Source organism: Python bivittatus, unplaced genomic scaffold, assembly GCF_059951505.1.
Source record: "Python bivittatus isolate LINGU-HERP-01145 unplaced genomic scaffold, Pbiv_v1 ctg000160_np1212, whole genome shotgun sequence".
NCBI lineage: Eukaryota > Metazoa > Chordata > Lepidosauria > Squamata > Pythonidae > Python > Python bivittatus.
The window spans coordinates 6,941,116-6,998,600 of NW_028277076.1; the positions used below are offsets into that span (position 1 = coordinate 6,941,116).

At 44.0% G+C, this 57,485-nt stretch overlaps 2 protein-coding genes across 3 annotated transcripts; one reads left to right on the plus strand and one right to left on the minus strand.

Annotated features, from left to right (window-relative positions):
* Nucleotides 1–258: 258 nt before the first annotated feature.
* On the minus strand, nt 259–13,182 carry TTF1 (transcription termination factor 1). 2 transcript variants are annotated; one of them, XM_007425200.3, is made up of 11 exons: nt 12,782–13,181; nt 11,581–12,392; nt 9,095–9,339; nt 8,225–8,410; nt 7,976–8,054; nt 6,959–7,089; nt 5,000–5,222; nt 3,971–4,057; nt 3,581–3,646; nt 2,962–3,047; nt 259–1,765 (listed from the first exon to the last, which is right to left on the minus strand). In XM_007425200.3, the coding sequence occupies exons 2-11, from the start codon at nt 12,384–12,386 to the stop codon at nt 1,551–1,553; spliced, it is 2,124 nt and encodes a 707-aa protein (XP_007425262.2). In that variant the 5' UTR covers nt 12,387–12,392; nt 12,782–13,181; the 3' UTR covers nt 259–1,550. The 2 variants fall into 2 exon arrangements, 1 of the variants encoding a protein (XP_007425262.2); XR_003084379.2 differs by having other exon boundaries at nt 1,731–1,765; nt 3,394–3,646; nt 12,782–13,182.
* A 114-nt stretch (nt 13,183–13,296) lies between these two features.
* On the plus strand, nt 13,297–56,545 carry SETX (senataxin). Its single transcript, XM_088147062.1, has 25 exons — nt 13,297–13,455; nt 20,401–20,581; nt 22,933–23,140; nt 24,610–24,719; nt 26,163–26,382; nt 26,672–26,788; nt 27,194–27,365; nt 27,976–28,066; nt 29,423–33,403; nt 34,323–34,425; nt 35,039–35,212; nt 37,151–37,377; nt 37,601–37,768; nt 38,266–38,416; nt 39,588–39,689; nt 40,721–40,827; nt 41,800–41,871; nt 43,467–43,616; nt 45,639–45,746; nt 46,626–46,813; nt 48,151–48,243; nt 48,909–49,073; nt 49,560–49,658; nt 54,412–54,499; nt 55,678–56,545. The coding sequence occupies exons 2-25, from the start codon at nt 20,402–20,404 to the stop codon at nt 56,407–56,409; spliced, it is 7,806 nt and encodes a 2,601-aa protein (XP_088003188.1). The 5' UTR covers nt 13,297–13,455; nt 20,401; the 3' UTR covers nt 56,410–56,545.
* Nucleotides 56,546–57,485: the final 940 nt, after the last annotated feature.

The window sequence follows — 57,485 nt, forward strand, 5'->3', positions numbered from 1 at the left end:
TTTTTAAAGAAAAAAGAAAAAAAGGGAAAAGAGGAATGAACCTATGAAAAAAAACCCCTCAATAATCAGAAAATCTCAGGGCTGTTCATTTCACATTATTCCTTTGACCTGCAAGAGCAGTTTTGGGCTATCAAAAGGGTACCTGATGCTTGAGGTCCAGAAACATCCATCAAGAAAGCCAGAAAGGGTCAAAGATGAGACTCTGAACGTGCAGCACAGCCTTCTAATTTTTTTTAAAGAATTTTATTGAAAACCAGTACAAATATTATTTTGCATCCAAAAGAACCCATCCCACCAGAAAACCCTTTTAGAAAAATAAAATCCTTATGCGACCACGCCCTTTGTACGCCTGAAAGACAAAGATCATTTGAACTCTGCTGTTTGGAGGGACCCCATAGCCTCGTGTAATTCAGCACCTTTTCTCTACAACTGTACAATGTGAGCATGAACTGAACTGAACTGAACTAGGATCGCTTGTGCTTTTAAACACCTCAACTTCAGGACCTTTTCCATCCATGAATGCAACGTTGTTTGAATACTGAGATTTTTTTTAGAGCATTGCCACCTTCTTGAAACTTCTCAAGAAGAAGAAAACAGCCGCTTTTCCTTTGCAAGGATTACAACGGCTCTGGAAAGAGAATTTAAGCGAGGCGAGACAGGATGGTCAAAAGATGGAATGCGTTGTGTGCTCTGGTCTTGAAAAATCTCTTATTCCCAGCTAAAATGGGGCGAGTTATCTTGTTCATCGGTCCTCCGCTGGTTGGGAAACGTCTCATCTGACTTGAAAGCGTTTTGGTCCGTGCCAAGCTGAAAATATATATTTCACTATTAAATGGTTCAAATCCCATGAAAATTTGGGGGGAGGGAAGGGTTCAAATCCCCCTGAGATTTGGCAATTGGAAATGTGGCAGTTTTAAAAAGATTGGGGAGTTTGGCACCCGGGGAAAAAGATGGCTGGCTCTTTGTGAAGTGGAGACTAGATGGCAAGATCTTGAGATTTTCCTCTAAGGGAGAGTAAGGATCAACAGACACCGCAAAAGGTGGAACTTGTCCCATAACTTCAGCTTGGAAATGCTGTCACTGGCATGGCCAGGAAGAATGGCAGTTGGCATCTTTCTGGACCAGGAGAAGCTACCCACGTCATCTTGAGGTTCCAGACATCTCCCTTTTCCAACAATCCAGTATTGATTAGGAGACCATCAACACTGAAAGCGTCAGCACCATCCTAACTGCTCCAATGGCCTTTTGGGGTTCCAGAACACACACCTGCTTAAGATACATCACGTGTAGCCCAAAACTTTGCAGGGTATTTCTTAGCAGCAGAGAATCATCCATGAGCCGAGATAGGCTTTCCCTTCTCTAGAACCCAACGTTCTCCTCAACGTCTGAAGCAGCATCAATAAAAAGTTAAATATTTATATATTCTTTAAAAATAAAAGCAGGGAAGCAAATGAGAGCAACCATCATCTTTTCCCTGCGATATCCAGAATGCTCCCTTCCTGCTTCTTACTGATGGAATTTGTTAGGAACTCACAGCATTGGGTAGCGTCTCAGCCATCAACGTGACTGGGTTCTCCCATCTCTTCATCGCTGTCGTCTTCTGAGATTAACTCGTCATCCTCCAGCTCATCCTGGAAGATGTCATTGAACTGGAAGGACTTTTTCCAGCTCCTGTCCTTGTTTCTGGTCGTACGTCTTTTGGACAGTCTCTCCATGCTTTCCTTCAACATGGGCAATGTCTCTTCAAAAAGGTAGTCAATAATTTCTAGGGGAAGAAAAGGACATTTCAATCAAAGGGGGTGGAAGATCACCAAGGAGGACATGAATTCTGGAAAGAGGACCACATGGGACCTGAGTGTGATGGTATGTGGGAAAGACCTTGGGAGACTGGAAGAGACGCTGCCAAGGGAATGGTCAGATAAGAGGGAGCATAGCCCTCAGGAGCATAATGGGTGGAGAAAGGCTCAGAAGGGACCCTCTCTAGTTTCTCAGGTAGTAAAAGAGACAGAGGGAGAACTCTGTGCAAATTTTCAGATTTGTAAGATTCTGTTAATTCTAAGTAGAATTAGCTCATCTGGTCATGTTTCCTGTCTGGTCCACCTGGTAAAGCTGACACTGACAGGCCCTGATATTTTAGCGGGAGGCTAAATTTCTGACTTTGTGCTACTGTTTTCTTTCTTTGGGTTGTAGTGTATTTTTGGAAGAATATACAAAACGGGTGATACAAGTTGAAAAGAGGCTAGTTTTCACTCGCTTTCTGCCTCAAAGGGGCAAGAGACGAGAATGTCCATTTTTAGAAGATGCGGATGACGACGGAGCCACAAACCCCTTCTGGGGCCTTCGTGTTAAAGGGCATTCTGTAATCATTCTGAAGAATGATGACGACAATGATAATAATAGTAATTCTATTATTAGCCCGAGGTGGAAAGATGTTGAAAATTCCAGGAGTCAAATTCAATTCCTGGTGACTATCCTCTAGCTTCCTTGATAATAATCTGGAAGTGGCCATCACTGCTTTTTTCCAGAGTTGGTTTTTTTTTTTAACTTCCCTATCTGACTTTCAGCTCTGGAACTTCTTAGTAGTCTCCCACCCAAGTATTCACTAGACCTGACCCCATTTATTATCTTTTTCAAGGTCAGATACTTGCCAGTTCCCCCGTGATACGATTCCCCCAAACCACCCGTTTTTCGTCCCTAATACCGATAACTTCCAAGATGTTTCCATAAAGTTCCAGATAAGAGAACGAAACAAGGATTTGAAATGTGTCATCTCAAACCTCTCAGCCACATTTTTAGCAATTGTGCCTTTAAGCCTTGGGCACGTGCGTCTGCAAACCATCCCGTAGCACAACTGCCAGCCAGCAGAAGCTAGCCAGAGGAAATTTTTGCTCACTAATGGAAAAGGCCTTTCTTTTTTGCACTGCCACCAGAAAAAAAAGGGCCGGGTGCAAAGAAACTTACCTGGGAAATTTTTTTCATTCCAAAAAGGAACGTACGCTGTCTTTAGTCTGTAATATCTCTGTTGGACATAATCTGGAGGAGCGTTTCTGGGGGGAGAATGAGAAAGCCAAGGAAAATGATGCCTACATCGTGCTGTGATCAACAGACAAAACAGCTTGCAGTATTCCCATTCCCTTTAAGTTCTCACGCACAGAATTCCTAATTGCTCCCCCTTCAGGAATCAGGGATCCATTTTTTGGAGATGTCTGGAACGCAAGGTGATCCTGTGCTTGCCCCGCACTTAATTTCAGCCTCAAATCTCCATGGTCCTTTGAAGTAGACCACTGCCACCCCCCCTAGATCAGGGGTCGGCAACCTACAGCCTGTGAGCCGGAGGTGGCCCGCTGCCCAAAATCATCCAGCCCTTGGTCCCAAAAAGAAATATATATTCACCTGGCCCATACAATGCCATTTTGGTGACAGCTTCACCAGCTGCATCAGCATGGGCAGAGCGAAAGTCCCTTGGAAGTGGTGCCACATGGCCTCTGGACCCTGCGTAGAAGGTTGTGACCCCTGATCTAAATGCTATAGCCAAACTCTGCACTAAGGTTGCAGATTCCCTGAGACTGTAGCTTTTTACCCAATAGCGTTAGCGATGAGCTCCCAATCGATTTCATTGGTGTCTGTGACGTTCTGCTCATACAATCTGAAATCCCCAAAAGAAATCTTCATTAAAACTTCAAATTAACAGGTTATTCAAGACAGATTAAGCTAAAAAAATTATACTTCTTCTCTGTATCATGAAAACAACTCAACGTACTTTGCTTGGTATTTATTTATCAAATTCATGTTGCCACCCATCTCATAAATATGACTCTTGGTTTATCTTTTATTAATGTTACATTGAGCATTAATTGTATAACTTCAGTCATTATCTGTCCATTTATAGACATTATCTTTTTTTGGAAAATATACCTTTGTTTTAAATAAAAATACTAAGAAAAAAATACAGCACTAACTCTCATACCACCTTTCAATGAGGTCGATCTTAAACTGCAAGTTGTTCAATCCATGGAAACGCTCTTTTCCCATCATCTTCTTTGTTACAATTGATGTCCTTTAAAAAGAAAGAAAAAACTGGAGTATTACAAGTGGTAGAAACATGCGGATTCTGCTTCAAAATCTAGAGATATTCTAACGTATTCTGCTCCATGATTTGAGCAGAAACCCACATAATTTGGTTAGCATTGTTGCAGACCCAGTATTTGCTATTTATCATCGTGTATTCCTGTTCTAAGCTGTTCAAAGTTGTGACAGATTGCACTGGCCTGTAAGTTTCATAAATAAATTCTAAAAATAAAGACATCAAGAACTATGGACTTTCACACCTGGGGAATGGCCAAAATAAAAGGCTACATTTATACCTGCTTTGCAGCAATGGATTCTTGAGATATTTGTGTTTTTTTCCTCCTGGAAGCTATGGAACATGGTTAACAGAAACGTGTGAAACTTCGACTCAGAGGGCTGGTCAAATCTCCAAATCGAATCAAGTTTCTGAACCAGATCAAATCAGCAAAATGGAAGGGTTCAAATCATTTCAGGAAACCCCTAGTTTGAAACAGATTGGAATTGGACTGATCCAGTGATCCAAATCAAATCCATGTTTGGAACTTGGGTGGATCTGTACTTTCCTAAGAACTGGTGACCACGATTACTTTGTGCTTGTCCCAAGTCCTGATGTCAAACTTGGGTCCGGTATTTCTTTTGTGGAAAGTCTGGCCCATTTGCTCTATGCAGAATCTGAATGGGCACTGTCAGCAAATGATGATATAGTTCATCAAAGCTTATGCCTTCTAATAAAATTTGTTATAAAGGTGCTACCAGACCTCTCCTGATTTTGAGCTACCAGACAGACATGTCCTCCCGCAAAGCATCTTTGAGAAAGCGTGTTCTCAAGTAATGTTCACGCACATTACGGGAAAAAGGGATGATTTTCCTTCACTACCCCATGTTCACTCCAAACAGCGCACGAAGCCCGTACCACCACCGTGATCCTCACCACTTTTTTTTACACTGTCTCCAACCTCTGGTCTCCACTTTGGCTGCCACCTTCATCCAGCCGATATCCTTGTAGAGATTTTCCCGCAGAAGGATGAGCGCTTCATCGGCGTCCCCTTTCTCCAAAGCAGAATCCAAGCCTTTCACTTTAGTTCTCAGAATATCTTTGAGAGTTTGAATGAGTCTCCGAGTCTCTTCTTTACTCCAAGGACCCAAATTAGAGTCTGCACATATACATATACGTATGAGAAAACAAGATGGATAAGGCCTGCATTTAGCTCCAGACATTTTGCAGAATGAGCCTGATCTTCCCATCAGTGGAAATAGAACAGTGCGCTAGCTGGCATGCTAAATTAAAGGATCATTTTTTTCTGCAGTTTTTTTCCACTGTGGTTTATCAAATACACCAAGTTGGCTGGAAATAATTTGTTAAATCATAAAACAGGATTTATCAACCAGATGGACAGGATCCATGCTCCACATTAAGCCAAAAAAACAAACCACATTATGTTTTTCAAACTGGGAAGCAACCGTTTTTCCCAGTCTAGCCAATACTGGTGGGGCTTAAACAACACCATAAATCATAATGCTGGCTTGTTTTTAGCTTTGTCTGTTGACTGAATACAAGCAAACTGGGAAATAATTGGGTGAATGTAAAAACAAGAAAAGATATGACCCAACAAGAGAAACTTCTATTCCTCTTCCCTTTTTTAATCAAGTCTGAAGAGGCAGTTTGAAGGAAATTCACACTAATTTCTAGTTTAGCAAACCTTGGACCATTGCTATTCAAGAAAGCATTTTATTACACCGTTTCTTTTTTTTACAAGTAGCATAAAGCAATTTCTCTCGCTCAGTGTAATATGCAGTTGGAAGAACTGCATGGGATACCCTGCTCAAAACTTAACAATAGTATAGATGGGGAATTATCGGAAATGGCAACTAAATCCAACTTATCCTGTGTCGGCTCAGAAAAAGATTAGAATGGGCTCCGGGTTATCCAGTTATTGATTCTGGATTAACCGAAGTCATTTCTTTTCCTTCCTCAAAGAAAAATGCCCTGGTTGAAATGTAGAAGAAAGTTATATTTTTCTAGATGATTTAGGTTTAATTTCTTTAATGACACAGTTAGTGCTTATTTATCAATCTGCACCTAATCTGTATGGCAAAGGTGTTGAGAACCATGACAAGTTTACAACATTTCAAATTCTCCAAGCCACTAATTAGGCCTACAAAAAAAGACGTTGCTGTAAAAACCATATATCTGTTCCTTGGAACACCTGGATCAGGGTATGCATATACAATAAAAGTATGATTGCTTTCCTATGCATACTAAAAAGCTAAACTGGAGTTTCTGGACAGATCCAAAAACAGGGATTCCCGTCTCCAATTTTCCTCGAAGTTTTCCAAACAGCAAATATAAATAATACCTATTCAGAAGCATAAACTTGGTCACCATGAGATATAATGAAATCTTCTATTAAACAGACTAACGGGGCAGCTATTTAGCATGCCTCCTGTTTGGTAATTTATGCGATGATGTAAATTGAGGCAAAGGACGGAATTTTCACCCGTTGTGTAATGATGCTGTTATGTTAAAAAAAAAACAGTCACGTTGAGCATACCTATAAAAACATAATAAAGGTACGACCGATTTGCTAAGATAAATCACAATGGAAATGAAAAGATCAAGGTGTTACTATATGAACTGACACACATCTAGAACAGACAAGAACAACCCTGTCTGCTATTCAGACCGAGGGACTCAAGAGAAATATCCAGCGTGGTACCTTCCCTTGCCAACACCAAAGAAATCAATTCTGCTGCCGTGTAGGGTGCTTCTCTTAGGGTGGGAGAGAAACCATGCCAAGCTGTTGATGGAGAATTGCTCATCTGCACACACAGAGTCTGGGGTTTAGAAGAGGGGTTGGAGGAAGTGGGGGGAACCGAGACATCAACCTACCTTCTATCATCTGCGTATATTTCAAGGCAATCGAGTGACTGCTTCGGTTCATATGCTCAGAAATCTTTTTCCAGTTGTTTCCATACATGGCGTGATATTTATGCAGCTGTTTCTTTTCTTTCTTTGAATACCTAAAAAGAGGTTGGGAGAATTAAGCCAACTATGTTGCTTTAAGTTGGCCTTGATTTTTTTTAAAAAAAGTCCTTGGTGATTTCTCATTTTTGGATCCAACACAATCCAACTTACAAGACAATGGCTATAGTTTTTTTTATTTGTTATCTTTCCCTTTTTCGTTTAGTCTTTTACATTTCCTTCTCTCCTCTACTTTTCCTTTTACGTTTCTGCAGTTTTTTAAGCTTATGTAAAATCTCTTTCAATAAAAATTACTTTAAAAAAAACGGAGACCACAGCTACAAACATTCATTCCTTTCCATTTCTTCTTAAACTTGGCAACCTTTTCATTTCATCTTTCCTATTGCTTATCAGTCTTAGCCTGGTGATGTATTTGCTAAAAAGTTGATTGAGAATAATAGATGGCATTTGCACCAAAGAAGTCAAGGCGATGAACACCGTTGTTCCATCTCAACCTTGCTTCTAAATACCCTGCAAGGTCGAACAGACACAGCGAAATGGGAAGCTGAACTTCTTCCTACTCACAGACTCCAAAGAGATATCCTGAAGTTCATGCATTTTAACTCACGGCTGATAATATGGGAAATTTATGGATAATACATTTGTCATTAATGGTAGTTCAGCTTCTGCTTAAACATGTCCTCATATGGAGGACAATCTACAATCATCCAGTGGTGCCTTTTTCCACAAACAGTATACATCTTTAAGAAGCTCCTTATGTTTACTCAAAAGTCCCTTGCGTATAATTAGAAATCTTTAGGTTTGCACCCATCACCTTGAGTCAAGCTAGACTGTTTCATCATTCATATAAAACATCTGAAGGTAGAGGTCCTACAGGAAATTTCTATGATGGCTTCTGCTAAAGAATAAGGTGGTTTTTCTTACCGTCCGTTGTAATTCTGAGGATCAAACATTTTCCTAGCCCGATAATAAACAAGTCTCCAGGGTCGGGGAATACCCCGAGCTGTGGACGAGATGATGGAAGAATTAAGAGCCATCTTAGAACGAATGCAAATGATATTAAAAGAACAGAGCAAGCAAGACTTATAATTATGTCTTCATAATTATTGTGAATGGGCACATCTAAGTGGGATTTCATTCTGGCTATCGAGTGCAAAGCGGGCAAACGCTCACCAATGCCTTCACAAAATAAGTACTGGCATTTCCGTCTCTTGATTTCGGCCTGCTCTTCTGGAAATCTGTGGGAGAACAGGAGTTTTTCAGCCGTCTCAATCCCGCTTTCTTCCAAGAAGGCCTCAACATTTTCTTTTAATAAGTCATTTTCTGCTTTGGAAAACGTGCCGAACTTGACAGCGACGCCTACAAGGCAGCAAGATGGAAATGGGAGAATGAAACAATGTCAAAAAGGAAAAAATTTAGGCTATGAAATTGGCTCTTACTTTTATTATATTATTATAAGGCGTAATACATTATGTTATTTCGAAGCATTGGACTATATACAGCCTTGTCGAGAGATTATTAACCCTCTAATGTTGAGATTACTTAAACTTTTAAAGATAGAGAAAAACAAGTTCATATCAGTGTTAACTATGATTTGAAATATTGATGTTAATAAGTGTAAGGTTTTTTACATATTACATCCTCAGCTAAATATAGCATTAATGCACAAGTGCAAATTACATCAAAACATGTCATCTGTGACAATTTGCACTGTTTCGGTAATGGCGTCATCCTTTATATGACACAATGGAATTGCATTGCTAGGATCATTATGTCATTCTTCAAATGGCATAAATTTAAATTTGCACTTTGAATGCAACGGACTGTCCGCTGTTTCAGAGGGATGTCCAGACAGATATCAGATCCGTCATATCCGAAGTCTGTTAAATGGGAGACTGTTAAATCAGAGTTTCACTGTCATAACATTTTATATAGCATTTTGGAGATGGAATATCCTGTTTCCTCTCTTTTCTTATTAAGTTTGCTTCTTCCCTTTCCTAACCTGGTTATGCTTATTGCTGCATTCACAACCAAAATGCGCACCTTTTTTTTTAAAATCCCTAAACCTGGCCAGATCTCGTTTAGCCAGCTGCTTGATCGCTAACTCCGACAGAGTCCTCACGTGAGGTATGAATTCCTCTAGCTCTTTGGTGACAGCCTCCAGTTGTTCCATATCCGACAACTCCAGGGACTCATCTTCATCTAGAGAGCCTATTTCCGAAGGGGGATGTTCGCTGGAAGGTGGGTGTTTTGTACCCGCAGAGGCAGATGTTACGGACTGATTCAGTCTGTGGGGAGATCGAAATGGAGATTATTTATTTAAATTTATTATAACTGCCCAGCTCTAAGACATAAGTAACACAGCTGAACACCACCTTTTCTTTGTCTCCAAACAGGCCAGCTGAATGTTATACAAGAACTGTAATTTAAGAATTAGAATCCAAATCTGCTTTCTCCCCCTTCATTTCTCCTCCATCCCTTTTCCCTTTAGTGTAAACCTGCAGGGAGGAACTCCCGCTACCAAATTTGTGGCTGAAAGAAACACAACTCAAAAAGGGCAAATAAAGCATTCCCAAAACAAAGAAAGGGGGGGGGAAAGGCAAAAATGTGAGTATGATAAACAAAGCGGGGTGCCCAGCTAGGTGGTAACATTTAGACAAACTTCATTATTGCATTACTGTTACTGTATTAATTTATTTTTATGTAATCCCCAATGTGGGGAGATGGGCAGATGAGACAAGTCTATTAAATAAATAAATAAATCTCATTGTATTTTATATCTACTTTTTAGCTCTATTAATAATTATTTAATTGTTGTACACAGCCCAGAGTTGCTTTGTGTGAGATGGGCGGCTCTATAAATGTGACATATAAATAAATCAAATTATAGTTTTATGTATTTTTATTGTAGTGTTCTCTGGCCTAAAGGCTATAAAAAAGGCCTGATTTGATTTGATTTGAGAAACTAGGCTGATCTTGGAAAGCTAAGCAGGGTTGGATCTGGTCCGAACGCTTGAGGACATTAGAGTTGCTTTGTGAGATGGGCGGCTATATCAATGTGATGTATGTGTGTATGTATAAATAAAGCAAGCTTGGATGGAGCCCAGTAGGAAATTCTAGGGTGGTTGGTTAGACTAGGAAGTTTTAAAAAAAAAATCCAGGCGGCTACGGCAAATCATCTTTGAACTGCTACCGAGGCAAATAACGCCAGGACTGAAGTATGATTTGAAGGAAGCCTGAACTTTAAGAGGCAAAACTGCAACTTCACAAAGAACAGTCCCAGAAATCAGGACAGAGAGCTCTCAGGCATGCTCCACTTGAAGTTCAGCAATGAAGAATGCAACCCACCCCTTCATCCCACTATTTCAGCCTAAGATAACCTGTTGCGTTCAAAGACCAACCCTCTCTAACATTAGTAGTCTTTCAGGACCAGAATCATTCAGAGTTTTGAAGTAAAGCACCGTGGTCAAAGCAATCTTCAGTAAGCCATGATGCTCCCAGCTTCAGCCCCTTCCACCCATCTGCAATACAAGGTTAATACAACAAGGACTAGTGTAATGAATTTAACTTTTAGTATATAATCATATAGCCATAGAATAGCCATGTTCATCCTATTCATGAACTTTACTAGGAAACTCATATTGCTGGAATGTTGGAATGTAAGCTAGATACCTTGTACGGATGAGTTCTCCACACTGATAAGGCTGGAACGTTGGTGGGTGTAAGGAATGCAGTGAATATCATAAATTTATAAGATAACGGAATGAGAGGTACCATCGTAACAAGTTACCCAACTATTCCTAATGTGAACTGTTCCTGACATGCACTGTTATTGAGATGACCTGGATGGAGTTGACCTGGATGAAGCGTTCACCAGGATTCTAAGTCAACAAGTTGGGTATAAAAGAAAGGATGGAAACCATGCCCACCTCGAAGTGCGAGACGACTCTTGTTGGAGCAGGGGACGCCCTGAGTCTGATTCCCAGCCCGCTCTAGCACAGCCTGATCAACTGTGTTGAGAGTGTATGTAAGTATTCTGTGCGAATGTGTAGCCTAGTTGGGCAAGAATATTAACAGCAACCTGGGTAGCCTAGTAGGGCAGTTGCTTATTGATACACTGTTGTTTGCCTAGTTGGGCACGTACATTTATTGCTAGCCTTGTTGGGCATATATTTTATTGTAATAAATATTACAAGAAAACAGAGAAATTATATGTATTAATCAACACTGATTAAACACTTGCTTTGCTTTCTGTCCAAATAACACAAGAATAAAAGAACTAATTTTGAACTCTATTTTAAGTGAGTTGGATTCAGTCATTTTGTATCACTAGAGGTAGGTGAAAGAGCCAAAGTTCCATGCCGCTGTCTTGAACGTGACTGGGGAAGATGAGGTTGAAGGGCACCAACCTTCTTTATTGCGCCAGAACCTCCCAAAACACAACATTTCAAATCCCGAAGTTCTAGCATCTCTCGCTTGTCCCCATCCCATCTAGACAAGGACCAGCAGGAGACACTAGAAGAGCTCACCTGGTCTTAACTTTTGAGGTAGGCAATTTCGGTGGTGGTGATCCAGGTGGCGTCTGCTCATGGTCTCCAGCGGACGTCCCTTCCATCACCAGGTCCACCTCCGTAACATCTGAATCATCAGCCGCGGGAGAGCAGTTCCCCTCTTGAGCATCTCCTTCCTCCTGCAGAAGGTCGTCTTGTGGTATCTCTGCCAAGGATAGAGGCGAGGAGGCAAAGAGATCCATCTGCGTATCTATCGAATCGCTGACCTCCATTGGATCTTCTCTATTTGAACTTGTGGCCTCGGTCTGCTCTTTCACAGGCTCATCAGGGACACAGACCTCCTCCATTCGTTTCCTCTTCTTTTTCTTATGAGATGGCACGTGATCGTGAACACCACCCCCGTTTTCCAAGTCCTCTTTCTGGCACAGTTTATTGGGGCTTTTTGGAGCTGGTTGGCTCCAGAGCTCATCATCGCTACCATGTTTATTAAGTTTGTGTTTCTTCTTCTTCTTCTTCTTTTTCTTCTTCTTGTGCCCAGAATTACTAATTTCAGTCTCACAATTCAGCTCAGGCTCTGCTGTGACCCAGGAATAATCCACCTGGGATTCAGACGTTTCCCGCCTGGCTTTCTTCTTCTTAGATTTTTTTCTGCCAACCTCACTGTCTTCTGCATCCTGGCAGGAAAGGGGTGGCTGATCGGGAGACTCAGGAGGCTCCGTCGGCTGCTGGAATTTCTCTCGATCTCGCTTCCTAGACTTCTTTTTCTTCTTCGCAAAGCCAGACTGCAGAGCATCCTCTGCAAGCGACACGTCTGCTCCGTCCATTGTTCTCTTTAAAAAGCAAGGAGAGATGGAGGTTAAAACTTACACAAAAGTTTGAGTGCAAAAAAATTTTTAAAAAATAAAATAAAATTAGTATCAAGGAACTGCATTGCTCAGCTTGCAAGCGTGAACTGCAGCGCTCAATTTGCATGAATTGCAACGCTCAATTTGCAAGCATGAACTTTTGTTGTTGTTCAGTGCAACGCTCAATTTGCATGCATGGAAACGCCCAGTTTGCATGAAATGCAACGCCCAATTTGCAAGCATGAACTGCAACGCTCAACTTGCAAACATGACTGTAAACAATTATAAATACTGCGATTTACACGATGCCGGTCCTTAGTAGCGCCCCCTCACTCAAAATCGACCCCCCCCCAGTTCCACACGAGAAGACTCACCGCTTTCCCCCTCGGCAAAAACGTGAAGCTCCCTGAACTTCCGGATCTTTTATGTCACTTCCTCCTCCCAGCTGAGGAACCATAGAGCGGGAAGGCAAGAGCGCCCGCTCCTTTCTTTCCCTCCTCATCTAAACAGCTGCTAGATTTTTGGCTTAGCCCTTTCCAATGGTTCTCCCTCCAGGTGTGTGTGGGGAAGGAGCGATCCTTCACGAGCCCGGCGTCAAGGGATGGGCATGTATCCCATATTGTGTATAGATCTCAAATTTGAAGAGGGCTACTCTATACTAATTCTAGATTTAGGAACATCATGGTCTCGGGAGTCCCGGAAGTCATTCGGCATCTGCTACCTCTTAATTTTCTAACTCTACCTCCTTGTCGCTCCCGCTCCAACCCAGCCGATAAAAGGGATCCGGGGGGCGTTCGTTTTCTCCCTGGCCGTTTCTATAGCGCCCGCAGGGGCGGGGCTAGCGCGCGGCGGCGGCCAATAGCGCGCCGGGGCGGGGCCTGCCGCGGCGGAAGGGATGCCGGGGGCGCGGCCTGCCGCACCGGAAGGAGGGTTGAAGAGGGGACGGCTCCTCGCGCCGGCGGGAGGGAAGCGGCGGCGGAGCCTGCAGGCGGGCCCATGGCAGCGGTGTGGTCCCGGCGGCTGCCCACCCGAGCCCCCGGAGGAAGAGGTGAGGGGCCGCCGAAGGGCGGGGGGCTGTGGGATTGCTTCCTCCCCTCCTCCCCTCCGCGCGGCCTGGGCGGTGGGGCGCGGCCTCCCCGTCCCCTCAGATAGCCCGGGGCGGCGTCTGGGCCCCCTGGACGTCAGTTCTTCCCCGGCACCGGGATGCACGTGCGGAGGTCGAGAGTTGGGTCTGCGCCTCCCCGCTTGACAAGGCGGGGAGGGTGGGGCAAGTGCCGGTGACGTCAGCAAGCCCCCCCCAGCTCAGTCTGCCCCTCCGGGTGCAGCGGGAAGGGCCCGTATGGCGGAGCGCGGCCCCCCCGCCCAGGACTGGCCCCCTAGAGTTGAGCTCTCGCTCGGGGCGAGCGTGGCCCCCCATGGAGGCCAGTCTGCCCCCTCGCCCCTTGCAGGAGAGCGAAGAAGGGGTCAGGTGCACGGAGAGTAGCCTCTAAATACAACGCTGGCCCCATAGAGTTGAATCGGTGCTTTTCCTCTGCAGGAAAGGGAGGTGGGGTTCAGATGCTTGGGCGTTAGCCCCTAAAGGTAACTTGACCCCATAGAGTTGAATCTGTGTTTTCTCCCTTTGCAAGAGGGGGAGAGGAGATCAAGGGCATGGAAATTAGCCCCTAAAGAGGCATTGCCTTTATAGTAAAGTGCAGCCCTCCCACCAGGACTGGCCCTATAGAGTGATCATTCTCATCACATGCACACGGGGGGGGGGGGGGAGAGGCCAATCTGCCCCCTCCCCTTGGCAAGAAAGGAAGGAGGGGCTTTAGTGTATGGAAAATATTTTGTAAACCTAGCATTGCCTTTATAGTAAAGTGCACCCCCCCCAGGGCTGACCTTAGAGTTGGGCGTCCTGATCACATGCACAGGAGGAGCATTGCACCCCATAGAATTCAATCTACCTCCTCCCCCTTTGCAGGAAAGGGAGGAGGGACTCAAATGCATGGAAAATAGCCCCTGAAGACAACATTGACCATTAGAGTTAAATTTCTTCCCTCTCTCAGATGCACTGGGAAAGTATTAGTAGAGCCCTCCGGGCCCCCCCCCCATAGAATCGAAAATTCTCAGAGGCGGAGTATGTCCCCCATAGAGCTGAATGTTTCCCCAACATAGTGCTAAAATAGAGAGCAGAGGCAGGACAAAAAAGGTGGTAGTAATTGATTACTGTTTGATATTAATAGCAAGTTGCATTCATAACATTAAATGCTCACCTATCTGTATATGTCCAGTCTCTTGTAGAGAAAAGCACACACTAAACTCTTACTTACTCCCACTCCCTTTCCACCAGAGAGGGCAAAGAGAATAAAAGCAAGTTGGGCATTACGTAATATGCAAACAAGGGAGGAAACGAAAGAGAAATGCCTCTTGGATGAATAAAAGTGAAAACTTATGAAAGTTTTGATTTGGGCAGGTAATTTTAAGATGTTCTTCAACCCAAAAGGCACAGTGTTCAAGAAGAATGAACAGGAGGGACTAAGTAACAAATGTAAGGATTGGATTTTTCAACCCAAATTGAAAATGTGATTTGTTTAACTGAACTTGTTTAACTTAGTGTGAGATGTCTTAGTTTGTGAATTAGTTCATGGCTTGGTGTGACATATGAACTCGGATATTGTTGCTTGTTTAAGAAAGGAATCTGCAAGGAATAGATGAAATACATTGCTAATAAAACAAGGTAAAATAAGGCAGCTGTCCAGCAGTTGTAATGGATTTAAAAATGTCCGGTTTGCGCAGAGTTTTCTGCCAATTTGCCGAGGGGGGGGGAATACAAAGGCCCTTTGTCCTTTCTGGTTCTTCCTTGTCTTCTGTGCTGTTGAAGGAGACACACATGACCATGTTGGGGAATTTCTGGAGTATTAGAAACTTGTAATCTGGAAATCCATTTTGATCCCAAACAGAACTCCCATTCTCAAGCCTTGGTTTTTATTCTCAAATATAGGATCTGTTCGCTGACTTTCTGAGTTGCTGTTTTTAAACTGTAGCTTTCTCATTCAGCTTCCTCTAATATTCAATTCAGTTCTGTTTGGCTGGTCATTGTACACTGTGAATTTCATCCATGCTAGAGATAGGACACATTGAATGGGAGGCAAAGCTTCTTCTGTTCTGTAGCCACCAGCAGAAGTCGCTCTGCCGGCTGATTGTCCTTAGTCTTAGTGTTGTCCTGGAAAGCTCGGGTCTTGTACCTGGCGTGCAGGCCCAACAAACCACACCAGATAAGTGGAAAGAATTAAAGCTTTTATTTGCAAATAAAAGATTGACCAGGAGCAAGTTTGCTGCTCTGAACCATTGGCCTCCTGGACTCTTTCTTTTTTAGTAATTGTACAGGTTTTTAGGTTTGATGTAATTGTATATTTATTTATTGTTTTAATGAGCTGTGAGCCGCCCAGAGTCCCCCATTAGGGGGAGATGGGTGGGGATAAATTTAATAAATAAATAAATTAGTTCCAAAATAGGCACTCCCCTGCTTGGAGTGAACCTTCTTTTATACAATTCTGAGCAGCATACATAATTATAAACCAATTAAAACATACATCCCTAAAGCCGATCATGTAGAACAATGTCATACGTACATTCTTAGTAGTCATAGTAACATAATTCAATTAAAGGTAAAGAGGTACACTAAGGCTTTTATCCTACCAATAACATTCCTGAGCTAGCAAGAATTCCCAAGTAACATGGAACCAGGGTCTTGCCTAGCACCTCAAGGAACAAGCATTTCTAAAAGAAGGCAGATGGTCTGGTTTTTATTTGTTGCTGACATCTCTGCCTAACAAACAGGTCAGCCGTTGGTCAGAGCACCTCTAATAGGTAAAAACCTCATGGCTGTTTCTATATATTGAATAATAAGTAAAAGTATTCATTGAATAAAAATAGTTTATCAATGCAATACGTGAATTAAACTAGGTTAAAATAGGCTGTCTCATCATTGGGGATTTCTGTTTGTCCTTGTAATAAATTCCTTCCCCTGAATATTTCCCCTCCGGGTATGGCTGTGTGCTGGATTGTCATCAAATCTCTGTTTTTCTCTCAGTGCTGTACCTTTTATTCCTTCAAGGAACAGAAATTGAGACTCCCTTAGGGAATCTCCTTTTTTTCTGTGCGAGCGCTGAATCAAATGCACGTTGCCTGCAAATCTTGTCAACATTCATGAAGGATTCTGCATCATCAGGGAAAACACTGCATCATTCCAGGCTAGTCTGGACTGCTGGTGGTTGATTCCCTGCAGGTATCAGAATACAGGAGACTTCCATGTCATGTACTGGTATGAACTGAAACGAGCTGTAATGCATTATGAACCCAAAGACTTGCTTATTCTGTCTGCAGTGTTTTTATGAGCTGGCATCTGGGTATTTTGTGCATTCTGCAAAAATCACGTGCCAAGGTGCGGCTTTTGTGCTAACACCCCACCGGCCTCTATTACAAAATGCCTCAAATTTAGCAGTGTCTAATTGTACCAGTATAAAGATCAAACCAACCAGTGAGTTATCTTTAAAGAAAAAGGAACAGCTAAAGTTAAAAGGGAAAGAGAAGCAGAAGATAGATTTGGTGGTGTTTTGGCGGAAGCGGTTCTCAGCAACTGGCAGGAAATAATTTGCAGGTGGTAACACAGAAGGGGAAATCTGTTTTATTAGTCTGTTTCTAACTAGAATTTTATATGACTTAGAAACGTATGTTAAGCAGGTAATGCTAGCCAAAATGCCATTCTTCTGTATGCACCCTTGCTGAAGCATTACCTAATTAATAGGTATTTATAAGTCCTAGAAGAGTTCAGTTAGAAGCAGTGGCAATCTATTGTAGTTAAAGTCTGGAATTTTGTCCTAGAGCAGTGTTTCTCAACCTTAGCAACTTTAAAATGTGTGGACTTCAACTCCCAGAACTCCCCAGCCAGCCATGCTGGGTGGGTTCTGGGAGTTGAAGTCCACACATTTTAAAGTTGCTAAGGTTGAGAAACACTGTCCTAGAGATTCCTCTGTTAATTAAGGAAAGAAATATCCCTTGATTTGTATAGGGGAATATGGAGGAAGGAAGTTTTCAGTCTTCAACCCAGCTCAGTTTTCTTGTGGGGGGGACAGTGTTGATTCCTGCAGCATCAAGAAGCAAGTTTAACTCTGCTTAAACGGGCAAGTATTTTATTAAGCAGCCTTCCCCAATCTTGTGCTATGGCTGTTTCAGGTATGGAAGTTGTGATCCCAACCACGTTTGGAGTGACACCACATTTCTCTGCAAGCTCTATTGATTTATAGGTGGACGTGTTTTATGGACCTGTTTCAAATAGAAGTGTGAGTGGAAGTGAAGCCATGAATAGCTGGGTCTTTTGTGAATGTTCCCCTAAGATAATTTAAAGCAGGCATTTTCCTACCTATGTATGTTAAGGATGGATGGATTTCAGACTCGTAGGAACAATATTCCTTTTGTTTCTTAAACCCCAAGATTGTATTTATTTACATATGACGAATTTCCTGCTCTTCCTTATCAAGGTAACTAACAGTTAAAATGAGAAGGCAGGAAGCTCCAAAGTTTGGCTTTTGTCACCACCAAGGTCTTTTTCTCAAAACAATGTCTTTTTGCTTCTCATCCTAGAAACAAGCTTTGGGCTGTTTCAGGCAAAAACCCACTTCTGTTTTTCTTTGGGCTAATTGATGGTGACATAGCAACCTTGTAATTATCCCTCATGTGAAACAGTGGAAAATCCCTCTGTCCCTTGATCATTTGCCACAAAGGCTCCCTCAGTTTGTGGTGTCTTCTCTGCCTTAGCACAAAATAGTTGCCATGGTCAGTTGTAAAGCACCCATTTATCAGAATGTTTCCTATTTTCTCAAGGACCATCTCTATCCTACTGGAATGTTTCTCAACCCCCAAAGGCAGAGAAATAGGAGGAAGAAGGCTGGATTTTCTTGGTAGCAAACACATTCCTATTTATGTTTTGCTAAAATCCTCTTAAGATATCAGGCAGTGGAAGAGTCTGGTAGGCCCAAGAATGTCCACCATTGTACTAAGACAGTGGTTGGGTTGCCCACAACATGGTTTAGAAGCACCATGCTGATGTTTCTGCATAGAAACCTGGCTTTCTGGGAAGTTAAAAAAAATGTTATATACCTTGAAATTGAGTAGCTGCTACTGAACCAAGTTGTCTTAATATCTTTGAATAAAAAGGCATATTGGGAATGTCCTTACGTAATCAACAAGACACCAATGTTTATTTTTCATATTAAGTATATGTTCCGTCAACGTAAGTCTTGAGGGATGATCTATTTTCAAAGGTTTGTGCCTTCTCCCACCAGGCAGTGGGACAAACTAGATTCTTTGGATCTAAAAAGGGCTCACTTGGGATCTCTCTGTCCCATTGTGAACTGTTGGAACGGTGTTTGGTGTAGAGAAAAATCACCGGAAGACTATTGTCGAGGAGCGTGCCACAATTGTTCCTTCTATTCCCAAGTCTCCTGGACCAAGTTAACTACTGAGCTTCTTTAAAGGCCAGTTAAGGTCCTCTGGCATGAAATGTGTTTTTCAAGGCTGGGTGTTGTTTGGGAAGGTACGACCTCGGAATGCGGGAGGATACCATAAACAGTGGAATTGGCTGCTGTCCACTCGCTTCAACTTATCTGGTAGGAAGAACTTGAATCATCATAAAACCTGAAAACAACAGGTGTGATTGATTAAGGTGCTGCCCTTAGAGGCACGTCGCATTCTTCTAAAATTTAGGATAAAAAGCCTCGAAGTTCTGCTCAAGAAGAGCTTCGATGCAGACCTAACCAGGAAGGGGCTGCATGCCGGCCAGAGATTGGGGTTTCTTTGTTGTTGTCCACTGGGGCTCCCAACAACTGATTGAGGAAAGCTTGCTTGGTATTGTATATTCTGCTTACTACTGTGCCTGCTTTAGAATAAAGACGCTTTAACTTCAAATCACCTGTGCGCTTATTGCTTCCGGATCCTTAAAAGAATCATTGCTTTTGGCAAAGCATTTGGAGATGTAGAAGCCAAAGATTGGTTGGCTGAACCAAAGAGAACCCACATTTGAACAAAGCATGACCTCTTTGTAGGCTTGTCCAACAAATGGCCTCATCCAGGGATCATGACGGACAACCAGCTTAATGACCTATGTGATGGACAATCAGTTTAATGGAATACTTGCAGTCCCATCTGGAAGCATGGATAAAAGGGAGCAAATGCCTTACCATGCTAGAATGAACGAAAACAATGCATACTGAAGGCCTTGTATAAAGAGAAAGAGATTGAATTATGACTGATGGATCAAAGTACCAAGAGTCAGGACGTGAACTTCCAGGATCAAGAACTGCCCAAGAACAGCTGGAACTCTCCCCGAGCCTTCTTCTCAATTGTTATAATATTCCATGACGGGATTGGTGGAAACCAGCTGGTCAGAGTTATTGGGTGCCTTTGGGTTATAAAATAGAGAAAAAAGAGGAACTCTGTGCGTGACATGCATCTGTGTGGGTGTGCTTAGTGGCTGAGAGCACGGCTGTTCGTTACAATAGCTTGCTACCTCGCTGGTGGATTTCCGTGGCTATCTTTCCCCACCATTTTTTCCCACACTGGCAAATTTTTGCAGAACGAAGATGCCACAAAACAACTTTTGGTGACTACATTTGATTGCTGCTTCAGGTAGCCTCTCTGCTTACGTTCATAGAGAGCATCATGTTGATCAGCAAGGGGTACCTCTAATTAGTTGTGCCAGAACCAAGAAACGTGTTAAAGGGGCAGCTGTTCTGAAGCTTTGAGTCAATCAAACTGTTCGGTTATCTTCTGTGGTGATTGTGCCCACCGTGGGAGGGGAAGAAATATGTTCTCTCTATTTTCTCCTCCCCTACACGCACACACAACATAGACATGTAATGCCTGTGGCCATTTTCACCAAGCTAATGTGCCAAATTGGGGCGAAATGTTTCAGTGCCATCCAGTAATCTTCTTTTTCTTCCCTGCCTTGTAGAATGAGTACATGCTGTTGGTGTACACCAGGTGGTCCTGCCACCGTAAAGGTGTTGAAGAGCTATGTTTCTGATGCCCTGTCTCCGAAGGATGTTGCTGCAGCCAACGATGACCTCTGTTACTGTCTGGAATGTGTGGAAGAGTACCATAAAGCAAGAGATGAGGTCCCATCCTTGCACAAGGTAATTTGGTTCTGGCAGATGGTCCCTTTGGGAGAGGTTGGTGGGGGGGGGCAAAAGCTCTCAAAGATGAACAGAAGTTCAAGGGTGAATGTGAGGCTTAGGCACAGACAAATAGAGACAAGGGGTGGTAGGGGTTTGCATATATATATATATATATACATACACATACATACATATATATATTTTGCATTTTCCTTCCCTCCTCTTTTACATCTTCATATCTTCTTGTTCCTACTCTTTCTCTAAAACACTTAATTAAAAAGTTTATAAAGTTTTCTGACAGCAGCTTCATCTTGGTTAATGGATGAGTTATACACTGCAGGTAAGATGTTAGACCGGCTTAGACTGATCCTAACTTGGTCCAAAAAGGGATTTCTTGACGTTCAGATGACCCCGGTGCATTATTTTGCTGATTCTTATAATTGTTGTGCTAATACTCCTTTGCTGGAGTTCAACTCAGAAACAAGTCAGTTGTTTTTTTCCTTTAAACATACTTAAAAAAAAACATACTGTGGTTTTTTTTAATGAACTTATCTTAATCTTGCTACATTGTATCTTGGCAGGGCTCAGACATTGATTGCTTTCACTTTTATACTTCCGTTTATTTGTTTATCCTTGGTTTAAGTTTTGGGTGGATTTTTTTTAACGTGTCAATTTCAAGAGCATCCATGAAGTCTTTTTTATTTGTTTTTTCCCTCCTTAATCTCTCTGCCAAACCATGGAGAAACTTGTGTCAAGAACTTCAACCCCTGGGTGGGTTAGGTATTGTGATGGAGTAGAATTATGAAGGCCAGGTTCAGGGATATAAACATTTTCTTAGCTCTCCAGAAGAGTGTGGGAGGAACAAGAGGATGAGGCTGGCACCTCCCTGAGGAATTCACACTGTTCTGACTGGCTGACTTTGGGAACTGGGGTTTTCAGTCTGGGAAGATTCTTGCTAGAGGTTGTAGCTAATAAACATAGCTGAACTGAATTTACATGGTCTCTTGGAGTTCCTTGGGCTAGGCCTGACAGATATGTAGCAAATGGTATTGCAGAAGATAATAAATAATAATTGTACTTATTTAGCAAGATGATGTGAAGTTGAGCGTTATAGGGAGAGAAATATATAATGCTTCAATTCTGGCTACCGGACCTGGAAATAGTGTGGCTTTTGCTTTAGTTCATATTTAAGCCACTTTTCTGCAAAGGCTTTGTGTTGGATAGCCTTTAGCTTACACATTCTCTGTGTGTTCTGCTTCCCTCTTCCATATGTGAGCGTGTGGATTGGGCCTGTTCTGCTCACTGTGGCTGTGAAAGTGTCAGCCTGTTCACTTTTCACACGGAGTATATGCATCTTTACCCTCACAATTGTTATTATCCAGCCATTTCCACCAATTGCCAAAAATGGGGCACAAAACCGTAGGTGGTTTTCGGTTTGATTTTTGATTAACGGGGAAGTAAGACAACTGAGAGGTGACCATGGGTCCTAAAACAAACACCGTGATCCGACGTACGAGTGGAGATGACACAATCTGCTTGAGCTCAATTTGTTGAAACTCCGCAGGGGACAGAATACAGAGTTCTGCCCGCTAACGGGGGCAAGGCGAAAAGTTATATAGTGATCTCGTTTACAACCGAACTCACTTTCCTAGCAACTTTTTATTCTCACCCTTGACTCCATTTATTTAGCAAGCTTTGAGTAATATTTGGCGGTCAACTTCCTAGTTTCAGCAGGGGTTCCCTAGGGTTTCACACTTGGATTTTGTGCTCTTAAGCTTTTTTTTTTTTTTAAGAATGAAAGCATTGCGTTTATCCAAAGCCATTTTGCTAGGCCAAGCTAATTCTTTGGTTAATTTTCCCTTTTACCTGCAAGGCTGGAGCAGACAATGCTTTCTGCGAAGGCATCAGGCCACACAATGTGGTCCAACACATTCCCATCAAATGCTAAACCATGGTCATGAACTGCTTCGTATTTTTTAAAAATGTTGTAGCTTACTTTGATCTTGAGAGATTATTCCAGTTTCCCAGTAGAAGGTTAACCTGGTTTTAACTATGGCCAAGTTGGCCAGGGTGCTCTTCTGTTTTTTTTTAATTTATTGAGAATTTTCATATAATAAAAGGCAAACCCAAAGGGAAAAAAAAGGAAAGAAAAGCTAAAGTTAAGAAGTATATAGATGACTTCCCCCCTTTTTTTCCAAGAGATGATTACATTCTTATTGTCCCTCCTCCCTCTTAAGTATTTTACAAATCCCTTCACCCCCTCATTTAATCCCCATCTTTCTTAGTCTTCAAATCCATAATTCATCAATTGTTTTCTTCTTTTGGGAAAAAGTGTGCTCTTCTAGAATTCTTTTTATTTTCAACTGCAGATTCTGTGGGAGAGGGAAGTTACCCGTCTCACTAACCACTTTGAGAAATCCATGAAAGAGGGTGATGAAGATGACCTCTACTTGGTGGAAGAAGACAGAGTTACCCCGTTGACCTCCTGTTACACCGGTCCTAATTTTGAGAAACGTCTCCGGGTGCCGCTGCTAGAAGTTCTAAAGTATCCCTACCTGCTACTTCATGAACGTCTCAGTGAGTTTTGAAAGGGAGAACCTCCCTGTGACCCCACTGATGAGTGGAGACCGCACAATCTGTTTGAGCCAAGTTAATTGAGCTGTGCAGGGGACAGAATGCAAGATTCTGTCCACTGAGAGCATGGAGACAAAGCTTTTTCCTTGTTGATAGGAAAAAGGATGACGGTATGACCCCTTCGTGACAGAGCCCACCTGAACCCCTATCTGTAGCAAACTAGCATTTTTAGCTTTTGATTTGTTTAGTCAGCAAGCCTTGAGTAACAGTCAAGGTTCGACCTCCTCTTCTCCGGCACATAGGCCCAGTTTCATCCCCTTAGTAAGGTATTTGTGTTTTATATCCTCAAGCATTAGGCTAAACATCGAAGCCTCTCTGAAGCTGTTTTTGTTAGGCCAAACTGTTTTATTAGTTAACTTTTCTCCTTCGTTATTTAGTTGATATCCAGCACAGGCAGGCAAAGCAGTTCCTGAAAACCTATTACAATGCAGCCTTGTGGAATGAAACCAGGGAATGGCAAATCTTCATATATTTTTTTTCCAAAGCACTTTAGGGTCTAAAGATTCTGCGTATCATTTCCTGAACATTATTTGTCTCCATCCTCGAACCTGTCTAATTGATATCTTGACAGCTTATATCTGTTGTCAAACTGCCCTCCAGACCCCTGTTCCATCTAGGCAAAAGGGTTAGAAACATAGGAATATAGTTGTCTAAGAATTTTCTTCTTAGTCTTCCAAATCCATGGATTCATGGTCTTTCTTTCCCCAGCCTTGAAGATTGATGTCTGCCCCTGGGTGCTGTGGGTTCCTACTTTGCCAGCTTCTACTCTTATCTCTGTGGTCTTATTTAATCTTTTCAACATTCCTCCTCCAGAACATTCCTCCAGCATTCTAGTCATTCCTGCCTTTCTGGATGAGTTCAGCTTGGGTTGCTTCACAGTTGGCATAAAAATAGAGCATGCAAGTCTCTGAATAGCTTAATGCGACTTCCTTCAGTCAAGCAGACAGCAAGAGTGAAAAGGCAGATAATATTCCTTCTCCATTTAGCTGTACGGTGTTTTTTTTCCTGCTTAGGGCTGTCCTATCAATTGCAATGCAAACTTTGAAAAAAAATCTTTGCTTGCGGGGTGTAAAAGGAGCTTCCTGTGTTTTAAAAAAGTGAGCTTTGGCCTTGGATGTTGTAGAGGAATAGAAGCAATGGTTTATGCCAGTGTTGTCCAAACTTGGCCACTTTAAGATGAGTGGACTTTGACTCTCAGAATTCCCCAGCCAGCATGTGGCTGGCTGGGGAATTCTGGGAGTCGAAGTCCACTCATCTTAAAGTGGCCAAGTTTGGACAACACTGGTTTATGCAATAGAAATAGATAGGTTTTGGGTTTTTTTGAGTGTTACTTCGACCTCCGAAAGATGCATAACTTCTCATGGCTTTGTGGAAGGTCTCCTTGACCTTGTGGTTTCCTCCCCAACTTGCAGGTGAGCTCTGTGTTGATGCCCTTTGTAAAATGGAGGAAATGAACTACTCCTATCAAGTAGTTGGCAAACATCCTGGTATCTATTTGCTCATGGTGCACCCCAACGAAACGGTGAGTAGCTCTGGTTATTTCCTTTTGCTTTGCTGGAGTTCGCCATCTCTCTTTGTACTCGTGCAGCGAGCTCTTGTCGATCAGGCTGTGGGCCTGGTACCCAGAAAAACCTCAGTGTGGTTTAAGTATCTTCCTTCCTGATCTTATGTATTTAGTCACTCATTCATTTCTTCATTTTGTTGCCCACTTGCTATGTGACTCTAGGCAGAAGATAACCAGGAAGAAATAAAATCACATCATGCTCAAGGTGATTCACAATCCACATAATGGCTTCCCCAAATATGGGCCCACCCAGTGTCCTGGCCCATTGCTCTTCTTTCTAAGAGAAGAAACTTCCTTTGAATATAGTTCTCGGTTAAGCTTCTGTGTATGTGCAGATTTTAAATCTATTTACATTTCTTTTATCCTCCCTTTCTCCAAAGGGTTGAGGAGTGGGGGAGTTGCCTCTGCTCCTCCCCAAGTTTTCCCTCTCAATTCCTCTCTTCAATACTTCAAAATAATCTCATATTGCCCACAGATGGTGTTGTCATCTGAACCTTGAGCTTTCCTTTTCACCAATCTGTATCAGTTCATGCTGCTCCTTGGGTCCCTGGGATTGTGTTGCACAGCTGTTGCCGTCACCCATGGTCAACCTTGTCATCTGGAGCAGGATGGCTAGTCCAACATGGGATGATGTCAGAGGGGGAAAGACGTCTTTCATTTCTCTCTGGTTGTGGCTGTCCCTGCAGATACGTTGGGCAAGGTTGTCTCCTACAGTTCTGTTGAGGAATTATCAATAAGCTATCTCAGAGAAGAAACAAGTTTCTTCTGGAAAAAGAAATGGGTGGAAAGAGAAGAAGGTTTTCAGTTGGCATGGCCTTCAGATTAATATTCCTTGGGATAGATCATTACACTCCTCTGTTTCTCTTTCCTTCCTGTGTTCATTTTCAATAATTTTCTGTCTTGATTACAGTGTGCATTAGTATTTTAACTCGGGCAGCATTCACTCTGGAAAGTTACCGCAAGAGTCCTCTTCATCCTGGCTTATTGCAAACCAACTATCTGCTAGGACACCCAACTGCCACATTCCCGCTCAGCTCTTCCTTAACCTTTCCAGAATCGGAAAACTCACAATGATACTTGAACCTAGGAGGTTGACTTTTGTCCCTGAACCAATTGGGATTCCTAAGCCAATGGCAAATCTTGGTTTGTAAGCCTGGCTTCCTTGGAGTAACAGACCTAGATTCCAAGATTTCGGCATTACAGTAAACTTTTAAAGAGGGGCTTACTTTCACTGGTTGCACTTGTAGAAAGAGCCAGAAAGGAAGTGGGCAGTCTAGAGGCCCCAACACACATTGACCCTGGCTTGCAGTAGGCTAGAATTTGGGTGTACCATTCTGCGGATATGCAGCCAGTCAATGAATCCTTGTAAGAGTAATATGCAGTGGTGTTTCACATCCATAGATCCGCCGATGGGCCATCCTGACAGCTCAAAACCTGGGAAAAGTAGACAGAGACGATTATTACGATATCCAAGAAGTGCTGATGTGTTTGTTCAAAGTCATAGAACTGGGTCTCTTTGAAAATCCAGATATCTATAGCTCATCAGGGGTTGAGAAAACCAAGCTTGTCCTGTTGCCTTTGCATCTGTATGATACCACCAATTACAAAAACTATTGGCTTGGTAAGTAGAGAATGGGAAGTTTATGACAATTTGGGTCTAGCCTATTCCTAAGGGGGAACTAGCTTCTTCCTGAAGCTTTGCAAAGATTAATGGATCAGTTGTTTTCGTTCATTGGAGAGGAGGGAAATAGAACCCTTTTGTCCGTCACAATCAGTTGATCTTTTGAGTGGATGTCAAGCTCTTTCTATTGCTCCCCATCTTGAGTTTGATTTTAAAGAAGAAGCTTCTGGAATGCCAAATGGTGAATAAAATTGCAAGTTCACTATGATTTTGGATGTTTTTCACGCAGGCCTCTGTATGCTGCTCTCGGTGCTAGAAGAACAAGCAATGGATTCTTTGCTGCTTGGACCAGACAAGCAAAATTTCATGCAGTCCATCCTGAACATCATGAAGAAACAAACAGATGGTAATCGATTAAGGAACTTTGGAGGCAGTGAGGAAATGAGTTAGAGGCTGGGGTTATTCCTCTGTGCTGAGTGGTTTATTTAATAACGGGTAGAACAATGCGGCGGCATCAGCTTTGTAGAGTTGTTGGCCAAGAGTTTGGCATTTTTAGCTTTCCGTTGAGTTTTTAAGGTAGATGTAGAGAAACGTCATCCAAAAAGTTGTTGGTAATGTGTGGCTCAGGTGGTGAACTTGCACCGTAGAGTTAGGTTCTGCTCCACCCTCGATGTTGAACCTCCCTGGTTCAGCCCAGCCTGCCGTACAGGGTGGCAACACTGGGTGTGCCACCTTCAGCTCCTAGAAGGAACACGCGGCAGATGTTTAACAAAGAAATGGGGATCATTACGTTTGTATTGTGTCGTTCCAGGTGAAATCAATGACCCGTTTTGGCCCATCCTCCACTGTTTCATGGTGATCTTGGATAAGCTGGGGTCCAAAGTGTGGGGTCAGCTGGTGGACCCAATCCAGGCGTTTCACGCCATCATCAACAACGCAAGCTATAAGAAGGAAATAGAGAGCATTCGCCAAAGCTGCCACAGGTTTTTTACTCCTTTTACCCCTTTTACTCGTGTTTAATGACTGCAAATGGGTATGTGGATTGGAAAATGGGAACTCAGATTTAAGGAAGAGACCCATATCTCCCTTAGAGTTCTCTTGTTTCCTTGTCAGTTGTAAAGCAGTTCTCTCTGTTGGGAGCTCCTATTATCGTATACACGTAGCCAAATTTTATAAGCCCTGCGTAACCCAGTGGGTCTTGCTTTTGGCTCATCCGGGTGAAGGAGATCAGTAATTCACTATAAGCCGCTAGCTGTTGGCATTTCTTTCACCTTTTGGCCCCACCCAAACAATATCATTGTGTTCTGAATCCAAAACAGAACTGTGTTTCGGCCAAACACGCATTGCCCGAAGCCACCCGTTCTGCACATGGAAAGGTTTGTGCATGAACCATTTCACACACATCCCTAAATGTTATTGCTTGGATATTGACTAACCAAAGGTAAATATCAGTGTGTTTGAGTACACTTTATTCTCTTATTCCATGTTCCAAATTTCAGGAAAGTGAGTGTAGTTTTATCTTGTTCATGGTTGTCATCTGGAATGTAGAACCCACGAACGACATGCTCCTTTTTTGACTTCATCCATTTGTAGGACAAAATCCGAACCACTGTCAGACTACGGGGATCTAACAATGACTTGCAGCCAGATTGTATATAGCTACAGCCCTGAAAAACCTCACAAGGTAATTTCTGAACATCCTAAGCGGTACTATTGGGTTCAGTGTTTTTGTCTTAGTTCACTAAACCATTCGGTGAAAAATGTATTCAGTTAAATTAAATGTGATGATGACAAAGCTGGGATAAAGAATTCAAGTTACACTAGTCTTCCATTCTTTTACTATCATTACTCAATTATTACTATTGTGTGTATTTTTATTGTTAATGAGTTCAGATTGCCCCAGCTGTTTTATGCCTTTATTTTTTTTTATTTTTATCGTGAACGTGTTAAATTTTTGATTGTGTTGTGTGTTTTTGTCAATTGTATTTGATTAGCACTCTACACGGAGCTGCCCTTGAAGAGCATCCAGAAGCTTCAACTGGTGCAGAATGCAGCTGCGCCAAGAGTTACGTGTGCCCCTGGGAGGGTACATGTTACACCTCTGTTCCACGAGCTGCATTGGTTACCAGTTTGCTTCCAGGTGTGATTCAAGGTGCTGCTCTTGACCTTTAAAGCCCTACATGGCCTGGGACCGGGTTATTTGAGGGACTGCCTCTTCCCAATTACTTCTGCCCATCCCATCAGGTCAGGCAGGAGGGGTATGCTGAGGGTCTTGTCCCCAAAGGAGCTCCATCTGACAGGACCCAGGAGATGTGCCTTTTCGGCTTCAGCCCCCCTGAAGTGAGGTTAGCCCCATCTCTGTTAGCCTTCCAGAAGGCCCTTAAAACATGTTTTTTCACCAGCCTTGGGGGTCCCAGGGAGAGCCTGCCAGGTGGCTGTAGGAGATGAAGTGATGTTTGTTCTCTTCCTTTCTTGGGGTTTATCTCTTTATTTTATATGTTTATATACTTATCTTATTTATTTTTGATTGTTTTTAGATAGTTGCGGAATTTTTAGCCGTGGTTGTGTTGTACGCTGCCCAGAGTCATGTGTTTGTGATGTGGGTGGCTATATAAATATATAAATAAAATATATATACATATATACATAAATAAAAGAAGGCTGTATGCAAATGGAATAAAGAAATGTCATTCAAGCCATTCATTGCTGGAGGTTTGATCCCAGAAGCCTTTCCAGATTGGTGGCAAGTTTTTTAAAAACTTGCTCCTCTTCTGGTGACAAAATCAGATTTGCAGGAGGTGGGTAAGGCCTAATCAGGCAAGAAGTATCATCTCTTAGATCAATATTGTCCAAACTTGGCCACTTTAAGATGAGTGGACTTCAACTCCCAGAATTCCCCAGCCAGCCATGCTGGCTGGGGAATTCTGGGAGTTGAAGTCCACTCATCTTAAAGTGGCCAAGTTTGGACAACACTGTCTTAGATGATCAGAGGTTCAGGAATGAGCAGAAGCATTCATTGACTGTCTGGATTTTATTTCAGGACTCAAGATTGAGGACTGCTGCTTACTTGGACTATTGCCCAAACTTTTATGAAGACATGCAGACACTGCGGGACATGTTCCAGTATGACATTGGTCGAGACATGCGCTTGCACCATAGCACTTTTCTCTGGTTCATTCCCTTTGTCCATTCCCTTATGGATCTCAAGGACCTGGGCGTTGCCTTCAGTGTAGTTGTCATCCACCACCTGTATTCGGAAATCAAAGAGGTCCTCCACAACGCAATCCAACCTCGTGACAAAGTGTCTGGGTTTTTCATCTGGATCCTCGTGGCGGTCGTTGAGCAAAGTTTAAAAAAAAAATGCTTCACCACTTTGTGGATCACCTCGGAGCAATGGGTGGAGGTGGTGGTGAAATGCGCCATACTTCCGAGTATGGCGTTCACCTGTGGTGCGGAGAGGGGGTTGGCCAGAAACGAGCCCAAAAGTATTGCAAAAACACCATCTTGGGAACCTGATTCGATACAGTCTGCTTGCATGAATTTGATCCGGGTCCTCCTAAAGGAGGGCTACCAGATCGAAGAAAAGGCATCCCCGTTCCTCGACGAGCTAAATTTGCTTCGGCGTAGTCATGAGGACTGGAAGCTGAGCCCCCAGCAGGTGCAAGAATTACAGGCGTGTTTGACTGAGATCGTAAGAAGCCTCCGGAATAAATCATTAAATGCTTCCTCCCACGGAGAGAGTCACACAAGTTGCGTTGTGTCATCCAGTCTCTCCAGAAAACAAGATGGGAGAAGTCCAGTCCATCTTCCCCAAGAACACTCATCCTGTCAATCACCAAAAAGGCAGGATCAAGTTTTTCGAGAAAGATCATTGTCTGAGGGAAGAAATGAGGGACCAAAGGGAGCCATTTGTAGAGAACAAAGCCATCAGAGAAATTCAGAGTTCCACGTGGTCAACATTAAACAGGAACCTAAAGAGAGTTTACTACATGAAGACAGTAAGTCACACTCTCCATTAGCAGGGGGATGCATGGATGCCCAGAACAGTGGAAACTTTCACCCTACACCGGTGGACCAGAACGGTTCCCTAAACAAAAGCAGTTTTGACAAAGGCTTTCAGAAGAAAGGGGCTGAAGATATCAATGAGAAGGAAGAGAAACCCAGAATTGTCCAAGCTGATCTCAACCACTGGAACAGCAATCCTGCTTCAGGAGAAAAAATGCTTCCAAAAATTATTGCAGAAAAAAAGTCAAGCAAAGCTGAGTTGACTTCGAAATTAAAACAGCTTGTTGAGAATAAGAAGAGAGGAAATACCATGCTAGGGCCAGAGAGTGAAAAGCAGCAGTCTGTTGAGGAGAATCAGGGTCAGGAAGGAACAAAGAGAAGAATTGCAAGAGATGGCAGTTGTACATCAAATCGGGTACACTGCAAACCAGTGCTAAGTTCAGATGATTGTTTTCAAGTTGACATTCTTTCCATAAAAAAGGAACCCACTGATAATTTGGTGGAATTTACGAGAACATTGAAAGGTGGGGAAGATTCAGAAGAAAGTAGCACAGATGATGAACTTAATGTTCCCTTGTTGGAGATTAGAGAGAAGCTGCTGAAGAAGAGATCTATAGTCCCTGCCAGCCGAGTGACAGAGCCTAAAATAGAGAGAGACAGTAAATTGTCCTTAGTTGCCTGTCAAGAAAGTACCTTAAGTTACCAGAATCCTATTCAAAGGAAGGTTCAAGGGGCACTTAGATCATTGTCTGAGAGCGAAAATGGCAAGTTGTCTTCTGGAGCAGGTGAATCCTCAAACCACGTCATCATCATTTCAGACACTTCTTCAGATGAAGAAGAGAACAAAGTGAACTTTGGTCGAAAAAGCAAAGAAGAAAATGGGAGTGTGTCCCTTCCGAAGGATCTTGATGCCAAAGAACGAGATCTTGTAACAGTCTCCAGTTCTCCATTGCTGTACGGGGAATGTGAATCGCAGTGTTTTGAGTTTGAAACCGACGAAGAGATCTACTCCGCTTGGCAAGATAGCCAGCTAGACATGTCGGAGGCAGATGTCTCTCCAGTGAAGACAACTGGCAGGTCCACATCCTGTGACTTAGAGTTTACAAGGCAGCCTAGTGAACGGGATTACGATACAGACTATCTTGGGGATGATATTATTGAAAAAGCTGAGCAGGAACTGGAACAGCAGGTGAAAGATTGTAAAACCAAACCGAAGCTTCCTGTCCAGGCTGATGAAGAAGGTGTCAGCAAGGGAAGCATAGCCATTTGCTCAAAGTATTTCACAGCCATACCTGCTGATGGTAGGGAGTCTTCCAGACAGAGTGAGCCAATTACATCCAGTACACCATCAGCTGCAGCAGCAGCTGGACCTGTGGCACCATTACTGGTTGCCAAAGAATCCACTTCTGGCCCAAGGAAGAGTCTGGCAAAATCCAGTTGGATCAACACAGCTCAGCGGAGTCCTGAGAAAAGAAATATCAAGACAGAAAAGAAATCGCCACATGCAGGGCTGTCTAGATCCACTCGTCCTTTTGTGGTCCCTCCCAAGAAAGTCCACCATTTTCCTGAGCCGACATCAACTGTGGAAAAGCTGGGCCTGAAAAAAAGAGCCCGCAGAGCAGCTGACCTCTCCCAGCGGACTCAAGACAGCCTCGCCCAGTTGCGCAGCCATGGAAAAACAGCTGGGGAGCTTCCCCAGAAAAGGAGGGCCAAACTAATTGAACCTCGCAAGATGGTTGTTCGGAACAAAAAGCTGTTAGCCAGCCAGGAGTGTCAGTTCTTCAGACAGTCGAGACCTAAAAAAAGAGGGAAAGATCAGGATGTTCAGGGAGAACATCCTAGGGCTCAAGTTGGAGAAGGAGCAAAGAGAGCTGTTCCCAAGTCCTTCATGCAGTCTACCAGCAAGATGATGGTTGAAAATCTAAAAGAAAGGCCTGGCCAGGCCAGTAGTTCTTCTAACTGCGTGAAGAAATTGCTACCACAGCATTCACGAGAGGAGGTCAGGTCCCCTACTATACCTCTTTCTCCAGCAAGAGAGGCTCTTCCATCCTCAAGGCAAGACCCTATCACGCCTGACCCAAATGCTCAAGGAGGTACCACTGGTGCTCCAGGCAATGTCTGCTCTTCTGTAAGTGAAGGCAGTAGAGCCAACCCTTGTGTCTTGGCAGGTTCCTCTTCCAGTTGGTGTAACAAGAGTGTGGATTTGAATGAGAATGGGTCTACCTTAAAGGAGGATGTTAACCAGGATGAGGATGACTTATTCCTGACGCAAAGGGATCCAGTGGACATGGAGCTTTGTTCGCAAATGGAAAGTCATAGTCGCCCGGAAGACATAGAATTAGATGTTCTCCCAACCTTGCAGGATCAACACCAAGGCGCTGAGAAGTGCAGACATACAGGATGTACTAAAAGGGTGGATGAAGGAAGGCTGTTCTGCCAAAGTCATACTGTGCCTGACGCACCAGACCATGTCTTTGCCAAGCCCTGCGCGCTTTCCAGGCCTCCCACAAAGAAAGTTTTCAGCGCCAATGCTTCTTCATGTGTCGCCAGCCTCTCCAGAGACCTAGAAACCAGACCCACCCCTTTAGCAATGAAGACCAAATCCAATCCAGCCATACCTCCTGCATTGAAGGTAGATGGTTTGAGGACCAAGCTAACTCTTGCCAATATCCTTCGATCTCAGAATTTGAATAACATCTCCCAGCCACACAATGTACGAAACAGCCATGTTGTTGGTAATGCCAGTAAGATGCCTGTTCCACACTCTGGCACTGGACAGGAAGCACGCCCATCCTTTGCACAAGCCAGCAGTACTCACAGCCAGCATAGAGACCACCGATTTTTCACCAAATGCATCCTGAAGTGGAGTTATGATATGTTTGCCAACTCCAGAGAGCTTGGGCCACCAAATCACCTCTTGCAGGCAATAGTGAACCCTGTTCCAGTCAAATTTCAGAACTATGATGACTATTTTAACATTTTCTTCCCCTTGATGATCCTCAACGCCTTTGAAGAGGTAAGCGGTTTTCTTCGTCAAAGACATTTAGATGTCTACCTCACACATTTCAAGGTAGCTCCCAGCATATTAGCGAAGATTGGTTGCATGAGTGAAAACAGCAGACGTCTGTCAATTCTGCAGAAATAATGAGCCATGAGACAGAGGAAGAGCATGGTGCCTCTGTTTCGGCTCTACCTTGTGATTTTTAAATATATATATATATATATAACTTCGCATGACTTTATTGCATTTTATGGAAGTCGTGAGTTGCTTTGTGTTGAAAAAAGGAATGTAAGTCTATAAAAAAAAGGAATGTTGGGCTATAGAAGTTCTGTGAACTTAATTTTTCATTTGCAAGATTTCCTTACCTGCCTAGGTAGCTTGTTCAGTGCTACATAAGGCTGGTAGGACCCTGGAAAAACTAAGAGGAGACAGAGAGCTGCTGTGTAGAAAAAGACAAAAATGTGCTGTCTGCTATTCTTGTGATGCTGAGTTTAAGTCACCTTAAGTTAGATTTGTGTTGAAAGTTATGAATGGAAGGAGTTCAGTTGAGGTTAGACTTGGGTTGAAAGTTATGAACAGAAGGAGTTCAGCCTGTGGAACCAATTAGCAATTAAGGGCAGGAATTCTCTCTGCCTCAATCTTCAGACAGATGCTGGACAGATGAGATGGTTCAATAAGTCATGATTAAGCGAATCATGTGTGAATTCAGTCTGAGTGTGATTACTTAGTGTTTCAGGCACAAGGTTCAGTCCAGGGGCCATATTTTAGTATCAGCGTGATTGCCCTTCTGGAAGTCTCCCACCAGAGGTCTTTGGAGGTGTGAGATGAGGGAATGAGAAATGTTTCCATGTCAGAGCAGAATATGGTGTCACAGAGGTGGTGGTGTCTTATCCAGCTGGTATGTTAAACCAATATTTGCTTCCCCCCGTTCTAGGTGGCATGTGAATGGCTGGAGAATCAGAAGATGAAAGAGCAGAAGCCTTTCTACTTGAACATACTGAACTTCAACATGGATATGAACAACGCAGATTTCACAGGTGAGAAAACAGCAGTATGTAAGCGAAGAGGTAAAGACAAATATCGATATACATATAGGTAAATACGATAAAGATATTGCATAACAACATCACAGTTAGGTTTTTAATGGCAAGTCCTGCTGATGCCATAGTACCATTACTGCATTATTATAATAGGTATTTAATATTGCTATGTATTTAAACCCCAATAGACCACTTAAAGTCTACTGGAGTTGAAGCAGTATACAAATTTTATAAATGTCAGGAGTAGCCTAACTCATTTCCTTCTCTGCTGCTTTTCTGTCAGTTGATGATCCGATCGTTTCCTTGGCAGGTAATAAAGCTGTCTGCAGGTGGCTGTTTACAAAACCATCTCCTGAATCTTTCCTGGTCTGGAATTCAAACATTGTTTAATAAAAGATGTAGAAATACAGGGACTCAGCGCTGTGCAGTCATATTTTGGAGGCTGAAAACGATCTCAGATGGTTCCTATGCCTTTCAGAGAAACTTCTTTTGAATCTTTTGAAGCATTTGATATGTGTATTTTTTTTTTTTTAATGTTCACTGATTTATAACATGTGGCCTTCTGCGCAGAACTGGTTGATCATCCTGTGTTTGCTTTTTGCCCCCCCAGCCAACATTTCCCAGCATGATCTGGACAATCAGCACCACCCCAAGGAGGATGACTTGGTCTTCCTAATAGGGTCTGACAAACGGTCCTCCTATGATGAACAAGAGGGGAAGAAATGTGTAGTGCGCCATGTTGGCTTCGTGACTCGTTTTTCTCATTCTTCCGTTCATGGTACTAGTAAGTATTTCTGTTCTTTTTCCCCCCCTTTTTGCTTCAGTACCACATCAAAAGACTGTTCTAGCTGCTGTCCAAAGAACTGTAATTAGATTTCTGGGTCAGCATAGAATTTGGGCTTTCTTTACGTGGATAAGTCCAGGTTAGCTTTGCAAACCAGCAAATAAATCACAGTTTGCTGAGCCGGTTTCTAGTTTGTTTCCCCTCCTTTTGAACACCTGCTCTGGCCTCGCAATTTTGCATTGGCTAAATGTTTAGACAGGCGTAAAATCAAACCGGGAACAAGCAAGTAAATTTCACAGAAGCCGCTAAGCCTTAGTTGTAATCAGGAAATCATTGATAAATAATGATTTCAAGCTTTGCTTCAGAACAGACTACTGTACAGCTTGTACACAGATGTTATTTGTAAATCACCCTAAGCTAGAAGCAAACAAATGCATTGTGGCTTGGTATGGTGTATAATAAGATATCGTATCTTGTGCTTTTTCTCATGCCAGACTCACTTTAAGTCCAAATCACATTTAATTTTTAATAGCTGGGGCATGCAGATTGTTCCCTTCGAGTGATCCAGATCAAAACTTGTATCATAGTTAAGCATCTGGGCTGGAGTCTGTGGAGATTCTGTAGAACATCTGGAAAGTGCCTGATTGTTTGGTATAATTTAATACATATGTGCCTCTAGTGTTAAAGTGGGGTTGGGGTAGGTTAACTTGCCTTGCAGAGGTACGAGAACCATCATGGTACAGTGCTTAAGGTACTGGACTAGAAGCAAGGAGATCCAGGATCTAGTCCAACTTTAGGCAGAGAAACAAGCTGGGTGACCTTGGGCTGGTCCCTTTCTCTCAGCTTTAATCCTCTTCAGGCTCTGAAGCAAGCCAGGTCAAAAAACAAGCCCATTCTTGTGCGATATATTGATAAGTTTTGATATAAGAATTAGTGATCGTGATGCAAAACAAGGGGATCCTGCCATTAAGCAGGACAGATGGCAAGAACAACAACTTGCATTGCAATGATAGCAATCCTGCCCCTTTGAAACCACCTACGTATTCAAAGTAAAGGATCTCTGACGTCAACTTTGCTGCAAAATTGTTTGTTTTCTTCCTCCTCCTCCTCTTCTCTTCCAGAAAGGGTGATTGTTCTGATGTGATTCATTTGAGTTTGGGTAGAGTCATATTAAGGGACTATGTAACGTAGGAAACGGCAAGAGAAAAGCTTTACCAAATCTAAAGAAAAGTGCCTTTTTTATCCCCAAAGACTTAGAGGGCACTTATCTTCCTTGGGAATAAATAGCCTAACTCATAATTCCAAACCAGATGCATTGGAATTTCGAGTCCCAGAATTCCCAGGCAGAGAAGCTCCACTGGCTAAGAATTCTTGGAGTTATCATCCTGATAGATTAGAAAGACACTTCCGGAGGTTAAGTTTTCATAAAACTAATATGCATTCCCTGTGACTTTAAACACCTTTCATGGGTAGGTGATATGAACTATAAAATATTATCTTTGAAGAAGTACTAAGAAGAAACCAAAAGTTGTAGTTACTGCCACCTTGATTTTCCAAGTATTGGTGGAGGAATCCTGGCTAAACTGTTCTTCCATCTTAAGTGCAACATTTTGGTTCTGTTCAGGTTAATTCCGCAGGCTTTGGTGAAGGAAGCTTAGCGATCATTCAGCATGACATCTGTATCAACCAACCATGCTTGATAAGTCAGAAATTAGGATTAAAATACACTTTGCAAGCCCTGGTTTGGTATGATGTCAAAATTGACCTGAGATTGCTGACAGTAGGTATTTGGCTTCCTTTGAAGGACTGTTGAGCAGATAAGTAATTTAAAAAAATGCCTGCTTGGATGATCAAACCATGATTAGTGTCCTGAACATTGATGAGTTCTGACTAAGTGTGATGCAAGAATGTCTTCTTTGGTAATGTTTTTTATAACAGAAAAGAAAGAGCAACAGATTACTTGTCACCTCTCCATCCAGACTCAAGGAAATCTGTCCCGTATTGACAAAGAAGTGAAATGCATTGTGGTCAGCTCCTTGGCGACGACACAGCGAAGGTTCCAGGCCCTCTTGATGCTGAAACGAAGCCCACTAGCCATGCCAATCCTGTGTCCAAGCTCCTCCTACTTCTCTCCAAGAGATTTGAACACCGAGTCTGAGAAACCTGTAAGAATGTTGATGGTTGTTCAAATTAAGCACTGGCTTTCTCTTCTTATAACCTGTGTCTGGTGTGAAATAGACCACTCTTTCCCAATCTTGACTTCTGCCATTTGGAGAAAGGAGGGGTTCAGACCTGAGTTTGTAGAGGGAGGAGAGGACATCTACAGTAAGTCATAGAGACAATATCTTCTGATGACTGGTGCTAGTCTGTCCTCCTCTCTTTCCCTAGGTTTCTTACATGAAGGACTTCAATGAAGATCAAAGGCGAGCTATTGAAAGTGCTTATGCCATGATAACACAGCACCCAACTTTGCCCAAGGTCTGCTTAATCCATGGACCACCTGGGACAGGGAAATCAAACATGATTGTTGGGCTTCTCCACCGCATCCTTGGCGAGGTAGGTCCTTTTGTATATTCTGATTGTCAGCACGAGGTGAGCTAAGGGTAGGGAATTTAGCCTTTTGGGCCAGTGTGGATTTTGAGAGCATGTTGTGAGCCCACTCACAAAATGGCTGCTGGTTTATCTGTGCTCCTTTTCTTTTTAAGCTAGAAATACAACTCATACATTTGTCCCTGTAGGGGTAAAAACTCTTTATCACCCCAGTTTCCATGATTTTTTTCTGAGTGGTATCTGTCTTTCCAAAACAAAGTTATGGATTGCCATCAACTACTGTGGTTCTTTCTGAGGAGCATCTCTTGCATTGTGGATGGGTGGCGCTCTCCTTCTCCCCCTGTTATCAATATGGATACATCCTGAAGGTTTCTTGGCAATAGTGCTCAAGTGGTTTGCTATTGCCTTCCTCCAAAGACAAACCGGCAAACCTTAAGAATTTCATGATTTCCTAGATTTATATTCAGAAGCCCAGACCGCATTGTGTCATTTTCAATTTCCAGAGATCGGGAAACGAGAATCCCGTGCAGAGGCTGAATACCAAGATCAAGAGGAACCGTGTGTTGGTTTGTGCACCCTCTAATGCTGCCATTGATCATCTCATGAAAAAAATAATTTCGGAATTCAAAAAACTCAGTGGGAAAAATCCTTTAGGTATGATCGGGTCTCTCCTCCCTTCTTTCCCTATTTTAATTTTAATTTGTGGTAGTTGTAATTTGGAGGAAGTAATCACTGGACACAACAGGAGAAATTATACAAGTGTTAAGTCATTGAAACATATATTTTATGCCAGTTGTAATACTCCTTTAGTGGTATTGTTCTTTCAGAAGAGGGACTCAAGAACCCCTTAGCTACTGGCTTTTATCTACAGGGTTGTTGTTTATGTCATGCCCTTCACAGCTGCCTACAGGGAAAAAGTACAATTCTCACAAAGCCTTCTTTAACTAGATTTATTGAAAGAGAAGGAGGATTAGGCTATAAAAGTCTTGGCAAGTTAATGTGTTTACTTTACACCCATGTCTGCAATTTAGAGATTTCTTGATGCTCTTGCTCACCTGATGCACTGGGAAAGTGGCAACCCATTTTTCTGACAAAAGAAGAACATGCAGGTATTCTGCATTTCTCATACAGGTAGTCCTTGTTTAGCAACTGACTCGTTTAAAAACTGTTCGCAGCTACATCAGTGATGAAAAAGTAACTTTGCAACCAGTCCTCACATTTACAACCTTTGAGGTCTGAAAAGCTGAAGCAAGATCATAAGCACCGTCATGATTTCACTTAGTGACTGCTTCACTTAACGACCAAGTTGCCAGTCCCAATTGTGGTCACTAAACAAGGAGTATCTGTATTTAGCAAACCATAGTCCTCTTTCCCAAGCTCATTACATTATGTATGTAACTGCAGGGGGGGAGTTTTCTTGGTTGCAGTATTGTCCTGTTATTATATTGATAGCTGCAAGTCATCCTAGGAAAGCTGCAGATCCCAGATATATCCCTGGTGTCTCCAGTTTTTTAAAAGAATGACAACACAGCTTCTGTTATGGCCATTGGTAGGTTGTAAGACACGTGCTGAGCAACTTTCAAAGTTTCTCTGGGCCTCTGTTAACCATAAAGGTTGTGGTCCCTCCACTGATGGAAGAACGGAGCGTTCAAATCTCTGTAACTACAGGAAGAGCAACCAATCATCAAAAGGAAATTAGGGTGGGAGTTGAGCGAAGATGCGGAATGCGGTAACGGGTTGGTAGCACGGGAAACAGCAGACCTAGATTTGGGGTCTGCTGAATCCGTCTTGAAAAACAGCACAACTCTCCCTCTTTCACATCCAGGCAATTGCGGCAACATAAACCTGGTCAGGCTAGGACAGCAAAAATCGATCAACAGCAAAGTCCGGAAATTCAGCTTGAACGATCAGATTGATCACAAGATCAGTGAGTGAAAGTCTGCTGTGTTGTCTTTTTCTTAAGCACCTTTCTCTTGTTAGGAAGTGGACAGTCTAAAAGTTCTTCAGCAGCCCTGTTTATTTTTTTTACCTGTATGTGGACAGGTCCTCTCAGCTTAGGAGCAAAGGTTAGCAGAAATACTGGACCACGGCCTCAATTCCTCTTCTGTGCTTTGTGTTGTCAGAACTAGCCCATCCTGGAGAGAGAAACATAATCTGTGCTGATACGTTGGTTAGAATAAGGCAAACCTTCCTGTGATGATTTTATAGGCTCTACAGGTTTTAATAGGCAGCGTTGTTGCTCTGAAAAAAGATAATTAGGGACAGACTTCGTTATTATTTGAATGGGAGGCCATAAGAAATCCCAGCGTTGTAGACTAGGTGAGAAATTAAAAAAAATCCCCGAACAACCAAGCCACTTCTGAATTTCTGCCCCAAACCGACATGGGTATATGTCCATAAACTCATCAGGAGTCTTGAGTGAGACTTCACTTTTACTTTCTTGCACAGTGGGGAGCTGGATTATTTATTATTTCTTACAATCTAGTCCTGATGGCACCCCTGGGAATAGTATTGGTCCAATAAAGTGTTGATTTGACCAAGAGAAAAGACTTGTGTTCAGGCAGCCTGGAACACACATGGAAACTACTATCCAAAAATATCACAGCAAATCATTGCAGATCCCAAAAAACAGTCCAGCAAAGGGCTGAGGAAGATAAGGGCCTGTCAGATCCTTAAGTCCAAATCAGAATATTCCAAAGGGAACAGAAAGAATAGTAATTACTAAAGAAGAAAAGGTTGCTACTCTTAACAGGAGAATAGAAAGGAAGAGAACAAGGAATTGATAAACTTAAGGATGAAGCAGGTATCTACCATAGATGAATTGGAAACCAGCTTTGTGTATGTGTGTAACCTTTAGTTTGCAGGTTCTAATATATTTTGTCTCCAATCTGCTTCAAACAATGATTTGGAAAGCTGGATGTCCAAGGCTAAATGGAAGCATTCTGTTTGTTTCTGTAGATAAAGCAATGCTTGGCAAAGTTCAAGATCTCCAAAAGAAGAAGGAAGATTTGGATCGACGGTTGGACATGCTTTCTCGCCAACGGGCCATGGACAGAAGCGAGAAGGTAGTCACTGGATCCCAGGGATGGAAAGGGTACTCTTTTGGGTAGTTGGCAGTGGAATGGCAGGGGCTTCTGATTCCATATGGTTTGATGGTAGCAACAAACTATTGGGAGAGAAAAAAATAAACCACTGAAACCAAGTTAGGTGGTGGTTAGAATTAGGTGAGGGAATAGATTTGCACCTATAAACATTGCAGGCTCCTTCAGGTTGGTGAAAACAGTCTCCCAGGCTTTGATTTCAGAAGGACGTCAACATTTCTTCATCGTTGCCCTGATCCTGCATCATAGTAAGCCAAAGTCTACTTAACCATGGTTTATTGAATAAATCTCAGTTGGCTGGGTTTGCATAGCCTGCTATGTCAAACCCATAGCATCCATACTATGAGTTAGTATGATATGTCCATCCATCCTTTTTCACCCAGCCAACCTCTAGGTTTCTAGCCCACTCCCATAAGAAGTTTTCATAGGACCAAGCTCTGCCCATCCCTAGTTTATTGGACCTATGCCATTGCATCTTAGCCAAATCATATTACTTTCATTTTAAGTAGCTGCTCTTATTCCAATGTCTCTGAAGAATCATAGATTAATTTTGGTGACCCCTAAAAATCCCAAGTTATGCCAAATGTACAGAAAAGGTTTTCGGGGTTATCAATCTCTATAATGTATCCTTAATAAATCTCTTTAATCTGTTTGATATTTCTCCTTAACCTTGACTTATGCATTGTTCCAATAGGATTACATGTCTTTTCTGTCATCTATTATTTATTGTTTCTTGGATGAGAGTGAGTTCTGCCCATCGTAGCTTGTTTTATCTTTTGTCCTTCTGTCTGACTGCCTAATATCTAATATTTGTTAAATCACAGTTTCCTTTTTGTAGTAGAACCAGGAAACTGTGGTTTAATCTTGATAATATTGAACGAGGCAGAGTTTGTTCCTGATTTTGAAAACTGAGGGTTATTTTTTTCCCCCTTTCAGAAACAGCAGTTGGATGAGGAAATTCGCCATCTTTCCAAGGAGAGGGAGCATCTGGCTTCTCAACTGAAAGAGGTAGAAGTTGGCTTCCATTGAGTTCTTAACATCTCAGTTCGTCATTCTAACAGGAAATCCAAGTTCTTTTTGCTGTGGAAGAATTAGTAATTGGGCTGAATTTTCACTGGCACTGGTTTTTATCTTGACTGATTAGTGGTGCCTCAACCACATGGACCGGATCCGTCTTTCTGGCAATGGCGGATAGAGAGGAATCTAGGCTGCTGTTCCACCATCCTTAGATGACTTGGCAACCATATTGAATCAAGGTTGGAATTATCCTGGTTGACTCAACCCAGCACAATGAGAAACTTTGCTAGCCTGTTGAGCCATGGAGGAACCAGATTCAGTCATTTGAGGAAGCCACGATCTTCAGAGACAGGATAGCAAGGGGTTGATTTTAGTGGCGGGGATTCAGACTAACAGAAGAGTGCTCTCAAATTTTCTGGACTATGACTGCTTGGAGTCCTAGAGGTCAATTTAGCATGCTCCCTGTCTGTAACCTGCCTTCTCCATCATCATGTCCACCCGGTTCTTGTCTGCTTGTGCTGAAAATAACTCTTTTCCAAGCACAAACCTCATGCCATCTCTTTAGGGTCAGATATATTGAGTGGAAAGGAATGAGGGGACAAGAATGATAAGATGCTATTTTCCGTCTGGGATCAATAAATCCCAAACTACATTAGGACAGAAATAATTGCCTTGCCGTGATCCATCGAGATGGTGGTCCTTTCACTGAGATTAGAGAAGCTTGCAACTCTGGTTTATGTAATGGTTGTGTGAATCTTGATCAGGGTGAGAATTAACCAATACTTCCTGGTGGGAAGGCACCCGCATGTGTGCGTGATTCCTCCTGTGTTCTCCGTGAATGTGTCACGAATGTCATGAAGTTTGCAGTCTTGACACAGGGAACAGCAATGCCCTGGTTTCAGCAGTGGAAAGTGCCAGCCAGACCACACTTGCTCACCCTTCACACTGCAGATAACATCTGCTTGGATTGCCAAGAGTAGATTTCCCCCCGAGAGGATTTGGCAGAGGAAAATCAACACTTATCTGGAAGGGAGAAGTTAGAAACTAACTTTTAGTGGCTTAGTTCCAGGAATGGTTTGGTTGCAGCCAAACTAAGCCAATTAAATTGGGCCCCTGTGAAATTCATGAGATGAGCAAACCACAATTTCAGACCCATTGATTTCAGGGAAGCTGACTTAATCTGAATTCAGCCCTGTTTCAGTTGAGCTCTTCCTTATTTATTAACCACAGTGAGGAATCTCCTGGTTGCATTTGTCTGATAGGCGAAACTTGGTTGAGTTTTTGTGCAAATCTAAGCCTGTGGCTGGTTTTATGGTACAGCGTACTGTGTGAACCCAGGAAGTGAGTTGACTGAGCAGCGACCTTAAACCAGGTTGTGTGAATACAAGCAAAGTGGCCTAGCAGAATCTGAAGACAGAAAGCTCTTCCAGATTTTGCGTTTTTAGCATTTGAGCCTGCTGTTCCTCTGAAAAAAGTAGACTTGTTCAGGGTTTGAACTCCTGCCATGGAATCAGAAGTGGCCGCTGCAAAGGGATGGGGTCTAACCCCCAACCCCCAGCGGTGAAAAGTGTCCTTTTGAATTTTAGGCTCGCGGGCGATCTCAGGAATTGAAAGCAAGCATCATCTTGGAATCCCACATCATTTGCTGCACCCTGAGCACAAGCGGAGGGGAGCTGCTGAAGTCAGCTTTCCGGAGGCTGGGTGGGGACCCCGTGAGCTGCGTCATTGTGGATGAGGTGAGACCCGTGCGGTCTGGAAACTGGATTTGGAAAAAGTTAACTACCTCCTACTTCTTCCCTTCAGTGAGGCCCTTTTCCCCAGACTGGCCCCATTCAGAAATGCTGGAGTTCCCCATCCCCCCGTCAGTAGGCAAGGCTGGCTGTGGATCCTGGGAGCTGTAGTCCAGGCTTCTCCAACTGGCATAGATCCTCAGAATTAAAAACACAACCAAGGTCGAAAGTTAGGATTGAAAAATGCAGCCGATACGTTTAAAATCTCTGTCGATCAAAAGAGTGAGAACCAACTAAATGAAGCCAAATCTTTGTGGAGGAAAAGCGAAAGGTTTGGAGCTAAACAAGCTTCAGGAAAGAAGGTTTGCTGAGCTTCCTACAGACTCTGGGAGCACCCACCAAAATGCCTCCTCTTACGTGGTTTTGGCAGATGGCAACTCAGGAAAGCGTCTGTAATTTTTCTTGAAGGCTGGACAGGTGCAGGAATCGAGAGGCTGTTTGACCCTTTGGTCCCAAGCTCTTGAAAGTTTTAAAAAGGTTGTACCTGGAAGGGAATTGGCAGCCAGATGGGGAGCGTCACACTGGCCTACCTTACAGGGCTGTCTGTTTGCAGGGAGGACTCCTGCTCCAAAAAGCATAAAGGCTTTTGAATGCTTAAGATAAATTATTCTGTAATGACGGGCCAAGTCGTACAGTGGCCTAGCCAAGGCCAAAGTGGGTCGCTCTGTGACGGAAATCCAGTCATGACCGTAGCAGGAGCTTTGAACTGGTTTTCCTTAGTGCTCTCATTCACAGCAACGTTACAGTTTGTCCAAGTTAGACTCGAGTGGTTTAGACATCAGTGTGCTGGTTGAATCATGCCATCCTGTTAAACTCTGCCATAGCTTATTGTGACTTTGTGCAATATTGTTAGCCGCCCAGAGCCATTTTGGAGTCAGGCGGCGCCTGAGTCTAAATAAATAAAATAATTAAACCAAGCTTGCTTGGGTGCCCTCCTGTACTGGCAAATTGGCCGTTTGTTAACCCGGGTTAGGGTACACCGTGTCATGTGAATGAAACGACATTTGCATTGAGTAAGTGGTTCTCATATTAATTTGGCGGTCATGAGCCCCTGGGGGCTAGCCTGATGGGGCATGTCTCCTGTGGCCGGTGCTACTTCTGAAAATATTCTGGCACCCACGTGCCCCCCTGCCCCGTTCAGTGGCCCAACATAGCCAGCTCCGCTCAGACGATGCTAAAACGGTGCCGTTCCTCCCAATGTCGAGTTCTGCAAAGGCACGGTTCCTGCCTTGCCCCCAAATACCATTAATATCTTATGGGAAGAACTACATTAATATCCTCCAAGAGCTTTTGCACCTCAGAGTTTGCTGCCTGGATTAATTACCCGCGTTATAAATGTGACCCATCACTCGAAGGCAGTCCATCATGGCCTGAGATGGCTGCCACCCGCCTCCGCCCCATTTAGCAAAGCACAGCGCATTTCCTGGCCTCTGGCAGGGCAAGAACAATTTAACAGTACATTACTTCCACCATGTGCTGGGAATAAATTCTTTCTCGTTCCGACAATTACATGCTTCTGTTCTCAGAGCAGGAATTATTGCTCTCTAACCTTTTTTTAATTTGCAAAGTTACTTTTCCCATGTTTCAAATCCAGCTGCCCATTCCTGATCCACTTTTTCACGGGGGGAAATAGTTTTTAAAACACGTTTTCTTTGCAGTGCAAAACCAGAGGGCTACATCCAGTTGTAGGTTTACTATGAGTTGGGCATAGCTCAAAAAACCCATTAAAACTAAGACTTGGGGGGGGAAAAAACCCTTAAAAGCAACATGTAGGCTATCCTTGCAAAGGCTGTGGGCCAAATTAAAAAAACTGGGGAAACTCTAACTCTGAAAATAAGAGCTGAATAAGCTTCAGGTTGGAAAGAATTCTGCAGACCTTTCCAACATTTCTGTTTGTTTGTTGTTCCTCATCTCCTCTTTGCAGTTCCTAATTTTTTTTCCCCCACACCGGTACTTTCTCGTTAAAAGGCAGGGCAGACGTGTGAAATTGAGACCCTCATTCCGCTGATTTATGACTGTAAGAAGCTGGTCCTGGTCGGAGACCCCAAACAGCTCCCTCCCACCATAAAGTCCATGGTACGTCGTCGCACCATTAAGATGCATCCAGGTGTAAGAAAGGTGAACTTGCATAGCCAAAAACTGGAAGATCCTTGCCAAGCTTCCAACAGCTGTTTTCCTACAAGCTGCTCAGCTCAGCAACCTCCAGATGCGTTGGGACTCTGATTCCCCAAATTATTTCCCTGGGTGGCCAGCTTAGCTTTTGTCTGTTTATTACACTAGTGGGAATATTATTATTATTTTTTTTAATCAGCTCCTAACGGTCTGCAAACTGCCTTTGTGGCTGCAATCAAGTTAATTGCAGGATTAAATTAATTGCTTAGTTCTCTGTCACTGCCTCAGTTATTGCCATGCTCGTACACTGCCCCCCCTTACCCCCTTTCTAATCAAATAAACAATATGCTAAATACACAGGGGAATTCACTGTCTGGAATTCAGGGATACTTGATAGATGAGATAATTACAGGAATCTGTTTTCCTTGTGTTTGAGTAAATGAAAAATCCTTCCAAAGCATGTCAGCCACTCTTCTGGTGGGAGAAGCATCTTGGGGAAAACTTTTTGGGAGGAAGGAATGAAGCTTGACCTTGTTCATGGTCTCCATGCCATTTGTGCCTATGGCATCTGGACCTCAGTAGCCTTTGTAAACCTGTTCTGAACCCAGTCCTCTTTTCGGGGGGAGAAGATGGTGGAAACTAACATCAGGACTGTTGGCTCTGTGCTGATAATTGGACCTTGTAAACAAAGTCGTTTACCTCCTCTATTTTCCCAATCTGTAAAATAGATACAGTAAAACTGACCCTTCCATGTTGCTGGTGAAGATTGTGGAAGGCTAGATTTCTGCAGTATATTTCTTGGCTGGGCTGCCTTCTGAATGTCTTGTTTTCCAATGTTGCTAGAAAGCACAGGATTACAGATACGACCAGTCTCTGCTAGGCCGCCTCTGCAGGCATCTTAGGGACCAAGATCAAGAAAATGCTTTTGGAAAATGTCCAGTCTTTCAGCTGAAAATTCAGTATCGGATGCACCCAGAGATCTGCCTTTTTCCTTCCAAGTATATCTACGAAGGGGTCTTGATCACAGACAGGTATGGAGTTGGCTGTGTAGCCTCTTCTAAAGGAGTAAAAAATGGCTCTGTTGTGCATAATGTCCCTTTTATTCTATCCATCCATCCATCTATTACAGTGGTACCTCGAGTTACAAACGTCTCTGCTTATGAATTTTTCATGTTACGACCAGCTCTGGCCCCAAAAATTTACCTCGTGTTGTGAACCACCTCGAGTTATGAACCGGATCCACGGCCATTTTCCACCCCTGACACGTGGTCCGCGGCCATTTTTCCGCCTGACACGTCCGTGGCCATTTTTCCGCCCCTGACACGTGGTCCGCAGCCACTTTCCGCCCCTGACACGTGGTCCGTGGCCATTTTCCGCCCCTGACACGTGGTCGTAGGGAGGGGGACTCTCCCTCCAAGCAATAGCCGCCTCCCTGTCCTCCACGCCAGAACGGATTAACGGTAATTCCATTGAACCTTATGGGAAAATTTGCCTCGTGTTGCGACCAATTCGAGTTGCAACCAGAGTCACGGAACGGATTAAATTCGTAACTCGAGGTTCCACTGTATCTGTCTGTCTGTCTGTCTATTATCTATCAACCTATCAATCATCTATCCATCCATCCATCCATCCATCCATCCATCCATGCCACTTTTGCTCAGTTTATTGTAAGGGGTGTGTTTCTAGCTGTGACATATTCTTAAACATTCTTTTTAAATTGTGCTCAGGCAGCCCCAAGTCCTGGGCCAAGGCCCCTTAATTCCTGTGACATGGAATCTTGAACGGCTTGCATCGTTCTCTTTTGGTAGTTTACCCTGTGTTTTATTTTTGGAATGCATGCGTGTAAAATCATCACCATCATTATCCTTCATCCAGCAGTTCAGTTTATTGGTTTGTTTCTTTCCTGATGTTTTAACTTTTCCCTTTTTTAAAAAATCAAGCGACAGTCTTGCAAAAAAGAAAAAAAAATGGCTGAGCTAGAATGAGAAAATTCCAACCAGGCTAGCGTCAGCCTTTTGAGATAGGCCAGACATCCCCAGTTTGACTAGAACTATATTTATTGATATATTTTAAAAGCCTGACAGTGTTCTCCCTTCCTTCCCTGTTATATCTCAGGAAATTAGGGTGGAACCAGTCTGAGCTTCTTCCTAACATTTTTTCTGTCTCTTGGGCTTAAACCATGTTTATGTACATACTGTTCCAACGTTTCTACATAGTTTCTCCAAGCTTGTGCCTGTGGCTCTCTGCAGCCAGACAAACTGAAATATTTGGCCATTCCTGTAAGATTTGCAATTTGAAGAATGGCCCTGTGTAAACTCTTTAATTCTACCATACTTCTTTCTGTCCCACGACAATTCTCACAAAACAGGAAAACAGCAGAAGATCGCTTCTCATTGGAGTGGCATTTCCAACCCTACTTGCTTTTTGATGTCTTGGACAGCCGCGAAGAACGAGAAAACGAGTAAGTTGCCTTGTCTAAACTGATTAAAATTGCAGTTGGCCTCCTGGGTAGCTAAGACAACTAACCCAAGCTAACAATCGCAGATGCAACTCCAGTATGTCAATACCGTCTTCAGAAACTTCCTTTCGACAAATGCCCATGTATTTACTGTAGTTCAGGGCCAAGATGTCTACAGGAGAGTCCTGAATCTGTGTGTTTGGGAAAGAGATGAGCCAGAGGAATAAAGTGCTGCATTCTCTTTCGCTGGATTTGGCCAAGCAGAAGTTGGATAACTTTTAAATCAAATCAAATGTCATGGAGCAGGGGTGGGATGTCATGGGTCCAACATCTTCTTCCAGCCTGCCTACTAAGCCCAGCTTAGCTTCCTCCATTTCCCTTCTCCCCAGCATGTTTCTCTTAGGGGTATACTTCATCGGATACTGGAGAGTTTATTTTGCCCTCCTAGTTGATAGATGAGAACCGGCGTGCCAGTTGGTTGATGGACAGAATATTTAGGAACATTTAGGGTTTTCGGAGTGATCTTTTCTTGTGTGTGTCCCCAAACAAATTCGGTGTTTGGGCTAAGCTTTAATGGGAAGTGTGGATCCAGTTCACAGCCTGAATTTATCTATCCCTCTTCCACGCCCCCCCCAAAATCATTTTTCTTCCTGTTTCTCTTTGTTCAGCTCCTATTTTAATCCCCAAGAAGTGAAGCTGTTGACAGAATTAATGAAGGTAATTAAGGGGACAAAGAAGGACATTAGTTGCCATCAAATTGGAATCGTCACTCCTTATAATGCGCAGAAAAGGAGAATACAGAAACAGCTGGATAAAGAGTTTGGAGAAAATAGGTAAGACCAGAGCGAGTGAATCGTGGCTGCTGCGCCATCCCTCAGCCTGATTATCCTGTGCCCTGAGCTTTTTGGTGACAGCATAAAATACATTTCCAGCTTTGCCCTCTGCGGGGTCCCCTGACTCAAACCCGTGCGGCAAGTTAGTTATAACTAACTTGATTTCCTACAGTGTAGGTGGGTTGCAACCTCTTGCATATTGTTCCCATTTTAGAGATGGGGAAGTAGAGGCAGAGGCCTGGCAGCTCCCCCAGGGATTCTGCCATTCAGTTTGGGAGGAAAACATCTGTAATTTTTCCAGCCGGCCTTCTGCTTCCCCGCCTCCCCCCCACCCATTGTGGTTGTGAAATCTCCTAAAATATGATTACTCCTCATCTTTTCTGCATGGCCCCCCTTTTTTCCAAGAGGGTGTAGGTTTTTAAAGGAGGGGGCTGGATTGAGAATATCATCCTGACTCATCTTCCTTCCTGTCCTTTTTTTCCCCAGTGCTGGGGAAGTTGACACCGTGGATGGATTCCAGGGCCGCGAGAAAGACTGCATCATTGTCACCTGCGTCCGGGCAAACAGCTCACAAGGATCAATTGGGTAGGCTTCTGCCACTTAGCACCATGGCTTGGCATCATTATGTTGCATGGTTCAAATGCTTTTCGTGTTGGACAGAATATTTAGGAACATTTAGGGTTTTCGGAGTGATCTTTTTACCGCTGGCCGCTCTGGGGGCTTCAGCCCCCATTCTGGAATAGAATGAATCAAAACTGTCCTGTGCTTGCACGTCTTGACTTTACAAGGCCGGACAAAACCCCCAAAGCTTCGTTCGGTCCTTTCGAAACCCAGGCAGAGGCCCTCTGCAAACAGCTTGGCAGGCCAGCATTCAGTTCGACTTTTCCTTTTATTGCTTCACCGTGCCTGGGTGTTTTCAGAGGATTTCAAATCAGTCGTTACAGGCTGGAGAACAATCCTCTTCTAGTGGTGACCTACCGTGGCTTGGCCGCGTCAATAGTTCAGGGATATGGTAAGCTGGAATGAGCACCTTTTTCACTAGTTTTAGTTTTTAGTTTTTTATTATCCAACTTGTGTGACGCCTGACTCCCAAAGGCTCTAGGCAGTTCACAGCAATCAAAACAATTCCAACAAAACCAACTGGAAGGAAGGAAAAAGATAAAAGATGGGAGGAACAACAGACTGGGTGGAAATGAAGCAAAGGGTCTCATTCTACCTCCCCAAAGGCCTGGATGAACAGGCAGGTCTTCATGGCTCTTCTAAACAACCGCAGAGCGGGAGCTGTCCTGATCCTAGGAGGAACCGATAAGCTTCTACTTGGGTTTCTCAAGGTCAGTGTGTTGCCCTCCCCCCCCTCCACTTTCAGTGGGCGCTTTTCCTACCACCTTCCAGGAAGCGCTGTCCCCCATGTTTCAGGGTTCAGAAACTGTTGCATGCCTTCTACAGCAATTTGAGAGCACCAAGCTTAGTGGTCACCAGATGGCAACCGAGAGCAGTGAATGAAATTTATGGCTGGGCGACCTCTCTGTAGAGACTATACTAAGCCCATTGCTAGAGTGTTAGCTTTCCCTCTGAAGTTTCCCTTTCTTCCTTTTGTTTCTTAAAAAAGCAAGAAAGGGGGCTCTTTTCAGCCACCTTCCTGGACCGCTGCTGGTTAAAAAAGAAAAAAATCCAACAACCCTCCTTTTTTTTTTTTTTTTAATCTGCGCTCAGTCATTGCTGACCCTGCAGTGACTGCTTGGACGAGTCCTTGCAGTTTTCAAGGCAAGGTGTTTCGGAAGTGGTTTGCCAGAGCCTCCTTCCTAGAGCAGAGCCCAGCTGGCGAGCGCAGGAGGCGGGGTTTCCGTTGCTTCGCGCCCTTTTCGGGCGCGCGCGGTTTTTCGCGCTTACCAGCAACTGCTCCCAACTCCTTTTTGCAAGGCGCCGCCAGCATTTTTCCTCCCACCAGAGTGAGAGTCCCCATTTATCTACTCACATGAGTTTTCGAACTGTTGGGTTGACAGGAACTGGGGAGGAAACAGGAGCTCACCCTGCTAACGCGAAGGCTGGGCTCGAACCGCTGAAGCGTCGACCATTTCTGGCCGGCAACTTTCAGCATCATTAAGCCGCTGCGCCACCGCGTCCCCCTAACCCTCCTTCTACTGAAGAGTAAATAATTCCCTCACCCATGCATCTGCTTTTCAGATGTTAGAGAAGGATGGGATTTGAGATGAAATCTAGGACTTGTGTTTCAGTCCAAACAGCCTTAACTTAGACCTGTCTGTGAAGATAAGCAGAAATGAAAAACCAAGCTCTGATCCAGATTACTTATGTAGGGGAAGGGTGGGAAGGGAAATTGAATTCTAGGGAGGGTCAAAGTGGTTTTACAGTATTTCCTATGGGCCAGAAAAGCTTCCAGAGAACTTCCATCTATATCTACTCAGCTCCCCTGTCAGTTGGGTATTTGTGTAGCTCTTCTGCCTCTGTAGCATAGAAAGCACAGAAAGATCTTTTGGGAACCGTACTGTTCATTATGAATCCCATAATTAATTTGTGGGATTCGTTCCACTAATCCGGATGGAGGCCTTAGAAGGGAATTGGGTACATTCAAGGAGTGTTGATGGCCTGAAGACTCCGTGTTATCTCCAAGCTGAGGACAGCACGCCTCCAAATCCCAGCTGCAGAGCAGCAGTGGTGGAAGAGGAGGAGGCCTCCATCTTTTGCTTGGGATCACCCCAGACGGATCTGGTAGGCTACTTTGAGAAACAAAATGCTAGGCTAAGATGGGCCTTAGCCTGATCCAGTAGATCCATTCTTATATTCCATGGGATTTGTTCCCATAAGATGTGGTGATGGCCCCGACCTTGGATGGCTTTCAAAGGGCGTTGGTTCAGTAGATGGAGGACTATCAAGGATTATTAGTCCATGTTACCTCTGGGTTGGAGGAAGCCTGCCTCCATACAACTGCTGGGAAACAGTGATGGAAGAATTGAAGTTTCCATCTCCTCCTTGTGAGCCCTTTAAGGTCCCTGGTTGGCCACTATGTGACACAAAATGCTGGGTTAGGGTGGTGGTTGGCCTGATTCAGGAGGCTGGTCTTACATACTTCAGGGTGAAAATAGGCCATTTTTACTCAGCATAGAAAAAGCAGATCCAGGATGAAACTGATCTCTTCCCACCATGGAAGCTGTATGCTGGAGACTGTGACTTAGTTCACACGTTGTGCTGAAATCCTAGCCTTTTTTTTTTTTTTTTTTTTGGTTCGGCGCCATGCAAACCCAACCACTGCAGTTAGTCAACCATGGTTAGTAGCTTGGAAGGGGGTGTACAGCAGGCTACCCTCACAGCTTTCACATACACACAAAAAAAGCCATTTTTTGTTTGCTTAGCAAACCCCACTGAACAGATTTCTGCATGACCCTGACCATGGGTAAATCATAGATTGGAAGCTATCATGTTGATGTTGCGATATCACAAAGACGTGTATCAGGACTGGGATCGCAGCCCTCCTCGGACGTAAACGTGGAGGCCATCCTAAATATCTGGTATACCGCCAAGATAGTAGATGCAGAAGAACCACCACCCAATTTCCCCATTTCTAATTACTCCAGTTGTGTTTGGACTACAGTTCCCAGAATTCCATTGGCCGTGCCAGCTTGGGACGCTGAAGTGGTAACACTTCTGGATGGGGACTGGTTAAGGAAGCCTGCTCCCAGAAGAACTTTTGGGGACTTGTAAAGCACTTGGTAGACCTGAAGCCAAGCAGAACCAGAGATTATTAGAAGTTGCTGATAACTTTATTTGGGAAAGTTCACGAAAGCAGCTTCAGGAAGCTTCTAGTTCATGTCTCCCATCTCCTAACACCAGTGCTTTTTAAACCATGGCCCAAGACGACGTGCCCGCCAGCCAGAATGGGCCCCTGCGTTTCCAAACCAGTTCTTGCATTTTAGCTTTGGTTTACTAGCTTTTCTCCAAGAAGGAGAAAAAGGTCATTGTCGCCTCACTGGCGCGTTCCGGTTTCGCAAGTCACCTTTGAAATGAATGAAATATTCAGGCCCCGGTGTGAAATATTAATAAGAATGTTTGTGCATGAATCACAACAGTGTCAATCTGTAGATGGGTCGTGCCGGGGAGGTGTTTCAAGGTCTCGACGCGTGAAATGAATCCAGTGCCTCCCTTCTCTCGGCTCACCCTCCTGCCATCTCCGATCAGCATGACTCCCCTGGGGTTCGAAATTAAGGAAGGAACCGGAGGCAGCCAGACCAAAAGGCAGGCCGGCTAAAAGCTCAGTCTTATGCCACTCTATGCAGAGTTTAGTGGGAGTTAGTCTCAGTTTAAGTCTCTGTAGGATTGCTGCTTCCAGAAAATGTCCTCTGCCCTTCCTGTGTTGAGAGCGAGGTCAATAAAGGACACGTCCGGCAGACAATTGAGCGCAGGCGTACCGCACAGCAGAAGTAAAAAGTCATTTCTCCCTTGGTGGGGGGAAACCTGTTTACAGCAGTGAAGATTAAAGCAGATCCTGCCCCCCTAAATCTGAAACAAAAGCTTTGTGATTGTAGGGGAATGGCCAGGAGATTCTGCTTTTCAACCGAGTGGTTCTTGAAAGTTGTTTCCCTCCCCCCCCCAGGTTTCTCTGGAAAAATGTAGCCATGTGCAAGGATGGGATGGTCAGTTTCCTGAGTCCTGGGATGGGAGACCATGAGGAAATCAGGGCTGGAGACTAGGCTGGGAAGTGAAAAAGCTCCCTGGAAGGAGGCTGTGGCAGTCCCCTTCCAACACAATTGCTAAGGAAACAACATGGAAATGTGTTTGACTAGCAGGAGAGCATATATTTTTGTGCATGAAGGGGGGGCGCACTTTGGGCTACAGAAAGTCCCCGAGTGAGAGCCAATCAGTCTCAACAGCCGGTGCTCTGGTCCTTCCCCAGCTGCTTTATCCCATAATGCAGCTGGTTCGCGGGTGCCCTAGAAATGTCTCTCTAGGTCTATTCAAGTTAAACTCGCATGCGATGAAACGTCCCGCGTTATTGCCAGCGCATTGCTCTAATATTCTTCTAAAAGCAGCTTTTACAACAGCAGCGGCTGGTGTAATCATTTTGGGTGGCTAAGTGCGTCAGACCGAGAGGCCACCGCTCCACACCGTTAGCCAGGGCTTGGATTTTCCGGGGAAAATTCTGTTTCCAGCCTTGGCGTTCCGTTTATAGACGTGTCCCGTTCCACAGGAACGGCAGAGAGGATTTCGGGGATGGAAATTTCTCCCCCCATGCGAATGGATCTAGGGATTTGAGCAATGGGGAGAAGCTTAATTCCACCCACCCTAAGCCCACCTCACCTAGCGATGCTTCTTCCACCCCCTCCAGGTTTTTGAGGAGTCTCCAGCGCCTGAATGTCACAATCACCCGAGCCAAATACAGCCTTTTCATCCTTGGAAAGCTGAAAACACTAATGGTAAGTGGAAAGGGAAATGATGCTTCAGTGGAAGGTGCAATCCTTTTTACAGGTAGTCATCACTTAATGACCATTCGTTTAGTGGCTGTTCAAAGTTATAATGGTGCTGAACAAAGGGACTTACAACTGGTCCTTGGACCTACAACCGTCGCAGCACCCCCACGGTCACGTGATTGTGATCCGGACGCTCAGCAACCAGCTTGCACTTACAATGGTTGCAGCATCCCAGGGCCACGTGATCGCCATTTGCGACCTTCCCAGCCAGCTTCTGGCAAGCAAAATCAGTGGGGAACTGCGTGATTCACTTAACGGCCGTGTAATTCGCTTAGCAGCCATGGTGATTTACTTAATGACTGCTGCCAAAAAGGTCGTAAAATCGGGTGCGACTCAACAATTGCCCCGCTTAACAAATTTTCTGGTCCCTATTGTGGTCCATAAGTGAGGACTACCTGTACTGTGGCTGCCTCCATCCATCTGCTCAAAGGGAACATGGAGAACTGGAGGCAGTGTCTTGAGGGCGATATCTTGAGTTTACTGGCAAAGATACCAGGGTTCAGACATGCCTCTCTGCACTCAAGAGAGCCTTGAAATCCAGAAAGCTTTGTTGAATAGGATTCCCGGTCGCCCCTCAACCAGCCAGGATGACAAACCACCATTGGTTCCTGATTTGCAGTTTCCAAAGGGTTGGGACAGGAAGTCAGGAATCCCAGTTGGGAGCATCGCATCAAATTAGTCAGTTGGAGTGTAACCTAGCCAAGTTTCTTCCAGTACCCACTTGGTCAGTAGCAGATGGTTGCAAATATTTTACCTCTAGAAGGTACCCGATCTGAGGGTAGTCACTCTTCTGGAGTGATGGGTCTGGAAGGGGGATTACTCCCTTCTCCTGAAGGGCTGCTTCAGACTCCCACCAACTGGGACTGGTGTTTCTCGCATAGTCTGAGAGAAGGGCTCTTGCAAGTCTCCAGGGGACCCCCTGAAATGTCTGCCAATTGTGCGATAAAGGGGTTCTGCCTTCTGCAGAAAGGGTACTGAGGGCCCCATAGGGTCAGGGGGTTGCCCATCCCTGCTTCAGAGGGCCAGAGGATCTGAATACAGAGAATCAGCTTTGCACGGAGACCCGAGATGAAGCGTTTAACGTGAAGTTCCTGCATTTGCTCATCTCGGCTTCTCCTTCGCAGGAGAACAAAGATTGGAACGAGTTGATCCAGGACGCCCAGCGGAGAGGCAACATCGTCCAGACGTCCAAGAACAGTTACAAAAGCAGTGCCTTGAAGATCCTCAAGTCCAGACCATTTCCCCGCTCCGGCGTTACGGCGCCGGAAAGGGAAGCGCAAGGGCACCCAGGCACAAGTGGAGCCAAGCAGCCAGGCGTCTCCCGCCAAGATGCCCACCACCCTCCAATCCCACTTCCCACTCCCGCAAGCAGCAGGACCCCTCCAGAGCCACCTACCCACCGGCCACCCCCTTCGGCGCAGGCCAAACCTGTCCAGGAAAGACCGCAGGATCCTCGTCTGCTCAGAAGAGCAGAGTCGGTGTTAAAAGCAAACAACCGCAAGGAGGGTCCAGCGCCTGGTTTGAGACCAGCCTCGGCACAGATGTCCCCTGAACTTCTGGCTGCTCGGAGCCGCAGCCATTCCATGCCACAGCCGGACGCTCTGCAGGAAGCATCAAGCCACTTTGTCCCAGCTGGACACGTGTGGAACACACACCTGCCAAGCAAAGTGCCCTGCGCCCAAGCCCCCGACCAGAGAACCCCCATCCAGACCAAGCCGTTAAAGACTTGGGGCCAAGGAGACCCTGCCAAGCCCCTGGAATGGAAAAAAGACCAGGACTCTCGCAGGAGGACAGTAGAAGTGTCTCAGGAGAAGGCAGGTCCTATGGACCCCAAGCGTAGGCGCACCACCTTTTGACTACGAGACCCCGTTCCTTGCTAGGGGTCTGGTATTCGGGTCTTCTCAAACAGCTTCTGCCTTTGAGATAAAGGACGTGAGTGTGTGTGTGTGTGTGTGCGCGCGCGCCTGGGTCTATATGCATGCGTTCACTGAACCATAACCATATAACCATATGTTTAAAGAACACAAAACTCTGTAGATCTTAGGTGCAATGTACATTTGTATAGCAAACAAAAGATTTATTTTTTAGAGCCAGGGAAGTTGAGGCTGCCCAGAGAAGCGCTTCCGAGCATGTTGTGTCCTGTGTAAGTGTGCAGCGCACAGTGAGCGAACAGCTCCCTCACCCATCCATTGAGCACAATGTCAGTCGCGGTCCTGACATGCGTGGGACGCTGAGCCCTGCTTTTCCAGGACTGAGATTCCCTTTATTCTACTCATTTCATTGCCCCCCCCCTCAATTTGATACTCCGGGGTACCTTTTTAAATACCCAGAGGTCCAGTGCAACATGTGTTTGGCCCTTCACCCTGCTTCATTCTGGGCTTCCACAGGTGCCTTGTGGAAAACGCTGGAGCAGACGCGACGCCAAAAAGACGTTTGCGCAAATGACAAATGCTTTTGTCTCCATTCGTGGGGAGAGCCTGTCATATTCTCCTCGCCTCCCTCGCCCGTTTTCTGATAGAAGTGCCTCTTTTGGGGAAGAGATTTCTGCAAGTGGAAAGATTTGAGTTATCTCCTGAATTGGGCTGGGGGGGGGGATCACTCTGTCCCTACCCACCACTGCGTGGTAAATCTGATCTTGTATTGAAGTCTTGTAGTTTGGCGACTTGCGTTCTGTAATCTGTTTTTCCCCAACAAGCCCCCCCTCTTCACTCTCAAGATTTGGGGGGAGGATACCAGAACGGAGAAAGGCGTCTTATGCTGACTGCCATTCAGTCCTTGGCATTTTCAGTGGACACAGTTTGAAAAAAGCTGTTTATGTTTGTTCTTATATATATATATATATATATATATACATATATATATATACTACTATGAATAACTTAAATGTAAATACATTAAAATGCACCTTTTTTTAAGAGCTCCCCCTTCCCCT

Excerpts from the sequence above, each read along its gene's own strand:
- TTF1 (XM_007425200.3), bottom strand. The coding sequence starts at position 12,386 with ATGGACGGAGCAGACGTGTCGCTTGCAGAGGATGCTCTGCAGTCTGGC. Across the intron at positions 7,090-7,975 it reads CCTCAGAATTACAACGGACG|GTATTCAAAGAAAGAAAAGA; the intron begins GTAAGAAAAACC and ends ACCTCTTTTTAG. Across the intron at positions 3,647-3,970 it reads AAGATCGACCTCATTGAAAG|ATTGTATGAGCAGAACGTCA; the intron begins GTGGTATGAGAG and ends TGGGGATTTCAG.
- SETX (XM_088147062.1), top strand. The coding sequence starts at position 20,402 with ATGAGTACATGCTGTTGGTGTACACCAGGTGGTCCTGCCACCGTAAAG. Across the intron at positions 26,383-26,671 it reads TTACAAAAACTATTGGCTTG|GCCTCTGTATGCTGCTCTCG; the intron begins GTAAGTAGAGAA and ends TTTTTCACGCAG. Across the intron at positions 26,789-27,193 it reads CATGAAGAAACAAACAGATG|GTGAAATCAATGACCCGTTT; the intron begins GTAATCGATTAA and ends GTGTCGTTCCAG.